General features: G+C 36.3%; 2 protein-coding genes and 1 pseudogene across 3 annotated transcripts; 1 reads left to right on the forward strand and 2 right to left on the reverse strand.

The window, feature by feature from the left end:
• Nucleotides 1-18,287: 18,287 nt before the first annotated feature.
• LOC137816896 (flowering time control protein FPA) lies at nt 18,288-36,433 on the reverse strand. Of its 2 annotated transcripts, XR_011081900.1 has the most exons (5): nt 36,097-36,356; nt 34,443-34,775; nt 21,152-22,326; nt 18,485-19,815; nt 18,288-18,427 (listed from the first exon to the last, which is right to left on the reverse strand). XR_011081900.1 is itself a non-coding variant. In XM_068620057.1 (4 exons), exons 1-4 carry the CDS (start codon nt 36,106-36,108, stop codon nt 18,564-18,566), a joined length of 2,772 nt encoding a protein of 923 aa, XP_068476158.1. In that variant the 5' UTR covers nt 36,109-36,433; the 3' UTR covers nt 18,408-18,563. The 2 variants fall into 2 exon arrangements, 1 of the variants encoding a protein (XP_068476158.1); XM_068620057.1 differs by having other exon boundaries at nt 18,408-19,815; nt 36,097-36,433.
• LOC137816897 (NADH-ubiquinone oxidoreductase chain 4-like) lies at nt 22,333-34,200 on the reverse strand (annotated as a pseudogene).
• Nucleotides 36,434-50,891: 14,458 nt separating the features above from the next.
• LOC137816927 (uncharacterized) lies at nt 50,892-51,812 on the forward strand. The gene has a single exon (XM_068620102.1). It carries the CDS (start codon nt 50,892-50,894, stop codon nt 51,810-51,812), a length of 921 nt encoding a protein of 306 aa, XP_068476203.1.
• The last annotated feature ends 20,277 nt before the right edge of the window (nt 51,813-72,089 follow it).

Consider the following 72,089-nt stretch of genomic DNA (forward strand, 5'->3'; position numbering starts at 1 on the left):
TGCAAGAAATTAAAGAGTTCTTGAAATTAAAGTGCACACAACTCAACAATTAAACAAGAATGAACCTAAGACTCATGATACCACATTATGTGATTCCACTATCCATATAGAGAAAGGTTCTTGACCTTCTTAGGAATCACCTTGAGTTGGACATTATAGAGACACTTTTCTTAGAGTTGGATCATTGTTCTAAGACAAGAACTCACCAAAAACTAGTACCAAATCCCAAACTCATTGGATGAACCAATTTTAGTCAAATTGAACCGAACAAAAGAGGTGAAACTAAAAGGAACCGAACAGAATTGAATAAGCACACAAATGAACCGAACAGAATTGAAATTAAAAGGCAAGAACAGAAAATAGGTGCTGGAAAAACAAGAACAGCCGAACCAAAAACAAGACAACAAGCTTAGAACAAAGAATTAACAAAGAAGAAAGGAAGGAGAAGAGAAATGCTCATGAAGATGGAAGGAGGATGGATGATCTCGCCACTAGAAGTGTGGAATGCTCCTAGATGAGAGTGATGCCGCCACTTGAGGACTCCATTGATCCATCAAGAGAAGAAGGCTCAAAGCTCTCCAAAGTTCACTCAAAATTTGAGTAGAGTTTTCTTAGATTAATTCCAATCTCCATTTTACAAAGAGAGCACCTCTATTTATAGCCTAAGGTGCTGAAAATGCAAGCTAAACAAATTTAAAATTCCCTCCTAAAACATTCTAGAAACCGGCGCCTATTTTGCAAAGCTTTCACTTTGGCACCTCCTATTCTACTCCTACACCTATCTACTAATACACCCCCCCTCCTAAAGCTCCTAACTAAAGCCTAAAAGATGCTATAACAAAAGAGGTTTCTAATGTTTCCCTCTAAGCACCTTCAACTAAAGAAATTACAAAAAGAGAAAATAAATGTCCTCTAGCTCCTAAAGCTTTGAACATGCTTCTTGTAATCCTTTGAGGTGGGCTTTGACCTCCATGGGCGTCCTCCATTTGTGCCTCTACCTCTTCTTGATCTTGTTGATTGGCCTCCATGTCCTCTTGAGCTTGATCTCCATCAAACCTCTTCCTCATCTGACTCTTCTTCTGCCATAGGAGAGTCACTTGTGATATTTCGTGTTGGGATCACCACTGTCGGCTCAAACTCCACCTGCTTTCGGGCACACTCCACCTGTTGTGGATTACTATCAGCTCCTTCTGGATTTACCTTCTTTAACATGGAAGATTCATCAAAGGTAACATCCTTGCTGATAATCATCTTCTTTGCCTCTAGACACCACAAACGGTATCCCTTCTCTCCAGGACTGAAGCCCATGAAAAGAGTTTTCTTTGCCCGTGGATCCAACTTTGATTCAATCACATGATAATATGCAATAGAACCAAAAACATGCAAAGAATCATAATCATTTGCAGGTTTTCCAGACCATACCTCTAACGGGGTTTTGCCATCTATAGCAGATGATGGCAAACGATTGACGAGATGTTGAGCGTATGTCACAGCCTCAGCCCAAAACTCTCTGCCTAACTCAACATTAGACAATATACAACAAACTTTCTCCACAAGTGTCTTGTTCATACGCTCCGACACCCCATTCTGTTGTGGTGTTTTTCTAACAGTGAAGTGTCGAATTATGCCACAATCTTGACATACCTTAAGGAACAGATCACTCTTGTATTCTCCTCCATTGTCTGTTCAGAGAACCTTAATCTTCCTTCCTGTCTGGTTTTCAACTTGAGCTTTCCACTTAAGGAAAATTTCAAGCACATCATTTTTGTTCTTCATAGTAAACACCCAAACTCTCCTGGAAAAATCATCAACAAAAGTGACAAAATAATGCCTACCTCCGATTGACGGAGTCTTGGCAGGTCCCCACACATCTGAATGCACATAATCCAGAATACCCTTGGTATTGTGAATTGCAGTGCCAAACTTCACTCTTCGTTGTTTTCCCATAACACAATGCTCACAAAATTCAAGTTTGCAAGCCTTCATACCTTTCAACAGTCCCTGCTTGGTAAGAATTTGCAAGGATTTCTCTCCAGCATGTCCCAACCTCATATGCCACAACTTCGTTGCCTCGACATCCTTCTTAGTGCTAGAAGTTGCTACCGCTACTTTCCCCACCACTGTACTACCTTGATAGTAATACAGATTGTTCTTCCTCACGCCTTTCAACATCATCAGTGCTCCTGAAGTTGCTTTAAGAATTCCATCTCGCATTGTCACAACTAGGCCTTTAGATTCTAAACCCCCAATGAGATGAGATTCTTCTTCAACTTTGGCACGTACCGTACATCCCGCAAAATTCTGGTGAATCCATCATGATTTTGCAACTTGATTGAACATATCCCAGCTATCTTACATGGATTATCATTACCCATGTAAACAACCCCGCCATCAAGTTCTTGAAATTCAAAGAACCATTCCCGAATGGGACACATATGATAGGTACAACCTGAATCCAATATCCACTCATCTGGATACGATGATGCTGAAAGCAAGACAATTAAAGAGATATCTGATTCCACATCACTTTTGCATTCTGCAACATTTGCATCTTGCGGAACCTTCCTTTTCTTCTGCAGTTTTGGACAATCTTTCTTCTAGTGTCCTTTCTCATGACAGAAAGCACACTCATCTTTGGCAGCGGCTTCACCTTTAGACTTAGACCTCCCTCTTCTCCCCTTTGTCTGGCTTTGCTGACGACCTCTTGCCACCAATGCTTCTTCTGATGTCGTTGATTTGGTTTTCATCTTATCTTGCTTTCTCAATTCATGACTATATAAAGCAGAACAAACAACATCTAACGACACATTCTCCTTCCTGTGAAGGAGTGTAGTCTCCAAATGTTCAAATTCATCAGGAAGAGATGATAACAACATCAAAGCCATATGCTCATCCTCAAACTTCACATCTAAATTCAACAGGTCTTCTACTAATTGATTAAACATAATGATGTGTGCATTCATATATAGTAGTACCTTGTTGGTAGTCAAATCGGAACAACCTTTTCTTCATCAGGAGCTTGTTCTGACCACTCTTCTTCAGAAACTTGTCCTCCAATGCCTTCCACAGTTTGTGTGCAGAAGTCTCATTTTTTACAGCATACTTCTGCTCTCTGGACAGGAAGGATCGAATAGTTTCGCATGCCAACCGGTTGATGATGCTCCAGTCTTTCTCCTCTACCTCTTCTGGTTTCTCTCCTTCAATAGCAATATCAAGACCCTGCTGAAAAAAAGAGTCCAAGACCTCTCCTTTGCCACATACCAAAATGTCCAGTGCCATCAAATATTTCCACCGCCAATTTCAAAGTGGACACCGGGAACCTCGACCATGATGACGAGGAGCCCGACACTCTGGATACATCCTTCGCTTCTTCTTCTTGATTTGCCATTACAAACTCAAAATATAGTATTCAATATTACAAATAATTTCAAACAACCCAAGGCGAACCTTCGGCTCTTGATACCACTTGTTGGGAAAAACGGGTAATTTCCCCACTAAAACAGAACCCTAACAGAGCTACCCGACAAATAATATTGAATAAACAGAGCGGAATAATAAAAGAGATAAAGAAGAAAAAACACACCAGAAAATTGTTAATGGAGTTCGGCCAATTTAGCCTAATCTCCGAGCAGCAAAAAAAAACTCACTTTTATTATTATGGGAGAAGATATTACAAATTGGAATTTATAACAGTGAAGGAGGAGAGTTTAATTTATAACCCTCAAACCTCCTTCCCAAACAATGAACCCACCGATGTGGGACTTGGGATTAAGCCAAAATCAACAGAGGTATCTTTAGGTTTCCCTCTTAGCACCTACCTAAACACGATTCTATATTATTTACAAATTTAGACAAAAGAAACTATAAAGAGAGATATTAATTGAAGCCCATTCTTGAGTCTTCTTTTGGCTTTAGGCTTGGCCTCTCTTTATTTTAATTCTTCTTTAATTTTTGAGAAGACTAGAAGGAAGAACTTCAAATGTTTGGGTGAATGACCTCTTCTTCCATTAGTAAAATCCTCCCTTATTTGATCTTTATCATACTTCTCGAGTTGGAGAGAATTCGACCACGAATTCTGAATCCCTGCATATAACAAAGTCAGTTTACTTGTACAATTACCAGTTGAATAAGAAAAAGGCAAACATGACTTGGAATTTGGAAGTAGTGGGAGTTCATAAAAGGAGGTCCTATAAACAAACCAAGTTGGAAAAAATTGTTTGGGAATGATGATATTTTTTGGAAAAAGTCCTCTTAAATGGTGAAAACCATTAGGAGGTATGAAAAAATCATCCCTAACATTTTTTAACCAAGATGGTGGTGAAGTAAGAACCTTTGGTAATGAAAAAGATAAGGAAGGAAAACTCCTTGGATGTGAAAGGATAAGACTCATGTCAACTTGGCCTTCTTTGTCTTTTTCTTTTTTACTTGTGGTAGATGGTGGGTGAGTTAGGTCTTGTTTTACCTTGTTTATCTTTAAGGTTTGTTTTAGTGGACAATGAAGAGCCATGTGCCCAAAACCTAAACATTTAAAACATTTTATTTTTGAAGTTTTGGTAGGTGACTTAGGAGATCTAGAAGAATTCGTTGTAGAAACTTGTTGATTAGAAAAGGTATCCTTCTTTGGAGATTTGTAGAAACCATCAACATGAGTATTTTTGAAAGTTGTTTTCAAAAGGTGTGATTTTACCTTGATGGCTATGCGAAGCACTTTCTTTAAAGAAGAGTACTCGTTTAATTCTACAAATTCTCTAATATCTCTTCTCAAACCACGTACAAACCATTTTATCTTTGACTCTTCATTAGCATGCATATTCATTTTAGTCAAAGTTGTTTCAAAATCTTTAAAGTATTCATCTACCATCCTATGTCCTTGAGGAAGCCTTTGGAACTTCAACAAGTGTTCCTTCCTAGAAGGAGGAACAAACCTTGCGCGCATACACTCTTTCAAATCATTCCAAGAAACCACGGGAGGTCTCTTGTTATATCCAATGTCCATTACAATGTTATGCCACCATTCTTTGGCAAAATCTAAAAATTCTAAAGAGGCTATTTTCACCTTTTGGTCTTCATAGACCCCATAGGCTTTAAAAATTTGTTCACATTTAGCCTCCCAATCTAAATGCACATTAGGATCACTATTACCACTAAAGCTAGGTACTTTAACACTTTGAAAATAAGGCAATATCACATGTTGGCGCCTATCTTCACGTTTATGTATTTTCCATTCTTCCTTTTTTTCAAAGCTCCCATAGGTGTTGGAACTCTTTAAAACATGCCCATGATGATGTTGGTCATGAGCATTGGAAGAATGCCTAGGAGAATGATGTCTTCCATGGATGGAATGTGAGGATCTTTCATGCTTCAATTCAAGTTTTGCTAATCTTTTCTCCATGTGTTTTACTTCTAAAATTTGAAGCCTTGCCTTCATTTGTCTCAATTCCTCATCTTGTTGTGCAGATCTTGTTTTAACTTCTTGTAATTCATCAATGAAGTATGCTTTTGGAGGCGAATGGCGTTTAGAAGGTGCTGAACTTGATAAGGTATCCATTGCAAAATCAAAACAGCAAACACAAAAAGAACAAACTATTGCAAGAAAAACAAGGTTAGAAAATGGAACAAATATAGTGCTGGAACGAAAATTAAAAGACACTCAAATCACTCCAAGAAAGAATACTTCCCTCAACCAATCTGCTCTTGAGGCCTTAGTAACCTCAAATGAAAAATGTCAAAGCAAAAGCACTCTATCTCAAAGCCAAAGCACCACAAAACTTAAAGAACAATAAAAGACAAACAAGAAAAGGTGTAAACAAGAAAGGCTATAACAAAAGGAATACAAGAGATATGACAAACACAAAGAATAGTGAATAAAAGACAAACAAGAAAATAAGGTACTCAATGAAAAGGATGGCACACAAAAGAAACCTAGAGAAAAGCACTAGAATAGATGAAGAAAACAAAAATAGAACCACTGGAAAATATTTTTGTGCAAACTGTGCGTGACTTCACAGATTTATCTGGAATGATATTAATCGAACTGGATTATGAAATTGTAACCACAAAAAGTTCAAGATCTTATCTCAACAATGGCACTGGAATTACACAAAAACAGTAAGCCAATTAATTGCGATAAATTTTGCAAAATCACTACCAGATTACCGTATATTTTTCGACAGAATTACACACTGAACGTATTTCATTTATCATTTTTTTTGTACTTTGAATTTTGATGTACTTCTTTGTTTCTTCTTTTTTTATAACACTTTGAAGAACTCAAATCCAGAATTTCAGAAATTTCCAGGAAACAAATCAATTGCAATAAATCGAAACAGTCAACACGTTTTCAAGAAAACAGAGGAAACCTAACAGGAATGAAAAACGGAATTAAGAACTAGCAAAGACATAATAGAAATGATGTTTAAGAACTTGTATAGCTCTAATACACAAGTATGAACTCAATACTAAAAATAAAATGCACCAAAGGATCAAGAAACAAACACATAAAACTATACTTAACACAAAATCAAGAAACAAAAGTTACAACAAAAGGACCACAAAGAATTGATAACATTTTTGGAGAAACATGACTTTTGACAAAACATATAAGGATTCAAAAATTAAAATGACACAAACACAATGTAATAACAACAAGAAAACAGCAAGAAATACTAAAAAATAACCTAAAAACAGAAAGGAAACAACAAGAATGTAAAGTTCTTGAATTAAAAGTGCCAAAACAACTCAAACACAAACAAGAACAAACCTAAGACTCTTGATACCACATGATATGATTCCAATTACATGATAAAGATATTTCAAGGACATGTTATGGATTCAACTTGAGTTGGAATATGATTAGGCACTTTTTAAGAATTGGATCAATGTTCTTAACATTCAAGAACTCACCAAAAGACAAGTAATCAAGCCAAACTCATATAGAAACCCATTTTGAACAACAAACCATGGATAGAAACTCAAGAACATAACATATAGCAATTATACCCATGGAGGACGTGACAAAAACAGCAAGAACAACCAATTTGCACCGATTAAAATTGAATATAAGTGCATCAAATGAAAGAGGACATCATAAGGAAGAGATTGCATCGATTGAAAGTGAAAACAAACAAGTAGAACAAAAATGGATAATTTGGAATGAAGGGAAAATGGATGAAGAAGATGAAATGAAATAGGGAACTTATGTGGTTGGAGTTCTTGGAGATGAACACGCCACTTGAAGGATGTAAGGCTCCAAGATGAGTGTAGATGCCGCCACTTGAGGTTCCAAGATGCACTCAAGATGAGACTAGAAGAGGAGAAGACACAAGTCTCTCAATCACTCACCAATTTGGGAGAATTTCTTTACTCAAAATATCAAATCTGTATTTAGAAGGACTCAAGCTCTCCTTATATAGGAGAAGGACCGGTCAAGTAAGTACAAGAAGCTTACACAAGAAGCTAACTAAAGGTCCCTTGAAATTCTCCCACTTCTAGCGCCTAAAGTGAAGGAGGAAGGGATATCTACTAGAATGTTCTAAAACTAATATCTAAAGTTGCTTTACATAAGAGGTATCTTTAGGTTTCCCTCTTAGCACCTACCTAAACACTATTCTATATTATTTACAAATTTAGACAAAAGAAACTATAAAGAGAGATATTAATTGAAGCCCATTCTTCAGTCTTCTTTTGGCTTTAGGCTTGGTCCTCTCTTTATTTTAATTCTTCTTTAATTTTTTAGAAGACTAGAAGGAAGAACTTCAAATGTTTGGGTGAATGAACTCTTCCTCCATTAGTAAAATCCTCCCTTATTTGATCTCTATCATGTGCCAAACCCATTTTCTCTTCATGAGCACCTAGGTTTAGGTCTTTGGTAGTCATAGCTTCTAAAAGCTATGCCTAGGGGGCAACATTGACTATAGTCAATGCTAGGGCAGCCCCTCCTTCATTCCTTTTCTACCCCTCTCTCATCTTGTTCTCCAAGTCACTCCTCCCTATATAAAGGATGCCTTTCCCCATGTATGGACACATTGAATTTTAAAATAGTAAAAAAACACTGCAAGAGTGTTTAATGAGACTTGAGTGCTCTCCTTTGTGGGTCTTTTCTTGAGTGTATGTGAATTTCAAGTGACGACTCTTCACCACTCATCTTGGAGCAGTCCATCCTCCAAGTGACGTGATTCATTACCCATTTCTCCATAAGCTTTATCGTCCTTTCATCTTTTCTCTTTTGTGTTCTTTTTTTGCGCCACCTTTCATCCCTCCTTTATATTTTCATGTCCTTTAATTTTTGTCTTTTCCTTATCATCTTCGTCATTGTATTCATTTAATTTCGCAAGCTATCTTCATCATATTCACCATATTGTGTCTTTTCTCTTTGCCCTATAGAAGTGAACCTTCACACTAACTTAACCACTTGGTTAAGTTCGTGTCAAGTGAGAATCTTCTTTGGGTTTCTCACCATAATTGTTAGTCTCAACAAGCTTAATCAAAAGTGAAATATTTAAAATGCGCCAATCTAAATCAACTCACATAATGTGGTATTCAAAGAAGTTATCTTGTGCTTAATTGCTTTTAAGTTGATTTCTGCCTTTCATTTTTAGCACATTCAATTATTGCTTTTATCTTCAAGCAATTTCAATTATGCCTTTAAATTCTGGTCATTTACAATTTCGCCTTTTTTTGGTTAAACACTTTAAATTCTGCTTTTGAATTATTTTTGTTTTAATTTTTTTCCTTACTTCTTTTGCTTGAGTCTTATGTTCTTAGTGTTTTAGGAGTCTTAAATCCATTTTGCTTATTTTGGTTTTAATTGTGAAGAACTAAAAACAAAATAGAAGTTGTTTGAGTAGTGGTTGATTTAATTTCTCAAACATAGAATGCATGTGTTCATATGAATCCCAACCCAATATCTTTTTCAAAAATTGAAAAGTGAATTCAAATATGCATGAAAAAAGAATATGAAAATTTTGAATCCATAAAAATAAAGACAAAAACAAATTGAGTGCATTCAATTATGTGCCGTTTCAAATTTCAAATTACTAAAGAGGATTCTAAGTATATGACAAATTGTTTTCATACTTGTGGAATTTAATCCTTCTTGCTTTCACAATTTCTAAGGACATTAAACCTTCATAGTTAAAGTCTAAGTAAGTGTCTTTGAGTCTTCATAAGTGTTTTTCTTATTTGACTTGTTAAAAGTCTTGTCATACTCTAATTTCTAAATTGGTTTAGCTTTCTTTCATTTATCTTTTCTTGCTTGTCTTCAAATTCTTCTTTAGTTTTGTTGGGGGGGTTCTTTGGTGAGCGAGTGATCAGAGCTTTAACCTCTTTCACTTGAAGTGTTGCTACCAAGTGTATACATTTGGAGTTCAAATCTTTCTTGAGTGAATTAAATTTTTTTCCATCCTTTACTAAATAGCCAAGTGATACAAGTGAGTGAGTGAATTAAATTGTTATTTTCACTGATTTTTTGTTTTCATTTGTGCACAATCATGGCTCATTTATCTTCGGGAGAGTCTTCAAAGCCACAGTCTACTCAAAAAGCACATCTTTTGGGGGAGCTAGCGGATGCTAAGAGAAGTTTGTCCCATAAAGAATAGGAAATGAGGCAACTAGTGGAAAGAATGCAAAGGTTAGAAGAGACTCAAGAGAGACTAGCTAGAGAAAGGAGGGGGGAACCTAGACGCACTACAAGTATCATATGAACTGTGGGAGTGAAGAAGAAGAACAAGAATAAAGAAGAAGAAGAAGAAGAAGAAGAAGAATGGAGAATGCATAATGTGGAAACTAGGCGCCACCAACACCAACCACCAAAGACTTATTTTCCTTTTGTTAAATTACCCAGTTTTAGTGGGGAAAGTGACCCTAAATGTATTTAGGATGGGAAGCTAAGGTGGAATATATTTTTAATGTGTATAAGGTCGAAGAGGACCAACAAGTTAAGTTAGCTTCCCATGCAATGGTGACATCAAATTGTAATGGACATTGGTTTGAACAAGAGGTCAGTCGTGGTCTCTTGGTATGATTTAAAAGAATGCATATGCGCACAGTTTGTTCCTCCTCATTATAGGAAGGAACTCTTGTTAAAGCTCCAATGAATTCATCAAGGACCTAGGACGGTAGATGAATACTTTAAAGATTTGGAAACTACTTTGACTAAGATTAATATGCATGATAGTGAGGAGACAAAGATAGTTAGGTTTGTAAGTGGTTTAAAGTGAGAAATTCAAGATATTGTAGAGTTATATGAGTACTCTTCTTTAGAGAATTTGGTTCACCTATCCTAAGAAAAACCTAAAGATAGATTCGACAGTAGATAATTCTAAATGCTTGGACCCTTTGCTAAAGGAATTTCAGGATGTATTCTAAGAGCCACCTAAAGGATTACCTCCTTTAAGGGGCATTGAACATCAAATCGATTTCATTCCTGAAACTTCTTTGCCAAATTGACCTGCATATAGAACCAATCCAACTGAGGCCAAAGAAATTCAGCAACAAGTCGAGGAGTTATTAGCCAAGGGTTGGGTCCAAGATAGCATGAGTCCTTATGTTATGCATGTCATTCTTGTCCCTAAAAAGGATGGAAGTTGGAGGATGTGTACAAATGGTCGCGCTATAAATAACATAATCATCAAGTATACGCAGCCCATCCCTAGATTAGATGACTTGTTAGATGAGTTACATGGGTCTCAAATCTTCACCAAAATTGATCTTAAAAGTGGATATAATCAAATCCGGATTAAACCAGGAGATTAATGGAAAATCGCTTTTAAGAGCAAGTTTGGGTTGTAAGAGTGGTTAGTCATGCCCTTTGACTTAACCAATGGTCTGAGTACCTTCTTGGGACTAATGCATCATGTCTTAAGATCTTTTATAGGCAAGTTTGTAGTAGTCTACTTTGATGACATTCTTTATCTACAACTTGAACATAAAAGACCATAAAGTGCTTGTTAGGCAAGTTCTAGAAATCCTTAGGAAAGATGAGTTGTATGCCAATAAGAAAAATGTGTCTTTGCCATAGACCATATAGAATTCCTAGGGTTTGTAGTGAGTTCCAAAGGGGTGCATGTTGATGAGCAAAAGGTAGCAGCAATTAAAAATTGGCCTACACCCACCACTATTAGTGAAGTACGAAGCTTTCATGGATTAGCTAGTTTCTATAGAAAATTTGTGAAAGACTTTAGTACTATTGTTGCAGCTCTCGATGAGATAGTAAATAAGGATGCAATATTCAAATGGGGCCAAGAACGAACAAATGCTTTTGAAACCTTGAAAGACAAATTAACCAAGGCACCCATTTTAACACTCCCCAACTTTGCTAAAACATTTAAGATTGAGTGTGACGCCTCTAACATAGGCCTTGGTGATATCCTCCTTCAAAAGGGTCACCTCATAGCTTATTTTAGTGAGAAACTTAAAGGGACTCATCTCAATTACTCCACCTATGACAACAAAATTTATGCTCTTGTTAGGGCTTTGCAAAATTGGCAACACTACCTTTTCCAAAAGAGTTTGTGATACATAGTGATCATGTATCTCTTAAATATTTGAAAAGCCAAAGCAAACTTAACAAGAGACATACCAAATGGGTAGAGTTTATTGAGCAATTTCCCTGTGATCAAACATAAGCAAGGCAAGTCTAATGTGGTGGCGGATGCTCTTTCTAGAAGGCATACCTTGCTTAATGTCTTAGACACTCAATACTTGGGGTTTGATCACATCAATGAAATTTACAAAGATGACCTTGAATTTTCTCTCATCTTTCAAGAGTGCTGAAAGGGAGGCCAGAAATACTTTTTCATAGATGATGACTTTCTCTTTAAAGGAAAAAGACTTTGTGTGCCCCAAGGGTCTTTGAGACAATCTCTTGTAAGGGTGGCACATGAGGATGGATTAATGGGACTTTTTGGGGTAGCAAAAGCCTTAGATACTTTGCATGAACATTTCTTTTGGCCCAACATGCACAAATATGTACACAACCTCTGTGATAAGTGCATAACATGTAGTAAGGCTAAGTCTAAGGTGCAACCCCATGGATTATATACCGCTCTCCCCATCCCGGACATGCCTTGGGTCGACATTTCTATGGACTTCATTTTAGGTCTTCCCAAGACATCTAAGGGTATGGATTCTATCTTTGTGGTAGTAGATCATTTTTCTAAAATAGTTCATTTCATTCCATGCCACAAAGTAGATTATGCTTGTAATATTGCAAATCTCTTCTTTAAGGAAGTTGTTCGCTTGTATGGGCTTCCTAGAAGTATAGTATCTGACAAAGACTCTAAGTTCTTGAGTCACTTATGGAAAACTTTGTGGGGGTAAACATGACACTAAACTCTTGTTTTCTACTACTTGTCACCCCTAAACTGATGGCCGAACAGAAGTGGTGAATAGCACTTTGGCCCAAATGTTAAGATGCCTTAATTCCGGGAACCCTAGGGTGTGGGAAGATTTACTATCTCATATTGAGTTTGTTTATAATCGAGTAGTTAATTCTACTACTTCTTACACCCCTTTAGAGGTTGTATATGGGTTTAATCCCCTCACACCCCTTGACCTACTTCCTATTCCTGTACTTGATGAGGTTTTGTGCAAGGATGGTTTAAGAAAAACATATTTTAATAAAAACTGGCACCAACACATCAAGCACCAAATCAAAAGGAAGAATAGGCAAGTATGTACAACATGCCAATAAGGGGCACAAAGCATTGATCTTTGAACCTGGGGACTAGGTTTGGCTTCACTTGAGGAAGGATTGCTTCCCTACTCAAAGAAAATCCAAACTCATGCCTCGTGGTGATGGTCCCTTCCAGATCATTAAAAGGATCAGTGATAATGCTTATGACAACTATTTTATCAACCATACTATACTTAATAAAGACCTGAGAGATATAACATTCCCTGACCAAGCTCAACCTTCTAGAAAGATGACCCGGAGCATGACACAGGATCCAGGGCTAGGTTATGACCATTCACTAGCTAGTGCCTCAAAGCTTATCATTCCTCAAAGGATCACCAGGAGCAGAGCTCATGGGATTGCAGCTGAGCACCGACTAGTTTCTTTATTTGTAATTTCAGTAGATTAGGTTCACATAGCTAGAATAGGGTGTGCTTAGCATTTGGTCTTGTGCCAAGCCCATTTTCTCTTCATGAGCACCAAGGTTTAGGTCTTTGGTAGCCCGAGCTTCTAGAAGTTATGCCTAAGGGGCAGCATTGACTATAGTCAATGCTAGGGTCGCCCCTCCTCCATTCTTTTTCTACCCTTCTCTCATCTTGTTCTCCAAGTCACTCCTCCCTATATAAAGGGCACCTTTTCCCATGTATGGACACATTGAATTTTGAAAAGTAAAGAAACTCTGCAATAGTGTTTAGTGAGACTAGAGTGCTCTCCTTTGTGGGTCTTATCTTGAGTGTGTGTGCACTTCAAGGGGCGGCTCTTCACCACTAGTCTTGGAGTAGCCCATGCTCCAAGTGGCGTGATTCATTTCTCATTTCTCCATAAGCTTTCTCATCCTTTCATCTTTTCTCTTTTGTGTTCTTGTTTTGCGCCACCTTTCATCCCTCCTTTATATTTTCATGTCTTTTAATTTCGGTCTTTACCTTGTCATCTTCATCATTGTATTCATTTAATTTTTCAAGTTATCTTCATCATATTCACAATATTATGCTTTTCTCTTTTCCCTCTAAAATTGAACCTTCACACTTACTTAACCACTTGATTAAGTTCATGTCCAGTGGGAATCTTCTTTGGGTTGCTCTCCATAATTGTTAATCTCAAAAAGCTTAATAAAAAATGGAATCTCAAAATGTGCCAATCTAAAATCAACTAACATCAATAGTTGACTTGCTCCACTTGTCAAAAGAACAAACCCAATACTCGTGCACCCACACAACCACAAAACATCCAATGTGCTTGGAAACATATAAATCCTTGAAGAATAAAAAGTGTTGACAATGTAGGACTTCCTGAAGTAATTGGAACTTACACTTTTTTTTAAGCTTCTTATTTGAAACTCGCCACTTTTTAAGACAACCTTTAGGTTGTGGGAGAACTAGTGGAAGCTTACTTTTATGGCCAAGACTTTGGATAAAAATGAGTAATTGGAGAGTTAAACACCTGAAGGAAGGATTTTGACAATTGAAACAAAGAAAATGTAAAAGAGAGGAACCACTTGAGTTAGTGTTAGCTCATGCTTAGATGAATTCATTTGTCATGAAACTTTGAGATCTTTTTACTTTGTAATTTTTTTTTCAGTTGTCTTCTTTTGTTTGCTTGTTATCTGGGTAAAATTCCATTGGCACAATCCCGTCTGCATAGTTAAAACATTGTAATAATTAAGGCACTTTTAGTTCGTGAAAGTGTGTCAAGGGACTCTAAGTGTCACTTGAACTTAGGTTTTTGTCTAGTGAATGTCTAACTAGGAAGGACTTTATATTTAAGAGTGTTCAATACGACCCATATATCTTTCTTGGGAGTGAACCTAGAAGACTTTTGACACTTTGACCTTGTAGGGAACTTTTACTCTTGAAAACCTTTTGTTTATCACTCATCTTTAGAAACAAACATTTAAAAATATTTTCCATTTTTAAATTAAAAATGAGTGATCATTCACATTCATTTAGTGTTCATGGTAGGGCTAGTGACCCACAGGAAGAGTTACTTTTAGGAGAGATTGTCCCACCATATCCTACCCTAAGAATAATCATAAGAGAGAAGGTTACCTTCCAAATCAAAATATGAAGAGTCAGGTGAACAAAGAAAGGAAATGGAAAAAGAAAAACAAAGAGCAAAAATATAATTATAGGAACCTTCTAGAGAAGCTAAAACAAAAGGTGTCAGGTGCTTCAAGTATCTTGAAATAGGACCAAATGTCTTCACAAAGAACTATGGTTTTAAAAGATGAAGGCATAAGAAGCCAGGACAACTCACATTCTTCACCTAGTGAAGAAAAAGTCTTGGGTTCTGAAGAGGAAGTCCTCCCTTATGAAGAAAAGTTATTACTGGTGTGAAGGCTTCTTCCAAGTCAACTAGTTGAACTAAAACAGGCATTCATGTAAGAACCTCTTCAACATACGATGCAAAATTCTTGAAAATACTCATTTCATTATTGTGGACAATGGTTCTAGTTGTAATGATTGTAGTATAATATTGGTGGAAAAGTTAACCTTTATTACTAAATCCCATCCAAAACCTTACAAACTTGTGTGGATTAAAGATGGTGGCATAATAGTCAAAAGGCAAGTAAGTGTATCCATTTTCATAGACAACTATAATGAAAATGTTTTATGTGACATTGCTCATATGGAGATTAGACACATTATACTTGGTAGACCATGACAATATAATCACAAATCTATACATTATGACTACACCAACAAAATAAATTTCACTCTCATAAAAACAAAATAATTTTAATCTCTCTCACACCTCAACAAGTTTTATCCTTACACAAGGTAATGTACAAAAACTACTACAAAAAAATTTGGTATTACATACAACACTAATTCGTTGTAAGAGACCAAATTCATATTACATACGAAAAAAAAAATCGTATGTAAAATTGTCGTAGATAACTGTTACGTACAATCAACGAGTGTCCTTCGAATAGTAATGAACAGGTTCAATCCAACAAAATTATTTCAAAATAAAATCTAAAAAATAATCAGAACTCGAATTCAAAGAACGTCATCCCTAAACCGTAAAATTGACTTTGAATCCTATTTTTGTTTTGAAAACCATAAAACATGAGAAAATATAAGGAAGAAAGCTTACGAACATGTTATCTCTTCACATATTTTTCTTCTGACATGGATTGAAAGAACAAACCGCTTACCTTGCTCACACACATTGACACCCTGGTTGGTAAGCAATCTAACTTCAAATAAGATGCTTAGGATTTTTGGTTTTGGAATTAGGGTACAAATTTAGTATTTATGTTTTGGAATTAGTTTAATGGAGTTTTTGAAACTTAGTGAACTCACTGACGAAATGAAGGTAATTTTAGTCTTGTATGTATATGATATATTATAAACAACAGTGGCCAAAAATGACATTTGACACCTCATAATTTATTTTTTAATTATGTATGTAATACTTGTATATATCGATATAATCCTTTGAAAATCGTTCCCACTCATAGTGTCAACATTACAAACTGATTAAATTTGCATGTAATCAATTTTGGTTTACATACGAAAAAAATCTATATGTAATGTCCATTTACATATCACTGTACATATAAATCCAAAACCGTATGTAATAATCGATATGTAAATAAAATTTTTTTTATAGTGAACAATAATTTGATGTTGAAATAAAGGTTCATAATATTTTTCATAAAAAATTTACAAAAATAAAAATGGACCCTTTTTCTTTATCCTTATTAGAAACATGTGTCATCATAAGAAATTCATTTAAACTTTGTTTGTTGTTTTATGTAGATGGATCTTTGATCATGAAGGAAAAAATAAAGGCGATAGCTTTTTAGCACCATTTTATCTAACAACAAATCTACTTAGGGGGTCTGATAAAGGACTATCCAGTCACCACATCTTAGACTAATAGGAATTGAGAAGATAAAAACTTTTGGAAGGAGAATCAAAAATTAATAATATTTTTCTTCTTCTTAGTCTTGTAAAAATTTATATAGTAATAACTTTGTATGGATAAAATAAAATTAAAAAATTGTATAGGATTAAGGGTTCCTTATATGAAAAGATACCAGCATAAGTGGGCTTAATTTAGGTCTAATTAGAATTTTACTTGGGAGTAAAAATCTTAATTAATAGAGTCAACATACAACCTTCTTTGTTAGAAAAGTCAAAACTCTAATTGAATAGGCAAGGAGAAAGAGCTATAGTTAACCCACACACTCACGACCACTCAAACATCATCCAATATGCTTGGGATCTTATAAACCCTTAAAGAATCAACAATTGAGAGTAATTTTCTCCTAGATTCTCCACTAAGGAACCTTTTTTGGGTGTGAGTACCTCTCAAGTTTCTCCCTAAGAAAATTGGAGAAAGTTGAAAGTTTTTTTTTTCAAGTCTTTCGTTGCCATTTAGAGGAATTCATCACTATGTTGAGTTCCAAACCAACTAATCAAGTTCTACTAGACAAACTACCTCTTTGAAGTACACAGGTATTCTTTCATAACGCAATCAGTTATAAGCAACCTCATTCAAATATTCTTTCCAAAAAACACTTCTAGCCCAATTATTCTTTCACTAGTCATTCCTATCTTAATTCAAATTTTCTTTTAACAAGTCACTTCTAGCATAACCAAATATTCTTTGAAAAAAAGTCATTTGAAATAAGACAAAAATAATGTTCTTTTAATAAAAATATCACAGTTTTTGCTTATTAAAGACAATAGTATCGAGGCAGTTTCTTCCTGCACCCCTACATTTTTCTTCCTGCACCCCCACAAAGTTGCGTAAAGACAAAATTATCCCCATATAAACTGTACATTTCTTTTGTATTCCAGATTATGAAATCCGGTAAATTTTCGGATTGACATTTTCGATAAATTTTTGGATTGACGCATCCAGTAATCACCCGAATTGATGCTTCCGGTAGTACATGAATGATAATGTTAATTCAAAATATAAAAAAATGCAAGACATCCATAATTGAAAAAACCATTCCAGATCCGTCAATCCGTAATTCAAAATATGCATTCCAGATTCAGAAATTCATAATTGAAAAAAATCATTCTAGATCCACCAATCTGTAATAGAAATTAGGCTTCCGGATTCAACAATCCAGAAATCAATAATTTATGCAAACTTTGCTTCCGGAACACCTCCTCATCCGGAATGCATCATGATTCACTTCTGGATTGATGAATCCGTAGCACACTCCCAGATCCCAAAATTGTGAGGGTCAGTTTCAGAATTTACAAAATTGTGAGGGTGCAGGAAGAAAAATGTAGGGGTGCAGGAAGAAACTGCCTAGTATCTTTCGAAGTATACAGTAATTTAGGCTCACTACTACTAGTTTGAAAGGATAAATACAAACAATATTTTTACAGACATAGACATAGTTAAAATAGGATACAGTTTAACAATGGTTATTTTGTCCACTTATAAACACAAATTTTATTTATCCACATTTTCATGTTACAAATATATTTTTCTCGCTATATTTATTATTACCATATTTTACTTTTATCACCAAACTTATAACATAAAATTATTTTTTTACGAATTAATTCAAGTTAATTATGACTATTTTATGTTTAATAACCATTTTAATCATTTAAAAAACTAATTATAATCATAAACATAATTATTTAAACAAGTTAATAATATAAAATCTGTATTGTCCCTTTTTAAAAATATCAATAAAAAAGCGGGTTCCTAACTGATATTAACTGACCAAATGTCAAAATCCGGTTCTGAAGGCTGGTTTAAAAACTAAGCAGCGGTATTTCTATTACCAATCCAGTGCAATCCATAAAATGAAAATCTGACCATCCTACTTACAGCCATTAATGCCTTTTTTTAATTTTTGAAGTCATTCTAAGACGTTAAACCAAGAAAGCAACAGAAATCCTGGCACAGCTCAACTTCCTTTTCCTTGCTGGATTTGCTGAAGAAGAACAGCAGCCAGCTGAAGTGTTGCTTGTAGACGTTTCTGTGGATCTGAATCAGAATCTTCCTGCAAGCTGCTATCAGTCACCAGCTGATTTCCATTAGCCTCTCTTTGTGGTTCCCTCTGAACCATCTGTGACATCTGAGGCGCATTTGAGATCTGCTGTTGTTTTTGCATCTGCAAAATTTGACCCAGCTGAGATGTTGACATATCAGAACTCACCAGATTGTTTTCTGTAGCATATTTCTGGGATGGTCTGGATGAGGTGTCCGATGTGCTAAATCTGGATGAGATGTCAGATGTGTTAAACCTGTTAATCTGCCGCGGATCACGATCACCCAATGCAGATGTACTCGAAGAGCTTCCTCCTGACTGCCTCTGCTGCTCAAGAAGAGATGCAGCTAGTTGTGCAAGTTGTTCTGGTGGAAGGGCTCCCACAGGCACTGATAAAGGATCTAAATGTCTTATATCTGGGTAAGACAACTTGTTATCACCATAAAATGGAATAACAGAAGTTCCACTGGAATGTTGAATTGAGTTTACATCTGTCACTGTCCTTGGAATTATGAGTTGGCGTTCATCGGCAACAGGTTCTTGTAGAGTTCTATTAGAGAAGTTCTGCATATTTTGAGAAGACCAGTTTGGTCCAGAAGTCCGCTGCTGGACAGGATAGCTGCGATTTCTTTCGTCATGAGACTCAGACATGCTAGCAGCGGCATGAGCTGAATCAGAAACTGATGGAGCTGCTGCAAATTTATTTCCCAGAAAGGAAAGGTTGCTGATTCCAGAATAACCCAATTCTGAAATAGATGGGGATGTAGGTACGCGTTCGGAAGGAAATGATGACTTAAGATGCAGTATATTCTCATTATGGGACAACAGGTTTTCGTTTGTCATTTCTCGTTGCATGTGTCCGGGACCATGATTTAAAACAGGATTCTCCAACCTCAGAATAACACCAGATATGCTCAACTTACCAGGTACCTTCAGTACTTTCTCTGAGAACTCGGACGGAGGAACAAGAAATAAGGTGGTCTTGTCATCCAACTTGGCAACAGCAGCGCGCTGCTTTTCCTCCAGATAATGCATAAATTCATTGTAGAATTCCATGTCAGCATCACTTCCAGGCACAAAGAAAACAACCCAAACACCAACTGCTTGGTAGTAATGCTTTGAAAGCATATCTAGACCAGTTCTTGCAGTGCAATCCAAGAATTCGGGTCTGAAATCAATGTATTGACATTAACACCCAACATAAACAATTGAGAGAGGACAGTAATAATGTAAACGGCGTTGGCTGTGTGCTACAATTGGATGGTAACATGGTTGTAATATTTATTTGTAAGCAAGAGTTATTAATCAGAATTCTCCCTCACCACCACTTCGAGGCAGAGTTTTGATCTTTTGGCCTTTATGTTTCTGTCACGAGTTTACAAACCAGCTTCTTTTGAGCTAAGTTTTGTTCCATTATGTCTTCTCTGGTTGCTTTAGGGGGATTCATTATCCTTCTATTCTGTTCTTGACTATCAGCTAATGAATTATCTTTGTTGCATCTTGCTATATATTTGGATATTGTATCTTAGGCCTTGCAATGGGCCTATTTTAGGATCTTTATAACTGTGGTAATAGAGATATTTATAATTAATCTCTCATTCATTAGCTATATTTCATAATAACACTCCCCATTGTGCACATTGACACCTGATTAAGTATTTTCCTTTATTTTTTTCCCATTTTGGACTTCTATTGAAGAAAAGTGTTTTAACTCGAACATTAATAAGATGCTATTTACATGTATGCATTATAGATAAAGATATATGTTTAATTCGATAACCTTGTTGCATAAATTCATAATTAATATACAAGGTTCAAAAGACACAATAGATATTTTTGAGTATATTATCTTGTTTATTAAACAAACCAACTCAGCTATCTATTCTATACTTGGATGACTAGATTATGTTACCTCTAAATGCACATTTTCTAAATTATCAATTACTTTAAATTAATAAAATCAGTAAAAGCTCCAGCGATGACTGTTTTCTGATGTTGTGAACAAACCAACCATCAACTAATTCTATTTAAAAAAATATGAGCATTTATCTGAAATCCTTATATGGATATTGCAAAATTCTATCTAAAAGCCAATTGGTATTGAGTAAGTTTCCCGACAAGTAAAAACCAATGAGGCAATGTTTTAAGCAAAAGTCCGCCTCTAAGCTTCAGATAATAAAAATGTCTACAAAATTTAGTTATATCAGTGTATCCTCTTTTTCCTGTAATCAAAATTTTTACGAGGGGAGATTGACCCAATTCCAAGGTCACTGAGGGCCAATAGATAGCAAGAATTTTATCCTTTTCCCCCCTCACATCTCAAGGTTATTTTATCGCTTTCGAAAGCAGTTCTATTTAATGGGTCTCAGTAAAATTTGACTACCTAATAAATACAAAAAAAAAAAAAAAAATATATATATATATATATATATATATATATTTCAAAGTTAAGACTACCTAAATCTGAACAAAAAATACACCTTTTGAAAGGAATTAATACTTACAACATAATATCCAGGACTTTCCCCACAGGAAAGCAGCGTGCTCGACAAACAGGGGTTCCACCTTTAGCAATAGTTCCTTCCCATTTCCACTCAGTTAAAGATGAACTATCGGGTTCAGGTGTGAATCTTTTCTTTTCAACATAAGTTGACTGCCGAGCACCAAAATTATCATAAGATTTCCAGCCTTCTTGTCTATCTAAACGAGGCAGAGGTGAATTTGGGGGGCGATCAAGAGACTGGCCATAAGTAAAATTTCCAGCATCAAAGCCTTTATCAAAAGGCTCATGTGGGGGTAAATCAGATAATAGTCTTGGGAGAACGTGTTTCTGTTTTTCTAATTCAGAGAAGGGATACTCTGGAAGCTCTCTTTCAAGAGGAGGAGAACCAGTCTTGGGCCTTTTAGCCTCACGTAGATAGGGAGCATCTGTAAAGGCCCGCAGATCTTCATAGAATGCACTTTTTTGAGGAAATCGGTCATGTCTTTCTCTTGATGGACTATTCATAAGTTCATAGATTTCTTGTGATACTCCTAGAGTTCTCCCCTTCTCTCCAACTTTCCTTTGTTCATATGTGTTAGTTCCATCAATCCATGAAGACCCCCTTTTGTGATCATAAGGATCAGAATCCCAATTTCGGAACTGATTTGGGGAACCAATGCTGCGATCAGCATTGAAGCTCCTATCCTGTCTGAGGTTATCAGAAGATCCATCGCGACCACTTGACTTGTAAATTGGAGAGCGAGGGCCATTAAATGATCTCCTGTCACTGTTTGATGAACCTGTTTCACTTTTGGCAAAACAAATATGTACACGGGGATTTCCAAATAACTTCCCCTTCAGATTATCTCTTGCTCTGCATGCAGATGTCAGGCTCCTAAAGCGAACAAAGGCATAACTACGACCTGGAAATGTAGTAATCTTCATTATTTCACCAAATGGAGAAAAAGCCTTTCTTAAAATTGATTCGTCCACCTTCAACTGAGCCGGGAACCCAATCCACAGAACCTCACTGGGTTCTGGATTTTTGTCGCTCAGCTTAGATTTGTCAGAATAATGCATTTCAGGACTACCATGGTGTCCCCTAAACTCTCTTTGTGAGAAAGGAGAACCCCTCAATGTTGAGTTCCGTTCATCCCTAGAGTAATCTTCATCCCGTGGTACTGCTGATGACTTATCCTGTGATTAAGAACAAAACTTATTGGTGAAATTATCATACTTTTCATTTATCTAATTTTAACACTCTGAAAGGAAAATATATATTCCATAACCAGATGCCAATTAAGAAGATTAAGTAATTATCAACATCTAACACCTCGCAGCACTAAGAATTAACTAAGAAGTACTTTTTTCATTTTTTACTTGCTTAATACAAGGCACACCACTGATCTAATGGTGGCAAGACTAGCTGAACCCATAGAAGTAGAACGCAACTAAAATTGCACTGCCAAAACTAGAGAACAAATCCAACACAAAGACATTAAACCAGAAAAAATTTACTGATAGAATAATAATAAGGGTATGAACTATGAAGACTTGACGAAAAGAGATACAAAAATGAATGGACAAACATAAGAAATCAAGAATATCAATCACTCCAAGCTCTTACAACTTAATATTACCCTACATGGTAGAATCAGCTATAGATCACTCAATACCACTAGGCTATATCAAAGATCAATGCATCATTGACCCTAGTCATGAAGATTAACTTCCTTGAAGTCTAACTGCCTAACACCGACCTCTAATATCCTCTTCAATACACATCAATGAAATGTCTTTGCACGGTTACACCTTGCAAGAAGAAAATGATAGAAATGTCAGAAGACAACTATCTCATCCTTCTTTGAACACGTAAGAGTCTAGAATGTCATCATTGAAAAATATAAGAAACAGCACCACTGTAAGTCCACTTGTTTCTTTGCTATAATTAGGGATGGCAATGCGGGACGAGCCATGCGAATTGGCCTGCAGCCCGCTAGCAAAAAGCGCGAGACGGGATCAGTAATTCAACCCGCAGCCCGCGTGGGCCAACAACGGGGTGGGCTGGCCCTCTGACCCGCACAAAAAGAAGTTGTGTTTTATCTTAATTAAATTATTAATGTTTGGCTATGTTTGAAATTGAAGAATATTAATGTTTGATGTTTTATATTATTAGCAAACATAGGTTCAATTTATTTATATTCAATTGTTTTATAATTATTGAATTTTTATATTCAATTTTTCAGTAACAAAAAGTAGAAAACATTTTTATTGAATTTCTTAAAAAAAAAAACTTAAGCGGGTTGACCCACAAACCCGCGGGCTAGCCCTCATGCAAGGCAGGGCAAAGAAATCAGCACGTGTTCATTACGTGGGACGGGTCAGCCCGCATTGTCATCCCTAGGTATAATTAGATCATGTAACATGCAAAAAAGTTTGCACTTAATTTTCACCATAGAATTACAATATGTATTGATTATTGATAAGTGTGTTGAGTACATATGTACTCAAGATCCATTTTGTTTGTGTCTATCAATCACTTCATAGCACCAATAATATTAGCATGTTAAACATTATATTCATTGGGAGGGAGGTAGAGAAAGACAAAGAGCTTGTTTTCTTGTTTTGTGTTGCACCACATTGCTTACCACGGTGCAGAAGCAATTGACCCTTTCAATCATTTACAAAATAACAAAAAAATCCACCAAAACTGGATCAAATGCATGTAAGATCCAGTAAACATTAATTCTTAATATATTAGCAAGAGAATAAAGCAAGGGTAGGAAAAGTGTTTTGTTTTCATTTTTGTCTTAATAGGGACATAATAAATAGAGAAAAACAAATAATTAATAGTTGAAGCTCAATTCGAGGAAAAAAAAGGTACTTTGTCATTTCACTCTAGTTAAAATATATGAACATATCCAATATTATCTTGATCATATCTTAGATTATCAATTAAGATTCCATCGTATAACTCTCATATTGTGTCTCACTCTCAACATGGTAAAAAGGGGCTCATCCTGTGTGACCTTTTCTGCAACTACTCCACCACCATGTTGTTAGGTTACACATAGAGGAGAAGTTAGTTAGAATTAGAATAGTCAAGAGTTTGTTATTTGATTTGCTAGTTAGATATAAATAAGAAAGAAGGAGAGGGGGAGGGGGAGTGTGTAATATTTTTGTAGATTGAGCTTTAGCTCTTTGTGAAGGGGAAGCCCTTGAAGGAGAGAGTGCTCTCCTATTTCTTGTTCTTTTCTGTCTATTCAGTAAAAAACCTTTCTTGTCTTCTCTTTATAATTCTTGGTTCCTAACACATGCTCTCAAAATTCAAAAGTTCTACTACATTTTCCTTGATCAGAGAACATCACCTCGCCCAAGAAGAACGTAGAATGAAATAAGTAGTCAGGTTCTCTTTTTATAATCCTTTTCTTCTGATAATATAGGCCCAGCCACCTTCCCCCTGTACCTTATGTTTAGGAGCAGGATCTGCCCAAGCAATCAATCCTGTGGTGGTACGAAAGGCACAAACTCCACGAATGTCCTGTGCCCACTTTATTACTAATAAAGGAAAGAAAGTCTCAACCTAAATCTAAAAAAAAAGATAGAACCTAAATAAAAAGCCAAGGAGGCCCTTTGGTAGAAGAAAGTTATGCAGGGTTTCTCGATCTACTATAACCAGAAGAGGCAACAATGGATTTTGGGACGTTTGTCCCACAATTTGGTGAAATATACGACCTCTCACATAACCTAGCCCAAAACAGTGTAAGCTAGGGATTAAAAATATAGTTGGCCACTTGTAAAGCCAAGTAGAAAATCTTGTTCTATTACATTCCCAACATGCAGAAGTACAAAAGCAAGTAACAAATACTAGAGTGAGTTGGATGGAATTTGATGATCTTCAAGGCCAAAGGGAGCTAGAATGGAAGCTAGAGCAGGAACAATAGGAGCTCCAGTTCGTTGAGTAAGCCACCACAACATAGGAAAATAATTACTTAGGTGGGGCAAGTTCGACCATAAATGCTATGCCTACACACAAGACGACCCCTCTTCCCAAAAGTTTTACGGGACTACTTTACAATGGACAACAGCCCCTACCTAGGGGGATTACTACACAAGGCCCCCGCAAAGGAAAAGCTTTATTCCAGAAAATAGAAGATGCTCAGCTACACACAACATATGGATTAACATGTTTCCGGGAAGAACATAGACTAGAAGAGGATCTAGCATTTGGAACACAACAATCATTAGAAACTGACAAATTAGAGATGTTGTAATATACTCTTTCCCGTAACTTCTCATAGCAAACTAACCCACTAAAATACTATTAGGGATCAGAAATGTGGTAAATATCACGAAGAAAAAAGGGAGACCATCTATACCCAAATTCAAATTGTTGTTTTCATAAAGTAGCCATCAAAGGCTTCCACAAATTGAGATTCGTCAATATAATGATTGGACTGTATCAGAGGAACAGGGGAATACGAAACAGTAATAAGAGAGGTACATAGATTAATCACATAGATTAATCAATCATATTGGTAGTAAGCTTGAATTTGGAACAAAAAGATGAATAATGCTTCTGAGCAAAACACAAAACAGAACCACATAGATCAGAATAGCATTCAAAGAAATGTTCTAACATAGAGTACAATTAAACATGGAAGAGATTAGCTGACAACAGTAAAAAGATGGGTGCCTAATTCCAAAACACCGTGATTGATGAGTGGGTAGGCGGGTTAGGTGTGCCTCTCAATCCAGTGGGAGTATTGGAGCTCCTCCCCCCTTCCTTTTTTCTACTTTTCTATTCTCCTTTTAGGGGCATATTAATAACCAACCAATAATCTTGGAAAGGATGTAATAGATAAGTAAGTTAGAACCTTCTTTAGTCAGTTTACAGCCTCCCACCATAGAAGATGAGATGAGCTTAGCCTCAGCCATAGTGGTTTTGGCAAACAAAATGATGTCTTCAGGTTGTAAGATATAGAGTGGTCGATCAGGTGGATGCTAAACCTCAATGCCTAGGAAGCAGCCCAATAAGGGTCACCTAAACTCAACTCCTTTGGAGAGAATTCTGAATTGAGAACACTGAAGTAGTCCAACTCAGCTAAATACATTAGAGATCTACACCAAAGCCAACATGGCTGAGGCTAAGCTCATCTCGTCTGTTCTTCTTTAGCAGTTGATTTCCAAACTCAGTTCAGTTCTTTAGAAAAAGCTTATGGTGACTTCGACTACTTCCTAGGTCTAGTTCTATTTTTTATTTCAAGTTGTTGAACAGACCAACAATGGATTTCAAGTAAGCAGAAATGGCTTGATTTGAAAAGAAAGCAAGACTTTGATATCCTTTCTTGACATTGAGCAGTTCAGTTCTGAGTTGACCAGCCCTTGCCGTTGTGAGTGTTGAAATAAATATGGATTCCATTACATAACTGGAATGAGTGAGAATAGTCAACAGATGTCAAGATCAACATAGTGAAATGGTTGAAGTTAGGTGAGCAGAAGTTGACCTTGAAGCTCCCAAGCTGCAGGGTTCTCTAACCCTAGATTGTGATCATCACAGGAAAGAAACTGCAGGAATTTCTAGCTGAATTAGAAATCAATAGTCAGGCCTTTTGGCTCTGGATACCATGTTATAATTACCATAATGGAGAACTGCAAAGTTGTATTATTGACTGTGAGAGTAGTGTACTGAGAAGCTCTACATATAACCAAGATAAAAGAGGTAAATTCTAAATGTCTGACTATTTGACAGTGACAGGTGCAACTGTCTTACAGGGACAAGTGCCCTACTCAAAGCCTATACTATAAGGTTATACACTAACAGACCTAAATTAATTTAACTATAAAGAACAGGGGAAATAAGGATTGAACTGCTAAACACTTGGACATTAAACCTTGGATACCGTGTCAGACAAAATCTCTTAAAATTTTAAGCATTAGGTTAAAGCAATTGAAATCCTTTTTATATTTAATAAATGATATATGCCTTCATTCCTAATCCAAATTTCCAAAAAAAAATAGCAAATGGAACAAATTGACAATTCATTGGATACTCGACAAGTAAAAACAAATTAAGTTTTTGTAAAGTTTAATATCTTATGGCTAAATGGTCTTTTAACATCAAAACTTTATGCTCACCAAATAGGATCAACTGAAAGGATTCTAGAATGCTATCCTATTATGCTTGATCGCAGATAAATTCATGAAACCATTGTTTTAAAAATAAGAATAGTCATTAACTAGGTTTAGATATTGGGTTAATCAGTTACAGGTTGAACCAATAGATCAGTAGTTGAATCACATAAAATGGTGGACGTTAAAATAATAATTAAGATTATGTATATATTAATAGTGATGTTTGTTTCCTGGTGAAATGCAAGGATGAAGTTCCAGTGCAAAGTGTTTGATTCTCGATCTACTTACTTTTTAATAGTTTTCTAAAATTTCCTTAAAACCATAAATAATCTGGAGCCAGACACTCATCCAGTCAAATACAGCTTTTGCAGAATCAGTTCAACCTATAGTCAGCATCTTAAACTCAGGATTGTCCCTTCCATGCAATATTTCAACATTTTACCCAGTTTGCTCAAGACTGAGTTACACAATTTAATCCAGTTCAATGTCAGTTCAATGACAAAATCCAAGTCAAAAGCATATACAATCCAACAATAAACTCAACCTGCAGTTACGTCTGTTTTCACTCAGACAAGTTTAACCGACCTGTCTAAGCTGCATTTTAAAACAACATGAAACCCTATAGCCTTCAAAAGTATGTATGATCATGTACATTTTTATCTCACTCTACTATTTGAGTTGGCCAGACAATTTTTATATGCATAATCAAACATCTATGCAAAATATCCAGTATACAGGACCATACACAGAATATCTAGTCATTCAATATAACTAAATAGGGAAAGGACCAGGAATATTACTTAGCCTTAATGAAATGATTCGATTTTTCTTATGTTCTGTCATAACTTTTCCTCGCACTGTTAGGATTCAGTAGTTCATGATCCTGGTTTGTTTCCAGGTTTTCCATTTTTATTTGAAGGGTTGATTAGTTTTTATTTCAGTGGGGATATAATTGTTTGATGTACAAAACAATTCCTAGTATTTGTTGTGTTTTACCACTATTGTTTGTTAATGCTGCGTTCACTTTCATGTCCTCTATTCAGCAAAACTTAATTTGCTCACCATCCATGCTTTGCACATAATTTTAAATAGAGGCAATCATGATATTGATCCCTTGAATTTCTATCACTTTAGTGTTTTGCTTTATTGTTTCCCTTTTCCATATATTCTATCCAATAGCATCCCTTGAGGTTTATCCAAAACAAATTTCCATTTCAATATACAGAAAAGGAAAATTTTGGATATAGGAAATTGGTTTCTACGTTTCCTTTGACAGCATGATAGCTTTGCTTTTTTCCCTCTAAAGACCACTTATAGCATCAGCTTGTCTGAACTTCAAAAGTACAAGTTACTATCATAAACCACCTATTCCCATAAGCAAAAGCTAAAAGGTGACACATGAATGATTTTATATTAGACCTTGACACATGAATGATTTTATACTAGACCTTGACACATGAATGCTTTAATATTGGATCTCTAACACAAGCGCTCTTGCAAGAGCCTGTTGAGCTTTATACCACAGATAATGCATCTACCTTGTAGTGACATCTAACTTATAAGAAAAATAGGGTTGAACACTTGGTCATAAGGACTTTAATACCGTATTATGAACCAACCCTCTCAAAAGCTTAAGCTATTGAGTAAAGACTGCTTAATGGTTTTCTATTACATCTCTACCTACTGTAAAATTCTAATGTGTGGCATGCCAATTCAGTGGTGAACTCATACATGCTAACCCTTGGAAACTTGTAACTCAAAGTAACGTTTCCTTAAGATATCTTGTTTCCTCTATAATTCACTGTTTTTTACTAAAATTGATTGGGATTTTTGAAACAATATGAATCTAATCCTTATTTCATGAGTTTAACTAATAGTTTCATAATTTTCAATAAATATTAACCAATTATAGAGGGTTTAGGAAAAAGTATTTCTAAATCACATTCTCTTATGGTGTTATTAAATTCAGTCTCAAAGGGAAATGTTCCCTTGACAGCCCAAGCATACCATTTTGTAATTGCAAGTCCTGTTTTTAATTTCTAACTTCATCAGTCAGTAATGGTTTTGTAATTTCTTTCCTTGCACAAGGTCCATTTGGAAATCAAGTGAATGATTTATGGTCATAACAAGATCCAATGATTTACTTCAAATCTCAAGACCTCTAACTGCTTAGTTTCTTGATTGCCGTATGATGTACATATTGACTTCTGAAACTAGTTCTCGCTCATTGCTCAACAATTTCCCATCTCTGGAATAACCTGTTTGGTGTTATTGCTAAAGAACAGATTTGTCCAAGGATAACCAACAATTCCCACGTCAAAAAGATTTTGACACTATTTTCAATTTGCAGTTATATGGTGTATAAATGGTTAGAAAAATGCTAGAATATTTATTGTTGGTCCTCCATTAACTCTTGATTCATTTGGGATCAAGCAGTTCACTTATCTCTTCTTAGATGCTCTGCAAATGTTTTTCTTAAGGGGCATCTTTTTATACAGTCAATGGTACACAAGTTTAACATATTGGCTTGTTCCGTTGCATGCTTCACAAGTTTAGACCTACACATTTGAACCTCCTAAAAGCTTAACTACTAAAAAATTTGATGAAGATAGACAGGATAAGAAGAAAGCAAGAGTTAGAAGTGATGAGTATTAGCTCTTATTTTGTCTTGTGTTGGTGCACACAAGATAAACTACCAGATAGATGATATAAAACATGCAAATATATAAAATTACTCAAATGAAAAATGGTGGTGGTGATACAGATATTGGTTGCAATTATATAAATGTTGGTGAAGACAACAATTGGAGCAATACTAGTACTGATAATGATGACATTTACGATAATGGTGCTGACAATGATCATAGAGATTATTGTGATAATAATACTGATTATACAACAATAACATTGTTGATAACATAATGGTACCACTGACAATGAAAATAGTGATAACGTGATGATAACAGTTGCAGTAATGACAACACTTAATGTAGTGACAGTTATGGTGGCAATACTGTAATGATGGTGGCGATAGAAGTGTTTGTCATGCAACTTATGGTGATAACAATGGTGGTTATTGAAATGGTGTTGAAATTAATGGTAGTGATCACTTTATTTGCCAACAATGATGGACATGGTTATGATGGTAGTTGCATTTGCAGTAGCATTCATCGCAATAGTGATATTATAGCAGTATTGGTAGAAGTTGTGGCAGCGATTGTGTGGTAGTGATGGTGGAATAAAGAACCTGAGCAATATGAGGTAAGAAAAGGGGGGAAATTTATCAAATCCTACATGTTTCTAACCCAACTTTGAACTAATGAACTTGATAGGATAAGCAACAAAGATCAGCTTATCATATTGATGCACCAAATGATAAATTAAAATAAGATATGATAATTTATCTCATTCTATCCTTTTCATTCCAGCCATTAAACAAACCATTCATGAATGCCCTATCCATGGTTCTAAATCTACCATATCCCCTCTCATAAGAGCCCATTGGACTTTAAATGTGGACAATATAGAACATACCATACCCTTTTATAAAATTTAATGAGCAAACCCATGACTACTTGGCCAAAGAAGCTCTAATATCATGTCAAAGACAAAATCTCCTAAAAGCCTAAGCAATTAAGTGAAGGCTCATCAATAATTTACCAGAAGTAAATAGTTCTTTTTGGATTGGTTGGTACTTACAACCTTTCTGAGATTATTATTAGAATTGAAATAATGAAACTAAGTGAAATGACAAACTTTGAGGTTCAACAAATACAAAGAGCTCAATGTTGTAAATGCTTGTGTATTCAATCATTCAAACATATAAATTACACTTGAAATTCTCGTTCTATGTAATAAATGCAAGCTGGCTTCCCATTCATGTGTTTATTTTTGTAAATTGTAACTCGTTTTGCCTTTGGTAATGTATAAGATGAATTATAGATCTCAGGTCAGGTTAGATCTTAGGTTCTGAAACAATTCTTTAAAGAATTCATATCCCTGTTCTCTGTTGATAGTAAACTGAACCATCATAATACTTAATTGAAAAGATTGATATATTTACAGCTGTAATTTTCCAAAAAGAAGCAGAATTATATGGTCTTTCCTGGGTTATGGGGATGGGAATTAGGAGGATTAGAACTTCTCGTTTTTCCATAGTGCATTCTAGTCAGTCCTTCCACTTTCTTACTGATTCACAATACCGGAATATCTTCCTTCTTGTACCCAAAGTTCAAATTTTAATTTGGACAGCAGTACAACAGTTCACTAAAATGAAGCCTGTTTTGCCATACTGTCAAACAACCAACACTATATAAAATATACAAAAGAAATAGTGAATTTTGATACTCAAATGGTTTAAGGAGAATAACCATCCATAATCACAACCAGGAGCTCGTTGCTCCTGTAGTTAAAAGGAATTTGGAGCTTCCGCTGGAAGCATGAATAGAAGCAAAAGCTAGCTACAATGTTTTCTTTATAATGATTGTTACAAAAGACTTTGAGCAGACGTTCTTGAGACTTTTGTTTTTAATAATAAATCTTAACAATGATGCAAGTATTTCACCAGAACATATGCAGATATTAATGACCTGTTCCATGTTCAATGGCTTCAAAGAGCCTTTTTTTTCTTCAGAGTATACGTACAATGTATTATTCTAGTTCCAAAAATATTTAATAATACATTTACACTCACCATTGGCAACATGTGTATACATTAAGCTGTGCTATTTGGAGAATGTCAAATTTTCCCTTTAAAAGTAGATTCCTCATTGAATTTTTTATATTTTTGAAGGTAAATATCAAAGCCTCATGGAAATGCATTAGGTATGCACTTATTCTAGTATTTGATAGAAGACAACAATCTACAATGGGAAATATGTATGGCTTTTTCTTTTGTTTCTCTCTGGATTTTATGGATATCTTTTCAGATTTCTTCAGTTTAGTTTTGCTTTATTTTCCTTGTGCTATATTGTGTCAACAATAAAATATTGTTTCTCCTCCTCTGAATCTTTCGATATATTAATCAATCAATAAAAAAAAGCATGATAAAAGTATATTTTTCAGCTATATCCCAAACAAATGCAAGTACACACAAATCTGGACCTTCATTACTACACAAAAGAAATAAATTGTAGTTCAGCTTTATGGTCAGAAGTGAGAAAGAGTAAGGCACTTGTTTACATTATCACTACAGTAATCCAAATGAACATAAATATCATAAAAAACCCATCATAAAAACAGTGAATAATTGGTAAGTGAAGCTGTAACAGTAATTTTAAAATCATCTTAGATTTTATTAAAAAAAATCTCCCAAGACTCTACCCTATGATAAAACACAGACTAACAAGAACTAAAATTTACTTATAAAAGCATGCAAGTGGCCTATGCATGGTAGAAAAGCCAGAATTATCCAAAAACGGAGGGTTACATTATGTTGCAACTAATACATACTTGCAATGAAGCAAAAACTGTGATCAAACTGAACCAATATGATGGAGCCCACTGCATATTTTGCCATTTTCCTACTTTATGAGACATGTTAAGCAGTTTGTCAACTAAATTAATCAAGATATAACACTTTTCAGGAGTTTTTGTTTCTATTCCCATTTCCTCTAATATAAATTTTGGCCAATATTTGTCCAGGTTTTAATTGTCAGAGATCATCATAAAGAGTACACAGAAACTGACAAGAATACAAATTTAACATTGCAGGCAATGCAAGTCTAACTTCACCCAACAACTACATTTTTTTGTGTTCGATATTGAGCAATGATTCCAACACATGAACACTGAACAGATAGAATCACCTCTTGCTGCCGTTTCTCACATCACAGGTGAAATTGACGAAAGAGAAAAAGATGTAACTCACGTATAATCACATATTATAAACAACATTTAATGTAAATATCAAACAATTTAAACAGTAGCATCATCCGATGCATAACAAGCAAAAAATGGTCATTAACATCCCTATGTTCAATCTATGCTCCATATGGACAGCTGATAGAGGTTACGAGTTGGCCTCTGGTTTCAATTTTGTTTAAAGCACAAGTCTCTCTAAGGAAATTTCTCCAACATACATGCAAGGGGATTGAGTAGATTTGCTCTATTTATGTTCTCCTTTTTCTTTTGTATTTTTTTCTTTATTGCTTGCATTTTCCTTTTGCATTAACAAGGATCCATTATTCTCCATATCTAAGCAATTAACAACCTCCTGTTCATCTTCATAAATTTTCTTTCATAATTAAAATGATTGAAACCGTGAATCCACAATGGCACTACACTTCAGTGTCCTCAATAGGACTAAACTGCCAACAGATAAGTCATTCCAAACTCCAACTCACCAGTGGAAAAGAATGACATGATAATCATAGGATTTAAGTTGTTAACAAATAATAGACACTCAACCAGCCCAAACGAGGAATTAAAGTGTCATAAATTATATTACAGCACTCCTCCTGGCTACTGAAATGAGTAACATTTTATGTCCACATTACTTGTTCTTATTACCATTATATTGAGGCATTGAGTTCATGCTCATAAAAAAAATTCTGTTTATAATATTTTTCCAGTAATATCTTAGTATGGTGAAAATAAATGGGACTAATACTTGAAGATGCTGATATCGCTTTTTAATATGACCTCAGTTATGCTCTACCCATTGTTTCATGAGTTTCCTGTACTTTTGATGTTGAAATTATTGGGTGTTCAAAATCTCATCAAATTTGAACATTACCAACTGGCAAACATTAAACATTTCTTGCCAATTGGAAATATGGAAAACCAATGCAGGGCTTACGAGAAGTATCAAGCAGTTGAGTTAATGATGCATAGATCCATTAGGCCGTAGTTTGTTGAGTAGGGTTATCATTTTCTAGCCAGTTCAGACTGAATTATTAACTGAAATTCAAAGCAGTAACTTTCAACCATACTCATCTTAACAGTAAGGTGAGTATTCTGGAGCACCTTAATTTGATGGATTGAACCATATCAATTATAATACAAGGAAAGTGATAACTGATGTGTTGTATTCCTTCATTTTTTTTTTCTTTGTGCAAATTATTCTGATTTACTTCTAAGCCATTACTATGGCCTTGATTTAATGAATTGAACTTCAGTGGTAGATTCACATAATGAACTGGAAAAGTAACTAGCAGTAAAAGGTGGGCAACACTGACCGCCTTTGCAAACTCGATTCTAAGTGGGTTGCCAGCAAGAGGAAAACCTTGTAGTGTTCTCATGGCATCAATAGCATCTTCATCCCTTCTAAAATTAACAAAAGCATAGCTGCGGCCAGACTGGAATGCAACATTCTCCAGTGGTCCAAACCGCAGGAAATGGCGAGCAAGTTCTTCCTCTACAATACTGTGGGATAGATTCCCAACCCAGAGATGCCTGGAAGGAGGGTTGTCGTTGCGGTTGTCACGTCCACTAACCCCATTCCCTTTGTTATCTTCATATCTTGAAGGGTAATCCCTCCTAAACCGGTCCCTTCCTCCTCCACGATCCAACTATTTCCAAACACAATAGAAATGACAGATACAGTAAATTCCACCATTCCTAATCTCTCACAAAACTAACACAACTGAACCAAAAACATGAAATCACATGCACACACACAATCAAGCAATCATAAACTCAATTAATTAATCTTGCCACTTAAAATTCATGAACAAAAACCAAATGCACAACACTTTAATTAGCGTTCGAGTCTAACTGCCAACACCAACCTTCAATATCCTCTTCAGTACACATAAAAAAAATGTCTTTGCATGGCTACACCTTGCAATAAGAGAATTATAGGAATGACAGAAGACAACCCTATCTCAGCCTTCTTTCAAAAATAACAGTCTAGGATAACATGTATGCAAAAAATAGGAAACAGTACCAGACAAATCACCGAAAATCCATTGTTTCATGATGTAACATGAAAATACTTTGCACTTAAATTTTTCACCATAGAACTACTATATTTTGTTATTTTAAGTTTATAATGATACATGTGTTGAGTACACATGGTCTCAAGAAAAATTCGAACCAACTTATATGTTGGTGTCCATCAATCACTTCATAGCACCAAAAATATTAGCATATTAAATATTCTTTTCATTAGGAGGGAGGTATAAAAAGACAAAGAGCTTGTTTTCTAATTCTATGCTGCATCAGAATGCTTTCTTTTAATTATTCACAGAAAAACGAAAAATATCCATCAAATCTGGATCAGGAGCATGTACGATTCGGAAAGTACTAATTCTTAATATATTATTAGCATGAGAATTCAGCAAGGGACGGGGAAAGTGCTTTGTTTTCATTTTGTCTTAATAGGGATATAATGAATAGAGAAACACAAGTAAGTAATAGCTGAAGCTCAAATTAGATTTCCAAGTAAATAAAAAAAATGTTACCTTTTGTCATTTCACTCCAGTTAAAATGTATGAAAATATTCAAGATTTTCGTCAACGTATCTTGGATTAATAATTAAGGTTTCATCATATGACTCTCAGATTATTTCGCCTTCTCAACATGGTATAAAGGGGTATGATTCTCCCCAGCCAAGCTCTCTAAAATTCAATGTTCTACTTCATTTTCTTTATCATATCCATTCAAAAGTTCAAATTAGTCATATCTCTTGCCATGACATATTTCCAGTGATGATAGTGGTATATATGAACTCAATTCAGTGCTCTCTCCAAAGGGAAATTTGTTGACTTGGACTACTTCCTACGCCCTGTTCTATTTTTTCAATTTCAAGTTTTATAACAGAATCACCAATGGATTTCAAGCAAGCAGAAATGAGTTTGATTCGAAGAAGAAAGTGAGATTGTCTGATACCTTTTTTGACATTATGGAGTTCGGTTCTGAGTATACAAGCCCTTGCCTTTGTGAGTGTTGAAATGATTATTGATCACATTCCATAACTGGAATGAGTGAGAATAGCCAACAAAACATATCAAGATCGACACAGTGAGACGGTTGGAGTTAGATGAACAGAAGCTGATCTTGAAGCTCCCAGGCTGCAGGAACCCTAGATGGCGATCTTCACATCAAAGAAACTGCTGCAGGAATATCTGCCTGAATCAGAGATCGATAAGCCGATGGGCTTTTAAGATACGCCGCCCTTATGGCAATTACTTACTGCACCCACCTAATTAAACTTGAATCTGCACCCATTTTTGCTTGAAATGACAAAAATGCCTTAAATAGAAGGGGATGCAAACCAAAGTATATTTTGAATTTCTGTTTCTAGAACACGTTTCTTTTCAGGAACACTGATTTTTAGAATTTCTTTTCTAAAATATATTTTTTAATTTTATTTTTCAAAATATTTTCTTTTAAAATATATTTTTTTATTTTACAATTGTTTTTTCACAATAAGGTTTTGGTTTTGTAATTTTATAATGAAATTTCATTTCCAAAACATAAAATTTTATTCTGAATTTTTTTTTTCGTATGCAACTTTTTTGAATTTTGAATTTTCAGTTATGGAAAGAAGAGGAATTTTAGAAATTTAAAAGGGAATCGGCATGTTGGTGAGAATTTAGGTTGATTCTCTCGGTACCATATAATTTTTCACATGCACCCAATATCATTATATATGAAAAGTCTTTTGTATCTTAATGAAATAAAACCTACGATTTAAGATTTAGACCAATGAATTCCCTAAACCCTTACGCACCAAACATACACATCACTGAGAACGTTCCCTAAGCCACGATGGCGACGGAGAGGAGGCTTGCAGAGAGAGAAGGAGTTGTGGTCAACGGAGGAGAAGAAGTGTGCACCAGAGAAAGCGTGAAAAAGGCTTGGGATCTAATACGCAGTGCATGCAGAACTTCGTAAGTTTTTGCAAATTCACTAATTTCCAGATATGTATATGTATTGGCCAGACGTCCTCAAATCCTCAACTCAAACACTTAACCGTAGTAAGCTCGGTTAGATAGATTATGTGAAAAATACCCAACTCGGCCTAGGGCAAGTATGGGTCCAATGACACGTTATGAGATCGTCCCAGATATTTGGTAGTCTATATAGAAAGGAAAATTAAAGTAAAAATAATAGAAGGAATAACTAAATTAGATAAAGAATATATATATTTTAAATGCAAATAAAAGTTGTTAGGGATGATGAGGCATTGTACCCGAAAATAAAAAGGTACACCTTAACAGAATATACTTACTGTTGAAATTATATTGGTGTCATTTAGATTATAATCTTGTCATTGAAATAATATTCTGGTTGATGAAAATCGTTCAAGGAATGTCTATAAAAAGGGTTTAAGACCTCGAGTAATGGTAAGCTTTTTTGAACCCTACACTCGTACAGATTAATAGTTTGAATGCTCTCACTGAATTTATCGTTAGAGTGTGATCAACAGGTGGAGCCCCTTTCGTCACCAAGTGTCTTCAACTCGGTTCAACACCCCAGGCAAAGTCGCTTCAGCCTGGAGCTCACTTCCAAGTCTGACCGAGGTCAGCAGGCGAGAACATTTGGCGCCCACCGTGGGGCCTGATAAAACCTGATGCCACCCACATTTGCGACTGAGTCTTCCACGTGATGAGAAACATGAGGCAATGATCGTTGGGATCTGAAGAAAGCGAGGCCCCCTCCTTGCAACAAATTATGGAGACCCTTGGGGCTCTCTAGGAGAAAAATGAAGAATATCTACGTGAGCAAGAGCGAATTCGAGAAGAGGCCAGGGCCGAGCAAGAACAACTATGAGCAAAAGCCCGAGCCGACCAAGAACGCCTTCGAGAGGAAACGCGGTTGAGTCAAGCCTGCCTTATGGTAGAGATTGAGGCCTTTCAAATAACTATGGAGGAGCACGCACAAGCCAATGAGGAGTTGTGCAAGACCAACGAGGAGTTGCGGAGGATCTTGCACCGACAAGGCCGACGTCCCACCCGGAAACGTTCCTAGACTTGTCATCAAGAGATGACCCCAAGTCGTTCTCTCAGCAAATCATGGAAGAGTCTGTGCCACCCCATTATATCACACCCAATATCGTTTTTTTCTCAACGTTAGAGGACCCCGAGAGTCATTTAAAGGTGTTCAGGGCTCAATAGATCATCTTTGGGGGGTTGGATGCAATTTGATGTAAGATATACTCAGGGTACTTTCACGGGAACAGCTTTGCAATGGTTTAGTGGAATCCCTAATGGTCACATCACCTCTATCCCTCAGTTCTCTAGAATTTTTAAGGAGCAGTTCTCGACTAATAAGGTCAACCCTCCATGATTGTATGATTTTTTCAATGTCAAACAAAGGGAATGGGAGTTGCTTAAAGAATACTAGAATAGATTTTGCGCAGTCTCAATAAGACTTCAAACTCAGGATGAAGAGATGGTGGTCGTTGCTTTCGTACAAGGGATGATAACAATCTCGTTCAATTAATCAGAAATTCGACGAAGCCGACATGCTCAGGAAAAATGGCAGCTCACGGTTGAAACAGCCCAGGCACAAGTGTTGAACAAGATGCTTTGATGTCTCCAATTCCAAGAGGAAAGCTTGAAGACCTTGTTGTTGGGTGTGTGTGTTGTCTAGTTGTTTGAAACTTGTTAATTCACTCCTTAAGGTTATCCAAGTTCATTTGAATATTTAACCTTTTGAAAATATGAGTTTTCTAAAATGTTGTTGAAATTTCAACAGGTTGTTTTTTGAAACAACAAGTTATTTTACCTTAGTAGTTTCAACAAGTTGAAATTTCGAAACAACAGGTAGTTTTACCTTAGCAGTTTTTGAAAAGGTTTTGAAAAGCTTGACTTTGTTGTCAAGTCAATTCAACCGATTGCTTCGACAAAACAATTGATTGTTTTTCTGAAAACCTTAACAGAATTCTGTTAAGTGGTTTTAATATGTTTTAAATGATCCTAACTAACTTGGCTCCTTTATTAAATGCTTTTGACCACTTGGTTGGTCTATATAAAGGTGGTTTTACGCTCCTAATCTTGAACTAAGAAAAAGAGTTTATTAAAACAGTTTTTCCAAGATTTGAAATAACTTTGGATCATTCTTAAGTGTGTGGAATAGGATTGGGTTGTAATTCTGAACTTTAAGCTTTGTAATACCCAGGTGTATTCTATTCCTTTCTTCCTTGATTACTGTATTTCTATATTTGTGTTGCCAAGGAGTGTTGTGTGTTCTTGAGGTGTTCAAGATCAACATTCTTGGTGTGGTTTGCCAAAGGTAGTGTGTTTCTTGAGGGGTTCCATAGTGTTGTGTGGTGTTTGTAATCTGGTTTTGATTCCATAGTGGTTTACCCAGTGGTTTATGGGGACTGGATGTAGCTCTTGGTGTAAGAATGAACCAGTATAAATTGCTTGTGTGCTTATCTCTTACCCTTAACTCTTTAAATTTTATTTTTAAGCTATTTAAGTTCTAATTGGTATAAACAACCGATAACAACCGATTATTTTTTTGATATCATCTTAAAACAGTTTTGGGTCTTTGTTTCCTTGATTCTTTTCTCTGTAATTCAGCATTGAATTTCATTATACCATCAAAGTTTCCGAAAATCTCTTATAAACAATTCACCCCCCTCTAGTTTAAGGCCATATATTCTAACAATTGGCATCAAGAGCAAGGTTCTTGAAAGTTATTCAAGTTTTGATCCTAAATCTTTTTTAAATTGCTGAAAAGTTTTCTTTTGGGGAAGGTGCTTGTTTAAACAAACCACCTTTGTTCTGTGGTATGAACTATGAACTGTGGTGCATAAGAATGAAATTCTTTGTTGAATCTATAGATAGAAAAATCTGGAATGTTATTGTTGAACCAAGTAGTGTCCAAGCTTTGAAGAATCCAAACCCCTTTGAAGGATGTTGAAGGCTAGGCTGTGCTTGCTGTTGTTGAGTTGTCTTAGATAGGATCTGGGGTAGATTGTATATGTAATCCACTCTTGATTGAATCCAAAGCATAAGCATTCTCAATCCCTTTTAAAAGAAAAGTGTTTTTCAAGCTAAGTGAAAAACAACCTTTATTTTGTCGAAACAACCGATTGTTTTATACTTGGGTGTTTTTAGAAAAGGTTGAAAACTATTTTTATGGTTGACTTGCTGTCAAAACCAAAACAACCGATTGATTCGTGGAAACAACCGATTGTTTGCTTTGGTACCATAACAGAAAAATGGTTTGTGCTTTGACTGAGCATTAAATGATTTTCTAACTGTTTACACTCCAGTTTTTAATGCTTTGACCAATCTTTAAATGCAATGAAAAGTTTGTTAAGATTTGATAACAAACAACATCTTTGATATATACAGAAAAACTAATTTGAGTTTTTCACTGATTTTGAGTTTTTGAAAAGTTGAGATTGCTTAGAGATTGAGATTGATCAAAGAGTGTGAGCTTATCTGTAACAAGTGTAATCCTTGTATCTGTTGAAAGAAACCTTGTGTGTTTGCTGAGAAGTGTTGTGTGTTCTTGAGGGGATCAAGATCAGCATTCTTAGTGTTGGTGTGTTGACCAAGAGAAGTGTGTGTCTTGAGGGGATCAAGGTCACTTTCTTGGTTGTGTTGTAAGTGATCTAGGTTTGATTGCTTAGTGGTATTCCTCAGTGGTTTCTGAGAAGACTGGATGTAGCTCTGGGTTTAGAGTGAACCAGTATAAATCTCTGTGTGCATTTTCTCTATCCCTTAACTCTTTAAATTCAGTTTTTATATTTGTAAACTGGTATAAACAACCAATTGTTTATGCGAAACAACCGATTGTTTTTCTGGTGTTGTGCTTTTAGCTTTGTGTTTTGAAAAATTGATTTCTTAATCAAGATATTCTCGAAGTAATTTCATTCAAAGCTTAAAAGTTTTCGAAATCCCTCTTTAAACCATTCACCCCCCCTCTAGTTTAAAGCCATACATTATAACAATTGACATCAAGAGCTTGGTTCTTGAAAGTTATTCAAGTTGATCCAAAAATCTTTTTTCTATGGCTGGAAAACAATCTTTTGAGGAAGGTGCTTCAATCTAGAAACCACCTTTATTCTGTGGATTGAATTACAAGTATTGGGAAGCCAGAATGAAAATCTTTGTGGAATCTATTGATCAAGGAATTTGGGATTCAATTGAGAATGGTCCTTTCATTCCAAAGTTTAAAAAGAATGGTTCTTTAATTGCAAAGCCTTGGTCTCAATGGACCAATGATGAATGTAAAATGGCCAAGCTTGATTGTACTGCTCAAAATATAATAGCTTCTACACTAGATACTAATGAGTTTTTCAGGGTATCAAAATGCAAAACTGCTAAAGAGATGTGGGACACACTCAAGGCTGCTCATGGAAACAATGAACCAAAGGAGGCAAGGTCAAAGAGTCAAGCAAGAAGGAAAAGAAGGCAAAACAAGAAAAGCCCCAACCTCTGCTTCATGGCACTTCATGGCCAGAAAGGAGGATGACTCAAGTAGTGTAAGTTCATCTAACTCCTCAAACTCTGAAAATTATAGTCAATTGCTTCAAGTCTTTCAAGAAACGCATGAAGAAGCCAACTGATTGGCCCTCTTGAACAATCGGTTAAAGGGAATGAATAGCTGGCTTGAAAACAGAGTAAAATCACTGGAAGAGGAATTAGAAAATTCAAAAATAGATTTTGAAAACCTTGAAATTGTTTACAAAAATTCCTCTTGCAAGTGTGATACTCTTGTTTGTGAAAATTGTGAAAATCTTGAAAAGAAGGTCCACTATCTTGTTAAAACTATGGATAAGCTTTCTAAAGGTCAATCCAACTTTGAGAATGTCTTGGCATCTCAAAATTGTGTTTTTGGAAAAGCTGGATTGGGCTTTAACCCACAAAACAAACAAGATAGATTTTCAAAATCATTTTTGAAAATGCCAGAAAAACAACCGATTGTTACATGCTTCTATTGCATGAAAAGAGGTCATTCTGTGAGGTTCTGTAAAATCAGAAAATATGTTGTTCCTAGGGGCTTTATGAAGTGGATTCCTAAGTGCAATAAAGATTTAATTGATGAATGTAAACCAAATGGACCCACATTCATAAGGGGACCAAATCTTTGTACTTGAAGATCTTCTTTCTAGGAAAACTTGGAGGAGAGCAAGCAACAATGGTACTTGGACAGTGGATGCTCCAAGCACATGACTGGGGACAAATCAAAGTTCTTGAGCATCTCCTTTAAGCAAGAAGGGCATGTCACCTATGGGGACAACAACAAAGGAAGGATTCTTGGGAGAGGATCCATAGGAGACAAAAACATCTTGGTCATCCATGATGTGCTCTATGTAGATGGACTAAAGCACAATCTGTTGAGCATTAGCCAACTATGTGACAAGGGATATCAAGTGATGTTCAAGTCAAACACATGTGAAATCTGTCTACCCAACACCAAAGAGCTAATGTTGGTTGGTAAAAGAGTCAATAATGTGTATCTTCTAGATATCTCTTCACCATGTTCAATTTGTTGTCTTCTATCCAAGCAAGATAAATCTTGGCTTTGGCATAGAAGAATTGCTCATATTCACATGAATCACTTGGACAAGTTAATTTCAAGGGATCTTGTGATTGGGCTTCCAAAGCTCAAGTTTGAAAGGGACCATATTTGTGAAGCTTGCCAAAAAGGGAAACAAGTGAAAAGTTCTTTTAAAATAAAAAATGTTGTTTCTTCTTTAAAACCTCTTGAGCTTCTTCACATGGATCTTTTTGGACCATCAAGAACTACGAGCCTTGGTGGAAATTACTATGCTCTTATTATTGTTGATGACTTTTCTAAGTTCACTTGGACTCTTTTCTTGGAATCAAAGAGTGATGCCTTTTCTGCATTCAAGAAGCTAGCAAGAAGGTTGCAAAATACAAAGAACAACAACATAGGCTCTATTAGAAGTGATCATGGAGGAGAATTCCAAAATGAGAAGTTCAGCAAGTTCTGTGAAAAGATGGGGATTCTGCATAATTTCTCTGCTCCAAGAACTCCACAACAAAATGGTGTGGTAGAGAGGAAGAACAGGTCTCTTGAAGAGCTAGCAAGGACAATGCTTAGTGAATCATCTCTTCCTAAGTACTTTTGGGCTGATGCAGTGAGCACTTCTTGTTATGTGATGAATAGAGTGCTTATTAAGCCTATTCTGAAGAAGACTCTATATGAACTCTTCAATGGAAGGAAGCCTAATATCAACCATCTCAGAGTTTTTGGCTGTAGCTGTTTCGTTCTCAACAATGGAAAAGAAAACTTGGGGAAGTTTGATGAGAAAGCGGATCTTGGCATCTTCATAGGGTATTCTCTCACAAGTCATGCATACAAAATCTACAACAAGAGGTTGATGACTGTAGAAGAATCAGTTCACGTTGTCTTTGATGACATAGATCGTAGAAACATCCAAATCCCGAAGACCAGAGCTGAAGAGGATGAACAGAGCATCAGTTTGGAGAAGCTGGAAATCTGTGCAGAAAAACAACTGATTGATTCGCAGAAACAACCGATTGAAATTCTGCAAGAGAGTGAGCTGCCCAAAGAGTGGAGAATTCCTAGAGATTTGTCAATGGAAAACATCATAGGGCAGATAAAGGAAGGTGTCTCCACACGTAGCTCCATCTCAAACTTCTGCAGGCACACAACTTTCGTCTCACAAATTGAACCAAAGTCAATTGATGAAGCTCTCAAGGATGAGAAGTGGGCTGAAGCTATGCATGAAGAGTTGAATAAGTTTGCAAGGAATGAGGTATGGTTTCTTGTCCCTAGAACAGATGAGATGAACATTATAGGTTCGAAGTGGGTGTTCAGGAACAAGTTGGATGAAGATGGTGTGATCACAAGGAACAAAGCAAGGCTAGTTGCCAAAGGCTACAATCAAGAGGAGGGCATAGACTATGATGAAACCTTTGCCCCTGTTGCAAGGTTGGAGGCTGTGTGGTTGCTGCTGGCTTTTGCTTGTATGAGTGGTTTCAAACTCTTCCAAATGGATGTCAAGAGTGCCTTCTTGAATGGCTACATCAATGAGGAAGTGTATGTAGATCAACCACCGGGCTTTGAAGATCATAAACATCCCAACCATGTCTTCAAGTTGAAGAAAACTTTGTATGGAATAAAGCAAGCTCCAAGGCAGTGGTATGAGAGGCTTAAGAACTTTCTGCTATCTCATGGTTATGAAAGGGGAATGGTAGACAAGACTCTCTTCATCAAAAAGTCAAATTCAGAAATAATTCTTGTGCAAATCTATGTTGATGACATCATCTTTGGTGCTACACAAGATAATTTGTGTGAAGAATTTATGGCTACAATGAAAGGTGAGTATGAAATGTCTATGATGGGAGAACTGTCTTTCTTTCTTGGATTGCAGGTTAAGCAAACAAATGATGGGATCTTTCTATGTCAATCAAAGTATTGCAAGGAGATTCTCAAGAAATTTGAAATGGAGAGTTGCAAAGAAGCAAACACTCCAATGTCATCAAGTTGCTACATGGATGCTGATGCTGCTGGAAAGAGTGTAGATCAAACCAAATACAGAGGATTGATTGGCTCTTTGCTATATCTAACAGCTAGTAGGCTGGACATAATGTTTGCGGTGTGTCTTTGTGCAAGATATCAAGCAAATCCTAAAGAGTCACACTTCAAAGCTGCAAAAAGAATTCTGAAATATCTCAAAGGAACATCATCTGTTGGGTTATGGTATCCTTCTCACTCTCCAATTCATTTTATTGGTTATTCAGATTCTGACTTTGCAGGTTGCAAGCTAGATAGAAAGAGCACAAGTGACACTTGCCACCTTCTTGTCTCAAGCCTAATCTCATGGCATAGAAAGAAGCAAACATGTGTTGCTCTCTCTACTGCTGAGGCTGAGTATATAGCTGTTGGAAGCTGCTGTGCATAAATTCTGTGGCTCAAACAATAACTTGCAGACTTTGGATTACAAATCAGCAAAGTCCCTTTGATGTGTGATAACACAAGTGCCATCAATCTTACCAAAAATCAGATTCAGCACTCAAGGACCAAACATATTGAGATAAGGCATCATTTCATTAGGGATCATGTAAGCAATGGAAACTGTGAAGTGAAGTTTGTGGAGACCAAACTGCAGTTAGCTGACAACTTCACTAAACCACTACCAAAAGAGAGGTTCTTCTTTCCAAGACATGAGTTAGGTATCCTTGATCTTAATAATCTCTCCTAAATCTGTTTTGATACATGTTAAAGTCTATTTGTGAAGACAAATAGGGAGAGAATTAATTGGTCTTGTGTATCCTTATCTGAAACTGTTTAAATATGTTAAAATCTCTTATATAAAACTGTTTTCTGCTACTGCTGATAGAAACAATCGATTCTTTCGAGTAAACAACCGATTGTTTATAAGGATTTATGCTTTCAAAATGTGAAAATCTAACCTGCTGCTGTAAGAAGCATTGAACTGTATATATGCTAGTTTTGCAGGTATTGTTTCAGATTCAATCAGATCAAACACAAGCACCAGGGATTTGTCTTCATCAAATAGGGGGAGATTGTTGAACCAAATAGTGTTCAATCATTGAAGAATCCAAACCCCTTTGAAGGATGTTGAAGGCTGGCTGTGCTTGCTGTTGCTGAGCTGTCTTAGATAGCATCTGGGGTAGATTGTATATGTAATCCATTCTTGATTGAATCCAAAGCATAGGCATTCTCAATCCTTTTTAAAAGAAAAGTGTTTTTCAAGCTAAGTGAAAAACAACCTGTTGTTTTGTCGAAACAACCGATTGTTTTATACTTACGTGTTTTTAGAAAAGGTTGAAAACTGTTTTTATGGTTAACTTGCTGTCAAAACCAAAACAACCGATTGATTCGTGGAAACAACCAATTGTTTGTTTTGGTACCATAACAGAAAAATGGTTTGTGCTTTGACTGAGCATTAAATGATTTTCTAACTGTTTACACTCCAGTTTTTAATGCTTTGACCAATTTTTAAATGCAATGAAAAGTTTGTTAAGATTTGATAACAAACAACATCTTTGATATATACAGAAAAACTTATTTAAGTTTTTCACTGATTTTGAGTTTTTGAAAAGTTGAGATTGTTTAGAGATTGAGATTGATCAAAGAGTGTGAGCTAGGTTTTTCTCTTGTATTGATTTCAGATTTGTTTCTGTAACAAGTGTAATCCTTGTATCTGTTGAAAGAAACCTTGTGTGTTTGCTGAGAAGTGTTGTGTGTTCTTGAGGGGATCAAGATCAACATTCTTAGTGTTGGTGTGTTGACCAAGAGAAGTGTGTGTCTTGAGGGGATCAAGGTCACTTTCTTGGTTGTGTTGTAAGTGATCTAGGTTTGATTGCTTAGTGGTATTCCTCATTGGTTTCTGAGAAGACTGGATGTAGCTCTGGGTTTATAGTGAACCAGTATAAATCTCTATGTGCATTTTCTCTATCCCTTAACTCTTTAAATTCAGTTTTTATATTTGTAAACTAGTACAAACAACCAATTGTTTCTGCGAAACAACTGATTGTTTTTCTGGTGCTGTGTTTTTAGCTTTGTGTTTTGAAAAACTGATTTCTTAATCAAGATATTCTCGAAGTAATTTCATTCAAGACTTAAAAGTTTTCGAAATCCCTCTTTAAACCATTCACCCCCCTCTAGTTTAAAGCCATACATTCTAACAATTATTACAAATAGCTATCTCATGCCTATATCCTAAAATGTTTCTTCTGAAAGAGAACATTTTGATTGTGTAGCTATGAACATCATTGTATCTGCACTGGATTCTAATGAATTGCTCAAGGTTTCAAAATGTAGTTCTGCCAAAGAAATGTAGAATACCCTTGAAGAGTATCACAAGAATCCAAGGAGTGCCTTGATGGACAAAGAAGAATCTTTTTCTAAATCTTTCTCTTCAGAATCCAGAAGGGAGCTTTGTCTTATGACAAAAGAAGAATCTGGATCAAGTCAAGCTGCTGGAAACAAAAATTGTCAGGACTCAAGTGATTAGAGTGAAGAGGAAACATTTAGCTTGCTGTTTAAGAAATTCAGTAAGTTCCTAAAGAAGAAAAACAACAAAAGTGACTCATCCAACAGGTTTGATAGAAAGAAACCTACTGAGTTTAACATTAACATATATACATGCTTTGGATGTGGTGAACATGGTCATATTAAAACTGAATGTCCCAACAAAGAGAGGAAAAACTTCAAGAAGCATGAAAAGAAAGGAAAATCAAGAAGAGCTTACAATGATGACTCATCAAGCTCCTCTTCAAGTGATGAAGAAGAAGCAAATTTATGTCTAATGGCAAGACAAGAGAGTGACACAAGCAGTGTAAGTTCAAGCACTTCTATTAATTTTGAGAATTATAGTCAACTTCTTGATGCCTTTAATGAAACTCATGGCCCTTTTAAATAAACGATTGAAAGGTTAAAACAACTCGTTGGAAAATAGAATCAAGATCTTGGAAGAAGAGTTGAACAATTCAAAAACTGATTTTGAAAATTTGGAAATGATCTACCAAAACTCTTCTGGTAAGTGTGTTAATTCAAGTTTTTGTGAAAATTGTGAATCTCTTCAAAAGAAGGTTCATTATCTTTTAAAAACGGTGGACAAGTTTTCCAAGGGCCAATCAAATCTTGAAACAGTTCTTGCATCTCAAAAGTGTGTTTTTGGAAAGGTTGGACTGGGATTTAACCCAAATAACAAGAACAAATTTGTTTCAAAACCCTTTTCAAGTTTCTTTGAAAAACAACCTGTTGTTTTGTCGAAACAACCGGTTGAAATTTGTCATTATTGCATGAAAATGGGCCACACTATTAGATTTTGCAGAGAAGTAGGTTTTCTATTCCCAAAGATATTTTGAAATGGGTTCCTAAGGTTTCTAAGGTTCCTACTAACATCATTGGACCCAAATTCATAAGGGGACCAAATCTTGCTTCTTAATCTTTTCTTGTAGGCATCCTTGGCAGCCAAGAATCATTTTTAGACTTGAAGAATGACTGCTAAAGGGAAGAATATTAAGAGCAAAGACAATCTGATGGAAGAAGCCCCAACACCAACTCTATTGAAAGGCCACCAACATGTCAAATGGAGTCAACCACTAGAATTATGGTCAAGAGGATCCAAGAGGACGCATTTTACATGCCATAAACTCTAGTGTAGAGTAGCATTTTATTTCTTGTCAAAATTAGCATAGGAACTTTATTTGTAATTTTTCTTATAATTGATTTTGGCACCTAAAACACCAACCTAGGTAAACTTAGAGTTTTTAAAAACCTCTAAATTTACCAAGGCCGGTCTAGAAAGCCCATGGAGGGGGTGAGCTTACAAACTAGACACACCCCTCCCCATGTGCTCATTTAGGCGTTACTTTTGGGAGAGAATTCATTTGAATTTCCCTCCACTTTCTTTTGAATTTCCAGCCCTCATAAACACTATAAATAAGAGGGTTTTGCTCATGTATTTGCAAGATTAATATACTAAGTGAATTGCTGCCAAATTGTGCCAATTTCACTTCTTGCCCAAAAACCTCTTAGGTTAGGCTATTGATCTTCAAATTTCCCCCTTACCAAAGAGAGATGGCCTCATCACTCTCAATCCCTACCTAGCATGCACCTTCAAGGTCACCATACCTCCTAGGTGGACCTTGTTTCGCTTACACTCCATAGAGCTTCCGTCGATCTCCAACAATTCTACAAAATCATGAAGGCACTTTTCCATCATTTGGTATCTAGAGCCATGGTCTTCAAGAGATAAGTGCCTTATTTCGTTTTTATTTTTGTGTTCATTCTAAATTCGTGTTGTTCTTCAAGTTTTCCATATTGTCTTGATGTTTTTTACATTTTAATTTGATTTAGATGCTATTTGGAGAAATCCAATCGGTGCATTGTGTTCAAATTGTTCTTGAGCTTCTAATTTTCAAATTTGTGTAGGATTCTATATAGATTTGTGTTGTTGTTCTGTTTTTGGTTTATTTGAGTCTTTATTGCAATTTTAATTGGTTTATATTGTGTTGATTTGAGTGATTTTGATTTTTTGAATCCAATTGTGTTTTGTCAAGTCATGTTTTTCCTAAATTGTCATCAATTCCATGTAGTGCTGTTTTTGATAATTTTGGTTGTTTGATTTGCTTTGAGTCCAGTTTTAATATGAAATTGTTTGATCCTTTGGTGCATTTTTCTTTTAGATTTGAGTTCATATTTGTGTGTTAGATCCAAACAAATTCTTATACATCAATTCCATTGTGTTCTTGAAGTTTCTTCAAACTGTTTTTTAATTCCAGGATTAGGATTACATTGTTTTAACTCTATGCTGGCTGTTTTTACTTATCAAATTAAAATCCGTTGATTAAAAATTGTGAAATTCTGGATTTACACAGATTGATGTGTTAGAAAAACAAGAAAAAAAGAATCAAGTCAAAATACAAAATAGAAAAAAAATGATAAATCAAATGAAACAAGTGTACATCCTGACGCGAACAGAGACGGTAATTTGACAACATATTTGAAAAATTTAGCACAATTAATTGGTGCATTTTTTTTGTGTGATTCCAGCGCCAAAATGCTAAGATCTTGAACTGTTTGTGGTTAAAATTTCAAATATCCAGCTCAGCATAAATTTTCTAAGTCACGCATTTTGTACCTCAAATTTCCAGTAGTACTGTTTTGGTTTTCTTAATCAATTCTAGTGTCATTCCTTAGGTTCAATTTGTGTGCCACCTTTTATTTAGTGCCTTATTTGATTGCTTGTCAAATTTATTCAATATTCTTTCAAGTTGTGTCATACAAATTACTCCATTTTCTATTGTCCTATTCTAAATTTGAATTGTTTTTTGCTTTTGTTGACCTCTAATTGTTCGTGAAAGAATTTCAAAGTGGTGCTTGTTAAGTTGGAATTAACCATTGTGGTGAGTCCATCCCTACTTAGTAGGTACTATTTTTGAAGATTTAAATTGAGTAACCTTAAGAGGTTAAGGCAAAGGCTGCAGCAAATAAGATTACAAACACATACAAATTGTGGAACGCAACAAGAAAGAGTAACAAAAGACAAGGAGTTCATAGTATAGGAAATCTAAAACTTAATTTTGTAATTCAAGTTCTCTTGTATTTCCTTTGAATTGTAATTACATTCAACTTTGATTAATTAGTGGAATAATTACGTATTAGACGGTGAGTGTGTCTTCAATGGCTCTAAGTGTCTAGAAGCCTCACCTTAGGATTCGTCTAGTTTTAAAGTTTTTTTAGTTAGTAATCTTTAATTGTGCTTAATTAATTGTTTTGCTTTAATTACTTGTTTTGTATTGTTAATCGCTTTGCATTGTTTTCTTTGCATAAAATTGTGTTTTTCATTCCTACTTGTGATCTAAGTAAATTACTTAGAAAAAGGTTTGTGACAAGTTTTCAGGGATAGATTTTGGCAAGGAAAGACTTGGTACTTAAGAGATCCTAGTGATCCACCTCTCTTTCCTAGAAAGCTACCTTCATTACTATCCATATCTTTTTTGGGGTAAAATACTTATAACACAAAACTTTAACCATGTCTTCTCAATCTCGTAATTCTAATGAAAGTGAGGGAACATCCATCAAATCTCTTGTGGAAAAAATTGCACAAGATGTTCAAGCACTTTCATATAGACAATTGCAACATGAGTCTCAACTTAAAGAAAGGGATGCTCAATTTGCTTTGATGCAAGATGAGTTGAAAGTGGTTAAAGAAAAAAATGAATACACCAAATCCAAAAAAAGTTCGCATGCATATAGCTCTAGGGGCAATGAGTCATATGGAGAAAAAAAATCTTAAAATCAATGAATATTACCAACAACCTCTTAGGAGAGTTAGAAAGGAAAAAGAAAGCCCAAGAGAGGTTAGGGTAGATCTACCTTATTTCCATGGCAAAGAAAATGTAGAAATCTATCTAGATTGGGAGATGAAAGTAGAACAATTGTTTGCTTGTCACAAAGTAAGTGAAGAAAACAAAGTACCCTTAGCCACTCTAAGTTTTCAAGGCAATGCTATGTATTGGTGGACTACCCTTGAGAGAGATAGGCGTCTTCATAAGGATCCTCCCATAGGATATTGGAATGATCTTAAGGGAGCCTTAAGACGCCGCCATATTCCTTCTTATTACAATAGGAAGTTAATGGACAAGCTCCAAAGACTCCAACAAAAGACCATGAGTGTAGAGGAATATAGGCAGAAAATGGAACTATACATGATGAGAGCCTCCATTAGGGAATCTGAATCCACTACCATAGCAAAATTCTTAAGTGGGCTCCATCTTGAGATTAGAGATAGAGTTGAACTCTTACCCTACCAAGACTTGAATGATTTAGTTCAATTGTGCATCAAGGTTGAACAACAAAATTTGAAGAAAACTTCAAGTCGTAGGGAAGATTCATACCCTAATTCTTATCCAAGAAGTGAGTTTAAAAGGGAGGAAAGTGTACCTAAAGAAAAACTAAGAGAAACTCCCGAAAGTGTAGGAAAAGATATGTTCACTCCACCTATCCGCGCTAGAGATGTCAAGTGCTTTAAATGTTATGGAAGAGGTCATGTGCAAGCTAAATGCCCAAATCAAAGAACTTTGTTTTTAAGGGGGGTAGATGAGTATAGTAGCTGTGATGATGTACCTAGTGGGATAGAAGAGGAGAAGATGTACCTACTGGGATAGAAGAGGAGAACAATGAAAGAGTATATCCATGTGAGAGGGAATTAATGATGATTAGAAGAACCCTCAACAACCAAACTAGCGTGAACCTAGAAACACAAAGAGAGAACATCTTTCATACAAGATGCAATGTTTTCGAAAATACATGTTCTCTCATTGTGGATAGTGGCTCTTGCTACAATTGTTGTAGCGCTAGGATGGTTGAAAAGCTAAATCTACAATTAGTCCCTCATCCAAAACCTTACAAACTTCAATGGATCAATGAAGATGGGGAACTAACTGTAGACAAACAAGTGAAAGTCGAGTTTTCTGTGGGTAACTACAAAGATAACGTTTTATGTGATGTAGTTCCCATGGAAGCTTGTCACATCTTATTGGGTAGACCTTGACAATTTGATAAGAAAACCATGCACAATGGTCTAACCAACGAGATTACCTTCACCCATAACGAAAAGAAGTTTATACTTAATCCTTTATCACATTCACAAGTGGTAAAAGATTAAGTACAAATGAAACAAAAGAGGGATGAAGAAAAATTAATAATAACATTAGAAAAACAAAGAGGCCTTAGGGAGCCAAAGGCGTGGGAGAAGAGTGTTCCTTCCCACAAGGTCATTCATCAAGAAGAAAGAATTAAAAACACATTTGAAAATATGATTCTTGTTGAACAACCTTCAAGCCTTTTAAAAGGAACACATAGAAAAATTCATAACGAGGCTAATAACAACAATTTAGAACAAAAGAGGAAACACTTAGAAAAGAAAATTTTGTACTCCTCTTTAAAGAAATATTGTGAAAAGTTATCGAAAACAATAGAAAAACAAAAGGAATGGCAACTTAATAAAATTGATTTTTATACAACTGCTCAAACTAACACATTTGCTTTGTTTGATGATTCCCATAGATGCACATTTGATCCGAAAGGACGAGCCTAGTTGTCAAAGCAAGAAAAAGGATGCTATTCGAGATCAACCCTGTAAATCTGAGGATAGATCTTCTCAAGAAGGAGGAGATGATGGACACCATCCAGCCACATACATTACCCTACTAATGACGAGGACGAAGCCTTGGATTTGAGGACAAATCCTTTTCAAGAGGGAGGAGATGATGGAAGAGGCCCCAACACCAACTCTATTGAAAGGCCACCAACATGTCAAATGGAGTCAACCACTAGCATTATGGTCAAGAGGATCTAAGAGGACGCATTTTACATGCCATAAACTCTAGTGTAGAGTAGCATTTTATTTCTTGTCAAAATTAACATAGGAACTTTATTTGTAATTTTTCTTATAATTGATTTTGGCACTGAAAACACCAACCTAGGTAAACTTAGAGTTTCTAAAAACCTCTAAATTTACCAAGGCCGGTCTAGAAAGCCCATGAAGGGGGTGAGCTTACAAACTAGACACACCCCTCCCCATGTGCTCATTTAGGCGCCACTTTTGAGAGGGAATTCATTTGAATTTCCCTCCACTTTCTTTTGGATTTCCAGACCTCTAAACACTATAAATAAGAGGATTTGGCTCATGTATTTGCAAGATTAATATACTTAGTGAATTGCTGCCAAATTGTGCCAATTTCACTTCTTGCCCAAAAACCTCTTAGGTTAGGCTATTGATCTTCAAATTTCCCCCTTACCAAAGAGAGATGGCTTCACCACTCTCAATCCCTACCTAGCATGAACCTTCAAGGTCACCATGCCTCCTAGGAGGACCTTGTTTCGCTTACACTCCATAGAGCTTTCGTCGATCACCAACAATTCTACAAAATGATGAAGGCACTTTTCCATCACAATCTTTGTACCTACACTTTTCAATTGTATATGTCTTGCAAGGTTCTTTGAATGTCAAGACACATCCTTGGGACATGCATAATGTTGATCAAAAGAAACTTCAAAGAGAATATGTGTGTTTTCTTTTCTCATTTTATAAGTGTGCCTTGTGACCATATGAACATCTCAAAGTTTTCTTTTTTGGTGAATCTATTGGGGTTCTCTGTGCAAAGGTATGAGCAAATTGCATACTACATTTTCATCAATTTAAAAGGTAATTTTTGGTTATGAAAAATGTTCTCTTTGCTGTCACAGTAAAACAACCGATTGTTTTTTCGAAACAACCAATTGTTTTTCCTCTAGCACCTCTATATAATGCTACCAAGTTTTCTTATGCAGGATTAAGCCATTCTTCTTTTTCAAATCTTGCTTTTGGTCAAATATGGTTGGGGTGTGCCTCAGAATTTGATAATAAAAGATTATATCCAGTTATTTTCTTGAAAGCTCTGTGTCATGTTCTATTCTTGGAATGTCAACATTGTTTGTATTGCTAGTCTACTATATTATCATTCTGATTTGTTCTTTGTACAACCCTTCTCATTGTCTATTTGTGAGAGCAAATAGGGGGAGCTGTTTATGCTTGATTTGGTTGTATAAGATAACTTTAAAACTGATGCATTATGTTGTTGCTTCTCTGCACTTGAAAGCACTTGATTACTTCAATTTTTCTGGATTTTCTGCTAATGTTGTTTATTCAGAAAATTGGTTTGTGTGTGTCTTGTTATCTTGCTGCTATACTTGCTTTGTATATGCATCAATTTTGTGTTACAGGACTTTTCAAGTTTAGGTGCTATGTTTAAGACTAATCAAAGTGATGCTTCTTATTAGGGTTCAAGAGCACCTTACTCATATTTTTGACAAGTCAAAATTCATGACCTATGTAAAGAATTTTCAAGAATAAAGAGTCTGATCTGGTGTTATTGATGGCTTATAACTGTGGAGGAGTTTGTCCATGTGGTGTTTGATGAAATCATTCATAGTGATCAGGGTTCTACAAAGGTTTATGCAAAAGAAGATGAGTAGAACAACACCTTGGAGAAGCTGAAATCCTGTCCAGAAAAACAACCGATTGATTATGCGAAACAACTGGATGAAATTCTGCAATAGGAAGAGCTGGCAAAGGAATGGAGAATTCCAAGGGATCTTTCAGTGGCGAACATCATTGGATGCAAATGGGTTTTCAGAAACAAGCTGGATGAATCTGGAGTAACTACAAGGAACAAGGCAAGGCTTGTGGCTATAGGTTATAATCAAGAAGAAGGCATAGATTATGGTGAAACCTTTGCTCCATTTGCAAGATTAGAAGTTGTAAGGTTGTTGTTGGCCTTTGCTTGTATGAGTGGATTCAAATTGTTTCAAATGGATGTTAAGAGTGCTTTCCTCAATGGAATCATCAATGTGGAAGTCTATGTTGAACAACCACCAGGCTTTGAAGATCATCAACATCCTAACCATGTATACAAGCTGAAAAAGGCCTTGTATGGGCTTCAACAAGCTCCAAGGCAGTGGTATGAGAGGCTTAGTAACTTGTATATGTTCATCCTATGCAAAGTAAGTTGTATATGTTCATCCTATGCTTTTGGCTTCATAAGACCAAATGAAATTCTAAACATGCTTGAGGTAATGCAAAGGTATGAATGTAGTTCTTTATGCATTTCCTATCACTTTGAAAAATAACATTTTCTTGCTGTCTCAGAAAAACAACTGATTGTTTTCACGAAACAACTGATTGTTTTACCTCTGGTACATTTGAATAAAACTGTTATGATTTCTTATGCATGATTACAACTGTTTCTTTTCTTTCATAACCCATTATGTGTCAACTATGCATTCTATGTGCCTCTGAATTAGATCATAAAGAGATATATTCTTTGTTTTCCTTGAAATTCAAAACTTTTTATGAATGGCAACCACATTGGTAGTCATGGGGTTGATGAATATTTGTGAATGTATCTTTGGAATGTCTGGAAGGTTTGCTCTTAATAGAAGAAAAAATATTTCTACCAAATCCACCTTTTGAGCAATTATTTAACCAAATTGAATTGCTGGATGAAGAAAAGATAGGGTTTGAGCAATCATTTCTATCAAAGATTTGTTGCTGCAATGGTGTTGCTACACACATTGGTTTTTTGGTTTATTATGTTGCTGTTATATGCTGGTTTTCAATGCTGGAAAACACTGATGCAAACAGGTTATTCTGTTTTTATCCCTTCTTCCATTCTATTTGAGAAGACAAATAGGGGGAGAATGGTGTGGTTTTATGTGTTATATAGCTGCTGCTACACTCTTGTGTTATCTGGTTTTATCATGGTTTAAATTTTGTTGTTGCCATGCTCATATTCACCATAGTTCTGCTGCACACAAGTCTCATTTTGGCATTGGCTTTTATAGCTATTTGACAGGTTTTTCTACTTAAAGGCTTATGCAGAAAACTGGTTTTGTGTTCCTTGGTATCCTGCTGGTATACTTGCTTTGTATATGCACAAATTTTGTTTTGCAAGACCTTTCAAGTTCAAAAACAACAACACAAACAAACCAGACATTTGTCTTCATCAAATAGGGGAAGATTGTTGAACAACATGCTTTGATGTCTCCAAATCCAAGAGGAAAGCTTGAAGACCTTACTGTTGGGTGTGTGTGTGTTGTCTAGTTGTTTGAAACTTGTTAATTCACTCCTTAGGATGATCCAAGTTCATTTGAATTTAACCTTTTGAAAAAGATGAGTTTTCTAAAATGCTGTTGAAATTTCAACAAGTTGTTTTACCTTAGCAGTTTTTGAAAAGGTTTTGAAAAGCTTGACTTTGTTGTCAAGTCAATTTAACCGATTATTTCGACAAAACAATGGATTGTTTTTCTGAAAACCTTAACAAAATTTTGTTAAGTGGTTTTAATATGTTTTAAATGATCCTAACTAACTTGGTTCCTTTATTAAATGCTTTTGACCACTTGGTTGGTCTATATAAAGGTGGTTTTACGCTCTTAATCTTGAACAGAAAGAGTTTACAGTTTTTCCAAGATTTGAAAGAGCTTTGGATCATTCTTAAGTGTGTGGAATAGGATTGGGTTGTAATTCTGAACTTTAAGCTTTGTAATACCCATGTGTAATCTATTCCCCTCTTCCTTGATTACTGTATTTCTGTATTTGTGTTTCCAAGGAGTGTTGTGTGTTCTTGAGGTGTTCAAGATCAACATTTTTGGTGTGGTTTGCCAAAGGTAGTGTGTTTCTTGAGGGGTTCAAGGTCACTACTTTGGTGTGTGGTGTTTGTAATCTGGTTTTGATTCCATAGTGGTTTACCCAATGGTTTATGGGGACTGGATGTAGCTCTTGGTGTAAGAGTGAACTAGTATAAATTGCTTGTGTGCTTATCTCTTACCTTTAAGTATTTAAATTCTGTTTTTAAACTCTTTAAGTTCTAATTGGTATAAACAACCGATTGTTTCGAAAAAACAACCGATTGTTTTTTCTGATATCATCTTAAAACAGTTTTGGGTCTTTGTTTCCTTGATTCTTTTCTCTGTAATTCAGTATTGAATTTCATTATACCATCAAATTTTGCGAAAATCTCTTATAAACAGTTGAGATTGTTTCACTAGGAGCAATGAAGGATTGACCGAGAAGAGAACGGATCCGACGTAGGTCCTATGTGTTGCCAAGAAGGACAAGCCTAAGATAAAGGCCAAGGAGGAGACTACGATCAGACCCAGATTCTGAGTACCCTATATAAAACTTATAAGCATAGTAGGGGTAACAGATAGGCTAAAATTTCCACAAAGACAGATTGATTCTTGGGATCACGAATGGATGCCTGGTGTAGCTTTCACTAGGCCTATGGGCATAGCATTGAGCAGTGCATAACTCAAAGTTATCAACTGGCTAATTTAGTCAAGGAGGGCTTCTTGAAGGAATATCTTGAGGTCAACCAGGAGGAACCAAAATGAAAGGCTATGTCCATGGATCAAACACATGAAAATCTGATCCATAGGGATTTGAACACCATCGCAGGAGTATTCTTTGGAGGTGGGAACTCGGCCTCCAAACGCAAACGATATGCGCGAGCAGTGATGACCCTAGATACAAGGAGGTTTGATTGCCCCACAAAGCCCTCCCTCTGCTTCACAACTTCCGACCTAGAAGATGTGTTTCCCCATGAGGACGATTCGGTGGTGATATTTGTTGTCACGGTAGGAACGTTTACAAATTTGAAAATATCCCCTGATCAGTTTAGGCCTTATGATGGCTATTTGGTCGACTTCACAAGCGACTAGGTGGAAGTACAAGGATACGTTGAGTTGAGGACAACCTTCTCTGATGAAAACGTAGCCAGGACAATCATTTTCAAGTACATTATCGTCAATGCATCTTCCTCATACAACCTGCTCTTGGGGCGACCCACCTTGAATAGGTTGGCTGCAGTAGCCTCAACCACACACATTGAGATGAAGTTGTCCTTGTCGGAAGGAGGGATAATCACGATAAAAGCCGATCAGAAGATGGCATGGAAGTGCTACGAGTGCAGTTTGAAAAATCACAGAGGAACCTACGCAATCACCATCAAACTAGGAGAGCTAGAATGAATAGCAGAGGCAGACATCAACGATAAAAAATGACTCAGGCCTGCTAAAGAAGTGCGGGAGAGTTAGAGGATAAAATAGCCGACGTCATCTTAAAGAATATGAACGTTTTTGCATGGTTGTCCGCAGACATGCCTGGAATAGATCCAGATTTTTAATGTCACCGTCTTACCATGGACAAAAAGGTTAAGCCCGTAGTCCAGAGACGAAGGAAATTCAATGAGGAGAAACGCCTCGCCATCCGAGAAGAAACTCGATAATTTTTTATTGTTGGTCACATAAGGGAAATCCAATACCTTGAGTGGTTGGCGAACGTCATACTAGTGAAAAAGGAAAATGGGAAGTGGAGGATGTGCGTTGACTTCACTGATTTAAATAAGGCTTGTCCCAAGGATTCTTACCCTCTACCGAGCATAGACTCCTTGGTTGACAGCGCCTTAGGATGTCATTTGTTAAGTTTTCTAAATGCATTTTCGGGGTACAATCAGATTTGTATGCACCCGAAGGACGAGAGTAAGACAACTCTTATGGCTAAGGTCGTCTGTTATTGCTACAAGGTAAATGCCCTTTGGCCTGAAAAATGTTGAAGCGACCTATCAAAGACTGATGGACCGGATCCTTTCACTAATGCTCGGACGTAATATCCAAGCGTATATGAATGACATGGTCGTCACGTCGAAAAAGGAAGAACAGCATGTTGCCGACCTAGAGGAGCTATTCGCCACCATAGCAAGGTACAATCTAAAGCTTAATCCTGATAAATGCGTGTTTGGAGTTGAAGCAGGGAAATTTCTTGGCTTCCTACTAACCGAAAGAGGTATAGAGGCGAGCCCCGACAAATGTGCAGCGATTATAAAAATGAGAAGCCCAGCTAATGTAAATGAAGTGCAATAGCTAACCGAGCGCATGGCCGCCCTGTCTCGTTTCTTATAAGCGAGTAGAGATAAAGGGTATCTTTATTTCCAATGTCTTAAGAAAAACAACCGCTTTGCATGGACTGGTGAATGCAAACAAGCTTTCGCCAAGTTAAAGGAATATCTAGCTAGTCCTCCAGTTCTCGATAAACCAACTCCGAGAATCACTATTCATCTATACTTTTCAATAACAGATCGGGCTATCAGCTTGATAATTTTGCAAGATAAAGAGAAGATCCTGAAGCCAATCTCTTTCGTAAGCAAGGTGTGACAAGGTTTAGAGGTTTAGTATCAAGCTATCGAGAAGGCTGCTCTAGCTGTGGTGTTCACAACTCAAAGACTTCGTCATTATTTTCAAAGCTTCACTATGATCGTAATGACCGACTTGCCCATCTGTAAAGTTCTCCAAAATCTTGACATTGTAGGTCAGATGGTCCGTTGGGCGGTTGAGTTTTTCGAGTTTAACATACAGTACGAACCATGAGGGCCAATTAAAGGCCAAGTATTTGTAAACTTTATGGTAGAGCTTTCATCCAAGGACTCCCAACTCAATCCTAATGATTTCCAATGGGTCCTTTCGGTTGACGGGTCCTCCAACCAATAAGGGAGCAGAGCTGGAGTCATTCTAGAAGGACCAAATGGGCTCTTAATTGAACAAGCCCTCAAGTTTGCATTCAAGGCGAGAAACAACCAAACTGAGTACGAGGCCTTGATAGTAGGAATGTTGCTGACAAAGGAATTGGGAGCCCAACGTTTGTTGGTGAAAAGTGACTCATTGCTCGTAACCGGGCAAGTCACAGGCGAGTATCATGCCAAAGACCCGTACTTTGTCTCATACCTCAGGTATGTGAAGATTTTAAGAGTGGTTTTCTCTACAATCGATCTTGTTCATGTTTCCAAAGAGCAAAACTCTTGAGCATATATGTTGTCTAAGTTAGCTAGCTCAAGGAAAGGAGGTTGATAAAGGTTGTTAATCCAGGAGACCTTGAAATCGCCCAAGATAGCCATAGAAGGGTGGTCTGAGGTTGACCATTTAGAGGTCTTAAAGATCAGCCCAGAGAATGGGAGAAAGCATCGATCAATGATTTAAAAAACCCTTAAAGTCTCAAGAATAACCATTCATGAGCTGCCTGAAGATGAACTTTTTGAGGTCTTACAGATCAGCACCACAAATACTTGGGTAACACCCTATAAGCAATATCTTGTCGATGGGTTACTTCCCACTGAGCCCCTAGAGGCAAAGATTGTCAAAAGGAATGCAGGTCGGTATACCCGGATAGACAGGAACCTATTTCGTCATGGTTATACTCACCCACTTCTCACTTGTGTAAGTGGAGACCAATGCACCCGGATAATGGCTGAGCTCCACGAGGGTGTTTGTGGCAGCCACATTGGTGGACGAGATCTCTCGTTGAAAGTCATCTAAGCAGGGTACTATTGGCTGATAATGAAGGAAGATTGCGGGAAATATGTCCAACGTTGTGAACAATGTCAGAAGCACACTGATTTGTGCCATGCACCAGCCAAAGAGTTGCGATCGATTTATAGCCCATGGCCTTTCCATACGTGGGGAATATATATTTTGGTCCTTTCCATTTGTTCATACATAAGATGAAGTACCTCATTGTCGCTATCGAGTACTTTACTAAGTTGATTGAAGCTGAGCCATTTGCGCAAACAACTTCTCACAAAGTCCAAAATTTAGTATAGAAAAATATTGTGTGCCGCTTTGGGATTCTGAGGCACTTAGTATCCAACAATGGGACCCAATTTGCTAGACAACAATTGGGAAAACTGTGCACATAACTCGGGATAAAGCAAATATTCGCCTCGGTAGAACATCAACAAACGAATGAGCAGGCCGAGTCGGCCAACAGGATCCTACTGAGAGGACTAAAGAAGAAATTGGAAAAGGCGAAGGGAAATTGGTCAGAAGAAATTCCAAGAATTTTGTGGTCTTACCACACCACCCCGCAATCAACCACGAAGGAGACACCATTCAATTTGGTATATGGGTCAGATGCCATGATACCAGTAGAGGTACAAGAGAATTCTCCTAGATTTCAAAGTTTTGTTGTTGAAGAATCCAATAAAGGAAGAATAGTGAATCTAGATTTGCTAAAAGAGGTACATAATCATGCATGTATAAACTCAGAAGCCTTAAAGAGAAGGGTGGAACTATAGCACAAGACCAAGACGAAACATCGGCAGTTCAAGGTTGTCGACTTGGTGATGAGGAAGGCCCACCCCTACCAGATTGAGAACATGTTGTCCCCAAAGTGGACTGGCCCGTTCCGTGTAATCGAGGTACTAGGAAACAATGCATATAAGCTGGAAACCCTGAGGGAAGACCCATCCCACGAACATGGAATGCGGCAAATCTCAAGTTTTATTTCAGTTAAGATACCTAAATTTGCATTATTTTTCTTTGAACATTATGTTTCTCTTTAAGGTGACACTCTTTTTCCCTCAAGGGATTTTTTAACGAGCTGACCTAGTAATAAATTTGTTCTTGGGAGATGATGTATGAAATAAGTTAACTCAAATTGAATAACACAAATGGCACATGGTAAGACGACTTAACTCGGTGTAAGTACGATTACCCAAGTATAGGCGCACTGTGAGATGAATTGGTTTAAACAAGTGACTTTGTCCGAGATGGCACATGTTAAGACGACCTAGCTCAGGACAAATGTAGTTGTCCGAGCATAGGCGTTGTGTGAAATAGGTTAACTCAGAACATTGTATAGAAACCCGAAGTGGCACACGGTAAGATGACTAACTCGGAATGAATGGAGTCACCCGAATATAGGCGCCTTGTGAGATTAATTATTTGATTTGGCACATAGTAAGACGACCTAACTCGTGTAAGCACGACTACCCAAGTATTGGCGCCCTGTGATAAGCATTAGTTAAACAGGTGAATTATCCAAGATAGTGCACGATAAGACGACCAAGCTCGGAGTATATACAACTAGCCAAGTAGGCGCCCTGCGAGGCAAGGCATCATGAAATAAATGCAGTACTCATGCTATAAGACAACCCAATCGGAGGCCATGATAGGTCGATCAGGATCGAGCTTAAAATGATCCATAGAATTTGTGATGTCATGCCCCTTACCTAACTCGTGAAATAAAACTATGTTGTCAATGCCCAGACAAAAAGAGGGTACAAGTCAAGTTGAAGTGGAAGGTTGTCCTAACCATAAGGATGTCATTCATCAAAAGGTTAGTCTCTCCATTAAGAAAAAGTTTTACTGCTCTCTATGTTTAGTTTCACCTAAGTTAGCAAGACTCTGTTATGTTAATCCAGTCGTGTTCGAGGTGAGAGGTCAGTTTGATTGAAAAAACATCCAATCTGCGTGTTCAGATGCTACAACCCCATATGGGTTAACCATGCGGTAGCATACTAGACACGTTGTGTTTAGGTGAAAACCATTTTATATTGTAAAGCATTTAGATACACGTTCATGCACTATAAGTAAAATCTTAAGATGCTCAAAATCGTCTAAAAAATGCTAAATAAACTTCGGTGAAGAGATTAAGTGTTTAGTAGGTTCGGAAAAACAAAAATAAATACAATCCATAAGTTTAAATTAATCCTCTACTAGTTTGCCATTGACCACGGTCTTGCCCCAGTCTAGCGCTGAAAGGTCTATGGTGGGATGTGTTGAACCAAGTGAGTTCAAGCTTTGAAGAATCCAAACCCTTTGAAGGTTGATGAAAGGCTGGATGTGCTTGTTGTTGCTGAACTGTCTTTAGATAGGGTCTAGGGTAGATAAATTGTATATATCCACTCTTGATTGAATCCAAAGCATAAGCATTCTCAAACCTTTTAAAAGAAAAGTGTTTTAAAAACTAAGTGAAAAACAACCTGTTGTTTTGTCGAAACAACCGATTGTTTTATACTTAGGTGTTTTTAGAAAGGTTGAAAACTGTTTTTAATGGTTGACTTGCTGTCAAACCAAAAACAATCGATTGATTCGTGGAAACAACTGATTTTTTGTTTTGGGACCATAACAAAAAACTGTTTTGTGCTTTGACTGAGCATTAAATGATTTTCTAACTGTTTACGCTCCAGTTATTAATGCTTTGACCAATCTTTAAATGCAATTAATAGTTTGTTAAGATTATGCAACAAACAACTTTGTTTTAAATATAGAAAAACATATTTGGGTTTTTCACTGATTTTGAGATTTTGAAAAGTTGAGAATTGCTTAGAGATTGCATTGATCAAAGAGTGTGAGATAGGATTTTCATCTTGTATTGATTTCAGATCTTTTCTGTAACAAGTGTAATCCTTTGTACTTTGAAAGAAACTTTGTGTGTATTGCTGAGAAGTGATGTGTGTTCTTGAGGGGATCAAGATCAACATTCTTAGTGGTGTTGTGTTGGACCAAAGGAAGTGTGTGTCTTGAGGGGACCAAGGTCACTTCTTTGGTTGTGTTGTAAGTAATCTAGGGTTGATTGCTTAGTGGATTCCCCAGTGGTTTTTGGGAAGACTGGATGTAGCTCTGGGTTTAGAGTGAACCAGTATAAACCTCTGTGTGCATTTTCTCTATCCTTAATCTCTTTAAATTCAGTTTTTATATTTGTGAACTGGTATAAACAATCGATTGTTTTTCTGGTGTTGTGCTTATTTGCTTTGTGTTTTGGCAAACTGAATTCTGATTCAAGTGTTTCTCGAAGTAATTTCATTCTTGACTTAAAAGTTTGCGAAAACCCTCTTTAAACCATTCAACCCCCCCCCCTCTAGTTTAAAGCCATACATTCTAACAATTGGCATCAAGAACTTGGTTCTTGAAATTTATTCAAGTGTGATCCTAAAACTGTTTTTTAATGGCTGATAGACTACCTTTTAGGGAAGGTGCTTCAATCAACAGACCACCTCTATTTTGTGGTTTGAACTACCAATTTTGGAAAGTCAGAATGAAAATCTTTGTGGAATCACTTGACAAAGGTATTTGGGATGCAATTGAAAATGGTCCTTTTGTCCCAAAATTTGAAAAAGATGGATCTTCCATTGAAAAGCCTTGGTCTCAATGGATTGATTCTGAAAGCAAGAAGGCCAAATTTGATTGCATTGCTAAAAACATAATAACCTCTTCCTTAAATTCATATGAGTTTTTCAGGGTCTCTCAATGCAAATCAGCAAAGGAAATGTGGGACACCTTGGAGGTAACTCATGAAGGTACAAATGAGGTGAAAAGAGCTAGAAAGCATACTCTAATCCAAGAGTATGAAATGTTCAGAATGCTCAAGGGTGAGACAATTGCTGAAGTCCAGAAAAGATTCACGCACATCATAAATCATCTCATGAGCCTTGACAAGACCTTTGAAAAGGAAGAGCTAAACATCAAGATTCTCAAATGTCTTGATAGAGCATAGAAACCTAAGGAAACTGCAATATCTGAATCTAAAGATCTAACATCATTGAGTATGGCTTCTTTGTTTGGCAAGCTTAGGGAACATGAGTTAGAGATGAATCGACTCAATGTTCAAGAAAGCGAAAACAAGCATGTAAGGAGTATTGCCTTAAAAGCTGTCAAGCACAAAGGTAAGCAAGAATCCAGTGATGATAGTGATGAAGAGAGCCTTAGTTTGCTATCCAGAAAGTTTAGCCAATTCTTGAAAAGGAACCGCAACAAAGACAACAACAAAGAAAGGTATGGAAACAAAAAATCCAATGATTTTAATTCCAATAACTATACTTGTTTTGGTTGTGGTGAGCAAGGGCACATAAAGGCAGATTGCCCAAACAAAGAAAGCAAGGAGAAAAATTCTAGCTACAAGGAAAAGAAGGGAAAGACTAAAAGGGCCTACATAGCTTGGGATGAAAATGAGGTATCCTCATCAAGTTCATCATCAAGTGAAGAAGAAAGAGAAAACATATGTTTGATTGTTGAAGAAGATGATGAGTCTTGCAGCTCAAGTGAAGTAAGTTCTTGTGCCTCTTTAAATGAACAAAATTATAGTGAATTGCTTGAAACTTTTCAAGAAACACATGATGAAGCTAATCGATTGGTTCTTTCAAACAACCGATTGAAAGAACTTAATAGCTGGCTTGAAAAGAGAGTGAAGGCACTTGAAGAAGAGTTGGAAAAATCAAAAAGAGATTTTAAAAATCTCGAAACACATTTCAAAATCACTTCTTGCAAGTGTGACACTCTCATTTGTGAAAATTGTGAAAACCTTGAAAAGAAAGTGCATTATCTTGTTAATACTGTGGATAAGCTTTCGAAAGGAAAATCTAACTTTGAGAATGTCTTAGCATCTCAAAACTGTGTTTTTGGAAAAGCTGGTTTAGGTTTTAATCCACAAAACAAACAAGATAAGTTTTCAAACAAAATTTCAAGAAAGCCAGTAAAACAACTGATTGTTAAGTCGAAACAACCGGTTGTTACATGCTTTTACTGCATGAAGAAAGGCCATTCGGTTAGATTCTACAAAATAAGAAAGTTTTTAGTTCCCGGAGGCTTCATGAAATGGATTCCTAAAGGTTGTGAGGTTTCAAATGAGAAAAAGAAACCAAATGGACCCATATTTGTAAGGGGACCAAACCTTGGTGCTTGAATTCATGTTTATGCAAGAAATCTAAAGAATAGGAGGGACTGAGTCATCTGATCAAGTTCTTGGAAGAAAAATACTAACATTGAAGCTGAATCAATGTTCTGTATCTGTCCAAAGGCTCTCAACGGTCAAAAGAGGCTTCTTGATCACAAAGCATATGGCTCATTGAAAGAACATCATAAAGGATAAGACCTTCCTTATCTCTATCCTTAATTCTTGTTTAAGTTCATATTCATGCTTAAATATCTCTTTTAAAATGTTCAAATTCATCTACTTTGAATTCTTTCTGCTCATGATTAAAAATTCAAAATCAGTTTTACTGCTGCAGAAAAACAACTGATTGTTTCCTCGAAACAACCGATTGTTTTGTGTCTGACAGCACTGTGAAAAGAATGGATTTAATTCTTTTTGAATTTTTGTCTGTTGCAGATCACATTTATGAAAGAATCCTTGGTCAATGAAGTTGTGTTTAAAGCTGATCACGTTCAGAAAGAAGTTACAACAAGTCATAAAGGAATATATTCCACAATCTTGAAAATTTAAGAGCTTTTATGACTAGTCAAAGATCACATGTGATGACCATGTGATTTTCTACTTTTTCTGATGTTTTCTGTGCAGGTCTAGGTCAAGTCTTTTCTCTCTGAAAATCTAGTACCCACTCATGTTATTGAATGCCTTGTGGTTCTGTTTTTGCTTTAAAATCTGTTGCAGTTGTTCTCTTTCACAAGAACAACCAATTGAGCCATCTCTTGCAACATCTCTTGCTCTTCTTGTGTGAGTTCTATGTGCCCCTTTTCTGCTATCATGGAATCAACACCTCCCACTTCAAAAAGAGTTAAAACCAGAGCAGTAAGGTCTGGAGGGAGATTAGAAGGATGGTTTTCTGGAGATAATGATCTCATTGAAAGGTATAGGTTTGAAACTAGCACAAAGGTAAACAACCCCAAAGTTGTTTCCTTTGATTGGCTGAAAAGCCAAAAGCTAGATAATGTGAGAAGGCTGCTCAAAGATCAATCTCTCAGAAAGTTCTTGGAGATGAAGAGGAACATCTACCAAGATTTGATTAGGGTGTTCAACACCAATCTCAAATTTGAGGGAAACAGCCTTGTCTCTCATGTGAAAGGAGTTGATATGGAAATCACCTATGATGTGTGGACTGCGATTGCGGGTCTGAAGTATTCTGGCCATAGAATCAACAAGGGAAACCTTGGAGTAGTAGAGGATTTCAAAAAAGTCCAATACTATAAGAGTTGCTTGAAGAATCAAAATACTCAAGTAAGGACTTGTTCGGTTGGAGACTTAAGGCTTGATGAAAGGTTGTTGGCCCTTATTGTAACTTGGATTCTAACTCCAAGGGGGAGCAATCACTTTGTTCTTACAGAAGAAGACCTTGTGTATATCTATTGCATTATGAAGAAAATCAGAATCAATTGGATCCACATCATCAAGGAACACATGCAAAAAGCCTTGAGGTTAAGTGACTATCACTATCCATATGCTGTTTTGATTTCTAAATTTTTGTTGTATTTTGAAGTGAATCTGGAAGATGAGACATCTGAGTTGGTTAAGTCAACTCAAGAGATGAACAATGGCTCTCTTAGCAAAATGGGATTCACGAAAATAGGTGGCAAATGGGTAAGCAAAGATGGTGACCATGATGCCTCATCAAGTGCTGCTGCTGATCTTGATGAAGAAGAGCATGTTGCTGATATGGATTTTCAACATGAAGATCAACCTGAAACAAATCAAGATGATGGACCCAGTGCTGGAAATTAGGAAGATGAGATGCCTTCCATGTCTTCTTTTGAAAGATACATGGTCAATAGGCTTGATGGATTTGCGGAAAATCCAAAATCTGTGTGTAAGAAACTTCCAGAACATTGATAACAGGTTCAACAGCATGGATGCATGCTTCATGACTTTGGATGAACAGATAGAAGTTGTTCAGAATCATATTTTTTTATCTACAATATGCCAAAGATGACTAAAGAAGAAAAACAATCGGTTGATATCACAGAACAACCGAATATTTTTTGTGTTGTTTCTGTTTTCTGCTTCTGCTCTTTAATTCTGTATTATCTGAAACAATTATCTTTATATCTCTTCTTTTTGTCTATTTGTGAAGATAAATAGGGGGAGATTTATGATGTGTGTTGTTTTCGTTTTTAATTCTGCAAAACAATGTGTATGGTTGGTTAAAGAAAGCCTTATAGGTTTTTCTGCTCTGATATTTTGCTCTGATATACTGTTTATGTTTCTGTTCTAACCCTATATCATAAGTATTGTGCTTTGTTTAAACTGTGTCTTGCAGGAACTGCTTCAGATTCAATCCTATCCAACACAAGCAATCAGGGATTTGTCTTCATCAAATAGGGGGATATTGTTGAACCAAGTGTGTTCAAGCTTTGAAGAATCCAAACCCTTTGAAGGTTGATGAAAGGCTGGATGTGCTTGTTGTTGCTGAGTTGTCTTTAGATAGGGTCTGGGGTAGATAAATTGTATATATCCACTCTTGATTGAATCCAAAGCATAAGCATTCTCAAAGCTTTTAAAAGAAAAGTGTTTTTCAAACTAAGTGAAAAACAACATGTTGTTTTGTCAAAACAACCGATTGTTTTATACTTAGGTGTTTTTAGAAAGGTGGAAAACTGTTTTTAATGGTTGACTTGTTGTCAAACCAAAACAACCGATTGATTCATGGAAACAACCGATTGTTTGTTTTGGGACCATAACAGAAAACTGTTTTGTGCTTTGACTGAGCATTAAATGATTTTCTAACTGTTTACGCTCCAGTTATTAATGCTTTGACCAATCTTTAAATGCAATTAATAGTTTGTTAAGATTATGCAACAAACAACTTTGTTTTAAATATAGAAAAACATATTTGAGTTTTTCACTGATTTTGAGATTTTGAAAAGTTGAGAATTGCTTAGAGATTGCATTGATCAAAGAGTGTGAGATAGGATTTTCATCTTGTATTGATTTCAGATCTTTTCTGTAACAAGTGTAATCCTTTGTACTTTGACAGAAACTTTGTGTGTAATGCTGAGAAGTGTTGTGTGTTCTTGAGGGGATCAAGATCAACATTCTTAGTGGTGTTGTGTTGGACCAAAGGAAGTGTGTGTCTTGAGGGGATCAAGGTCACTTCTTTGGTTGTGTTGTAAGTAATCTAGGGTTGATTGCTTAGTGGATTCCCCAGTGGTTTCTGGGAAGAATGGATGTAGCTCTGGGTTTAGAGTGAACCAGTATAAACCTCTGTGTGCATTTTCTCTATCCTTAATCTCTTTAAATTCAGTTTTTATATTTGTGAACTGGTATAAACAACCGATTGTTTCTGCGAAAGAACCGATTGTTTTTCTGGTGTTGTGCTTATTTGCTTTGTGTTTTGGTAAACTGAATTCTGATTGAAGTGTTTCTCGAAGTAATTTCATTCTTGACTTAAAAGTTTGCGAAAACCCTCTTTAAACCATTCACCCCCCCCCTCTAGTTTAAAGTCATAATTCTAACAGGATGGACGATTGTTGCTTGCTCCAAAGCAGCCTCAAAACCGACAAGGTAGGATTGAGTGACATCTTGTTTGAAAGAATCGATGGCCTTGGCAAAATCTTCCCCTTTGCGGGTCACCTCTCTCTTTGGGTCTTTAACTTCATTTGAAAGCTTGCTCTTCTCCTCAGCCAAGCTTAGTGTCTCTTCGGTCTTCTCTGCTCGGAGTCGTTCGGCTTCTTGATGTAGGCTACTCAATCAGTTAATCTCAGCCTGGAAGCGTTCAACTTTTTTGTGGAGCTCCATGTTGTCCTTGATCCTTTGGTTCTCAGCTGTTTTTCGATCTTTTGATTTAATGTCGACTAGGCAAGCCAGAGCAAATGCTTGTCCGAGTAGCTTCATGGTATCATGACGAACGTGATCTTCGTCATGAACCATTAGCTTAGATTTGTTCTTGCTAGGCAAAATGAATGACTCACCATGCGCTGGGACACCAAAATCAGCGTCCCACAAGCTTTTTCCCCGTGAGCTTTCAGCCTCACACTCCTGAATTGTGATGACCTCTAGGTGTGGGGCTCACGCCTTTCTTTCACTCTCCCAGCACCGTGCAGCCCCATCCTTTCCCACCTCCATTAAAACTTTCTCCTTTACTCAAACTTTCCTTCTCTCAAAACTTTCATCCCTTCTAAACCTCTCCTTCTCCATCATTCACCACTGCCCTCTTCATTCACTGGTTTTCATTTTTAAGTGTAATATGGCGGAAGTATTTGAAAGTGCATATTGTAGTTTGTTTGTTTCTTCGCACAAATAGGTATCAAATTATGTAATCCGGTGGGTTTTTAGTTAGGTTCTGAATTAAATAATCTGGTAGGGTTTAAGGTTTTTGAAGTTCCAAATTACGTAATCCGGTAGTGTTTAGGGTTGCAATGAGTTTTGGATTATGTAATTCGGTATTGGCAATTTTTTCGTTAGGGTTTCGAATTATGTAATCCAGTAGGCTTTTCCAAATAGGTTCCAAATTACATAATCCAGAAGTTGTAATTTTTGTGTTCCAGATTATGTAATCCATAGCAACATTGATTTTTGTGTTTGAGGTTCCAACCCACTTCAGTAAAAGCATTTTTGTATTTTATATTATATATACAACTTGATGATTATATTATTCATTATTTGTAAATAATTGAAATTCACAATGTGTTGTGGACAGATATGGCTAAAACAAGAGGTGTTGGATTTTAAGGTCATGATTGGAGAAGACCGACGACATCCATCCGTAGAAGAGATCGAGATGATGTCGAGGAAAGAATTGGTGATGTTGTTCATATTTATAATGACAATGAACAAGGATTACGGGATGACGACCAAGTAGACCAGGCATAAAGGGTTTCTTGGAGGACCTTCTGATATATGTCTTTATTGGTAAATTTTACTGACCATGTTGTTGTTGAGCTCTGAGAGGGTGAGATAAGAACGAGAAAACCTTCAATTAAATTGTCTTTGTTAATTATTTTTAAAAATTTATTTAATTATATTGAATATATACAAAATTTATATTAGGATCGAGGAGAACTTAAATTGGTATCCCACGAAATTACGTAAATTTGGGATGCCTCATGCTAATATTGGGCTTCTTGTACAAAATTATGGGTTGTTTAGTTTGTGCAATATAAGTTATGATGTGGGGGACAAGGGGTTGATTTCAGCCTTTGACGAAAGGTGGCATGGATAGTCAAACTCCTTCCACCTTCCCGTAGGTGAGATGACCATCACACTAGATGATGTGTCATCTCTTTTACACCTTCCCATTTTGGGTCAATTCCCTACATAGGTGCCCTTAGAGTACAACGGAGCTGCGAAAATTTTAGCTGAGTTACTAAGGGTAGAAGAGGCTTGTGGGAAGGCTGAGATGAGGCAGTTCTGAGGCGTCCACGTACGATTGAGTTGGCTCCAAGATATGTACGAGGAATGTTGCGCTCAAGAGGCTTGGGGGTGTGATGCCAGGGCTTACTTGTTGCATTTTCTTGGATGCACTATTTTTGCAGATAAAAGTGCTACCTTTGTCTCTGTTTCGTACTTGTTATTATTCAACAATCTACATATGTTCCGTGGATACTCATGGGAAGCAGCAACACTTACACATCTATATGAGCAGTTGAGGGATGCATCCTATTTTAACACGAATCAGTTGGCCAAATATGCGACATTGGCTCAAGTATGAAACCATACAAATAATTAGCAAAACATGTTACATTCCATAATGTTTTGTATTAAATATTTTATAATTAATATGATCGAATTACGCAGACAGGGATTTATGAGCACTTCTCGGGCATGTGAATAAGGGATATTAATCCCTCATATGACGAGGTACACCCGTGGGCAGCACGATACATTGTTGCCCATCATATTTGTGTTGGTGATGTAGGTTGAGGGTCTTGGTGCACATGTCATTGATCAAAGGTGGTTGCAGTTTGATCACCACTTGGTGACAGGTTTGACAGTTGCTTCTAGTCCATCTGCATGTGTTCCTGAGTACATGTCTTGGTTTAGGACAGTGTCACACCAATACATTCACAGAGGTGAGCTTGGAGATCGACCCAATGTTGTACCACGTCGTCGCCTTCGTAGTCCAAATGTTGAGCAGGCAGGTCCCTCGTCTAAAGATGAGCATGTTAAAAATGTAGGTCTTAAATAAGAGGGGGGTGAATTGTTTATAATTTTTTTTTTTTACAAATATTGAAAGTATAGTGAAGGCGAAAGAGAATCAATCAATTAGAAATCTATTCAGTTGAATTAAAAAATAGTTTTCACTTAACAACAAAAAATCAATCGGTTGTTCATAGCAACAGATATAAAATTCAAGCAAAAAAAAGATTTAAAGAGATAAGAGAAAGAAAGATTCACACAATAA

Source organism: Phaseolus vulgaris, unplaced genomic scaffold, assembly GCF_000499845.2.
Source record: "Phaseolus vulgaris cultivar G19833 unplaced genomic scaffold, P. vulgaris v2.0 scaffold_13, whole genome shotgun sequence".
Classification (NCBI taxonomy): domain Eukaryota; kingdom Viridiplantae; phylum Streptophyta; class Magnoliopsida; order Fabales; family Fabaceae; genus Phaseolus; species Phaseolus vulgaris.

Coding starts and splice junctions, on each gene's coding strand:
- LOC137816896 (XM_068620057.1), bottom strand. Junction 22,327..34,442: donor GAATCGAGTTTGCAAAGGCG/GTCAGTGTTGCC, acceptor TCTTAATCACAG/GATAAGTCATCAGCAGTACC. Junction 19,816..21,151: donor AAAGTCCTGGATATTATGTT/GTAAGTATTAAT, acceptor CATTGATTTCAG/ACCCGAATTCTTGGATTGCA.
- LOC137816927 (XM_068620102.1), top strand. CDS start 50,892: ATGCATATAGCTCTAGGGGCAATGAGTCATATGGAGAAAAAAAATCTT.